This window comes from Thermobia domestica, unplaced genomic scaffold, assembly GCF_964235325.1.
Source record: "Thermobia domestica unplaced genomic scaffold, izTheDome1.hap1.1 HAP1_SCAFFOLD_117, whole genome shotgun sequence".
Lineage (NCBI taxonomy): Eukaryota > Metazoa > Arthropoda > Insecta > Zygentoma > Lepismatidae > Thermobia > Thermobia domestica.
The window spans coordinates 331,297-394,854 of record NW_027655889.1 but is presented as its reverse complement, the minus strand read 5'-3'; the positions used below and the strand labels follow the sequence as shown (position 1 = coordinate 394,854).

The 63,558-nt window shown below is 36.2% G+C and overlaps 1 protein-coding gene across 1 annotated transcript; it reads right to left on the bottom strand.

Annotated features, from left to right (window-relative positions):
- Nucleotides 1–21,686: 21,686 nt before the first annotated feature.
- Nucleotides 21,687–57,412, bottom strand: LOC145676357 (ragulator complex protein LAMTOR3-B-like). Its single transcript, XM_081747213.1, has 5 exons — nt 57,291–57,412; nt 53,572–53,606; nt 48,731–48,789; nt 28,326–28,459; nt 21,687–22,105 (listed from the first exon to the last, which is right to left on the bottom strand). Exons 1-5 carry the CDS (start codon nt 57,297–57,299, stop codon nt 21,968–21,970), a joined length of 375 nt encoding a protein of 124 aa, XP_081603339.1. The 5' UTR covers nt 57,300–57,412; the 3' UTR covers nt 21,687–21,967.
- Nucleotides 57,413–63,558: the final 6,146 nt, after the last annotated feature.

The window sequence follows — 63,558 nt, the reverse complement described above, 5'->3', positions numbered from 1 at the left end:
CAGAATACTGAAAACGACATTTCTAAATTGCAGAGATTCATATTAGGCCAGACAAGATTCTTAAATAAGAGTGATTTCTTTGTTTGTTTGTTTTGTTTTCGTAAACTTGTGAATTGCGAATCGATTTTGCGGAATTATGTGGTATATTTGTGTTGCACTGGCGCCGTGTACTGTGCATCATGTAGGTTGTTCAAAGGCAAAACAAAGATAGAAACTCAGGGCATTTCAGACTGGAAAAACATTTCAAATATTCTAGCATCACATGAAAATTCTGGACACAAAAACTGCGTACAATGCAGAAATGCAGAAACCTGTTGGGACCTTGGAGAACCATCTTCAATCACATATTCAGAAGTCACAGTGTAAGAAGAGTTTTTTCTGTCGTAAAGAAGTTGACAAGTCGCGGGCTTCCTTTACGTAGTCACGAAGAAAAATTCAATTCTCTGCACAACGCGCAATACATGATGTCTTTAGAGCTTATTTCCGGGTTTGATCCATTTCTAGCAGAAGACATTGAATGGTTTGGAAGTCCGGGGAAAGGTCATAAAAGCTACTTGCCTTCAACAATTTTTGATGAAGTTATTGAACTACTTGCTGATAGAGTGAGAAAAGAAATTATTAAAGACATAAAACAAAGTAAATATTTCTCCGTAATAATTGATTCAACTCCAGATATTTCGCATACTGATCAGTTATCTTTTCTGTTAAGATACCTGAATAAAGAGGGTAAACTTGTTAAACGGTTTCTTTCGTTTCTGTCAAATCCAAGTCACAAGTCTGAAAATCTAGCCGAAGCTGTAATAGATATTTTGACCAGACATTCTATTGACCTTACTAATTGCAGAGGTCAGTCGTACGACAATGCCAGCAATATGTCAGGGACATATACAGGTTTACAGGCTCGAATTAAAGCAATCAATTCTAAAGCGTATTATGTGCCCTGCTCAGCTTATTCTTTGAATTTGGTCGGAAGTAGTGCAGCAAGCAGTTGTAGGGTAGCATGTGCTTTTTCAATATGCTTCAAAATATTTACATTTTTTAGTTCAACAAAAGGCTGGAACTTACTTGCTTCTTTCATATATATCCAGGAACGAAAACACTAAAAATCTTTATCACAGACATGTTGCTCAGCACGAGAGGAGGATGAAAACTGGGATAGTGTAATTCAGACCCTTACTCATGTAAGCGATGATCCTTTTGAGAAAACTCTAGTTCGAAATTAGGCCTTATCCCTCTTGAAACAACTAAATAGGGTGGAAACTGTTTTCATGATCACTTTGGAATGATATACTGAAGAGATTCCAGAGTGTCACCGTGAAATTACAAAGTGTCAACATAGATTTAACAATAGTACATGTTCAATCACTTGTAAACTTTATAACTTCTCTTCGTGACATGTCCGACTCTTATGAGCAAAAATCCATGGAGAAAACTGATATGGATTACGAGCGTAGTTATAAAAGGTTTAGAAAACGTAACATTCAAGCCTACGAAGTAAGAGACAATGAGATTGTTCTAGCAGGAAGACAAACATTTAAAGTTGAGGTGTTTCTTCCTATTCTTGATAAATTGCACGTTGAATTAATTAGAAGAAAGGAAAACTATAAAATAATGTCTGACCACTTCATGTTTCTAAGTAAGTTTTGTAACGGTGACGGTAACGGTGAAGGGTATTAATGGTTAAAATATAAAACAAATCTTTAATAACCTCCCGTTATCCGGAATCTCGGTAGCAGGAGCGCACGCTCCGAAAACAGTGAATCAAGAAATAGTGAACTCAAATAAGAATACTAATATTAATACTACAATACTCTTGGGTCGTAATCGACAACTTACCATTCGAGTCTTCAATACAAATATCCACAATGATGTTATTCACGAAGTTGTCAGACGTAGCGTGGACGTAGAGAGATGATGCAATCTAGACTCTGGAGTTTCAGAATACACTTGCGTAAACTTATCAAAAACCACATGTATTTATTTACTATATTTGTTTCTATAATACCACATTCTATCACCAAACAGTATTCATATACACAACAGATAATGCTCACCACAAATGAACGCCACTCACTTCAATTATTGATACCGTTCAACATAAAACTGAGATTGACAAGTAATTAAAAGAAACAAGATATATCAAACAAGGAAACATACAAAATAATATATACAACAAAAATAATAATAATACATGCAATAAGGTTTCTCTACTATTTAGTCTTTTCAGAATAAAGGAAAGTCCAGACGACAGTAGCAAATTATGTTATTTCGAATATCTAGAAAGAAGTTTGATCTCTTACTTATATTTGTATTTACTATTTATTTATTATTTTTAATTACTTTCTTTTTGCACTGAACTATTATATTATACTTGCCACTTGATATAATTGTTTCTATCTTCCGTTCTGTCTTTGCCTGAACAGATGATTCACTAGTGAAATACTAATTTGAATGCAAAGTGACTAACTGACTGACACTTGATAGTCGCGACTGGCGAACTTTTATTTAAATTGAATTCAACTTAGTACTGATACTTTAAACATTCTTCACAGATAAATACGTTAGCTAGCACAGTTTCCAGAAATAATGCAGTTATGTAACAATGTTGGTACTGTGGTTGTTGGATATTTTTATAGCTATAAATTGAAGTAATATTCCGCTATTATATAGGCCTATATCAAATATAGATTGATTTTGTTTTAAGCGCTTTTTATGTATATATGTTTCAAACTTGAGCTTACGACTAAAATAATTCAATACAAAGGAATGCGTTCATGTTGTGCGCTCATTATATACATGACGTTCTATATTTACTGACTCTCTAGAGTGTATACAAGTGACTGACTTCTACTAATATTGACTGGTGCAAGAAACATTATATTCACTTTTTGTAGCACTGATATGCAGTATCCAATAAAATAGATTAGGTCATGAATGAAGTATTTGAAATGGATATTATTATGTCGGCTTATATAAATAATGTAACAATATTTTAGATTTACTTTTTATATGCGCATATGTTTTTACAGTCACATCAAAAGAATTCTATAATGTTACGAATGCAAAGCATGCTTTAATGTGTCGTATACCGTATACAAATAGCACTTGTTTTAATTCTTTTCGTTGACATTAGTACGTGACATGCGATGTTTACTTGCAGTGACTGGCTTCTTCACAAATACGGCTTACTTGTTAGTTTCTTACCTTGACTGATAGGTTAACACAAAACAAAACAAGTTCTTAAACACTTCTTGTTCTATTAATTCACCTACAAATACTTCTTGATAGTTGCATTTTTATCTTATTCTTTTCTTTATACTTTCCCACTTGTTCTTATTACACTGCATTTCTTTTCTTCTATGTCTACCTGCAACCTGCTCCTCTTGCTCTCGATTCAACCTGCTGCTCCCTGATCATGTGTTGACAATGTTGCCAGTGAAGTTTAGACAACAGTGGTGTTCAGAAGGTTACTGAGCGGAGCGCTCAGTCACACCGCTCGAAGTGAGCGAAACGCAAAATTCGCGAAAACAACACGTACACAAATGACGATGGGGCAGCGTGTCCTGTCACATATGGCGTCCGAATAGGTTGATCCCTGCGCCGTCACTAAGCATTCACAGAATTACTTTCACTTATTTCCACAGATACTTATAAGACAAGATAATACACAAACAAATGACATCTGACACATATACTTATATACATATATACACAATATTTCGAAATATGTACAGCCCGCAATCTATTCGCAGTATTCATCAGGTAAGTCCTTCAAAAGTTGACTGGCACAATTCTCTTCTGCCATCTTCCGCCATTTCCAGTATTCTTCCTTAGTGGGCTTCCACAATTTACACTGATGTTCGGATCGGTGTCCTATCGATTTCCCATTGTTCGGATCAATCAGCTCCACAACCTTAAGACTTGGCTTACGAACACATAAGTACGGTCCTGAGTACAGTTCGAACATCTTTTTTATCTGCTGTGCTGCTGCATCACTGATGGGATGTGCCCTGAGGAATATAAGATCGCCTACATTAGCATGCCGATCCGATGTCATTTTTTCGTTTGTACGTTGATTCTTCTTCGCCATCTGAGACTTCTTACGGTGTGCAATCATAAGTAGCCGGTTGTCCCACGAATTTCCGTCTTCATCAGTCTCCTCTTGGAACAGTCGTTTCATCACAGGCGTTACATCCTTCACGTTTAGATGTGCTTGGACTGGAGCAACGTTCAGATTCTCCACAATAGTATAATTCAGTAACATAACGATACTCCACAAGTGCTTACTCCAATCCGCATGTTGTCCAGCACAATACAACCTCCAAAGCCTATTCATTTCTCTATGCATCCTCTCCACGGGATTTGCTTGAGGATGGTATGGTGTGGTGTGATACACTTTAACTCCTTTACTAGCCATTGATCCTAGGAACTTACTAGATACAAAACATGGACCGTTGTCACATATAATGGCGCCTGGAATACCTAAATGCATAAAATACAAATCCAGGCACCTCAGAATTGCAGCAGTTGTAGCTCGTCTCATTGGGTACGCTACTAAATGCCTGATAAACACATCCATGCACGTGCATACATATGCCATGTTTGACTTGCTGGTTGGAAGTTTCCCTACTACATCAACTGATAGTAACTCTCGGGCTCTCGAAACGGTGACTGACTGTAACTTCCTTGAGAGAGGATGAGGATCAGCTTTATGTCTCATACACAATACACAATTGCGGATGTATTGTCGCACGTCAGTATACATGTCTTCCCAAACGAAATTTTCCAGAAGCATCGTGTGTGTCTTCGCATATCCAAAATGACCCCTGTCATCATGGTAACATCTCAGTACCCTCTTTACTAAACTTTTGGGTACAACTATCCTCCATTTATCTTTCAAATGAAAATCACGTTTTAACAGCACACCTTGTTGGATCTTATAATACAGACGTACAGATTTACCCCAACTTATTTCTGGTACATTGGTCTGATCTTGCTCCAGAGCATCAATATACTTCATTAATCTTGGATCTTCACGTTGGTATTGCTTCCAATCCTCACTGGTCATATTTGCTAAATCTCCTGGAAGGACATGAAAATTCAAAATTGTAACAATTCTAGGTGATTGGCATACGGTGATACGAGACAAAGTATCCGCTGCTACGTTGGTTACTCCAGGTATGTATTGGATTTCCAACTCTACATCTTGCATTTCAATACACCACCGATATAACCTGGTATTCCAATATTTTATGCTCTTAAAATGCACTAAAGCTTGATGGTCAGTTTGTACGATCACATGATGCCCTATCAATAGATTACGCCATTTTCTTATAGCTTTAACAACACCCAACATCTCTATTTCGGTAATGGTATAGCGAGATTCGCAAGGCTTAAGTATGTGTCCAGTGAAACCAATAACTCGTTTCCCATCTTCATAATCTTGTGTCAAAATAGCAGCAGTCCCAATAGTCGAGCCGTCAACTATGATAATGAAGTCTTTTGACATATCTGGATGCACCAAAAGTATGTTTTTACAGATCTCATGTTTTATCTCCTCAAAACAATTCGTATGTTCAGGCAACCAGGTCCATTTCTTCCCTTGTTTAAGCAGCTGGTATAAAGGTGCTGACTTGCGAGCAAAATCATGTATAAACTTGGAGCACCACTGGAAAAATCCTAAGGTCCTTTGTAATGTTTTTATAGTTGTTGACCTTGGCAATGATTTAACTATATCCACGTACTCTGGATTTTTCGCTATTCCTACCGGTGTTACTACAAAACCTAAGAAATTTGCCTCACATACCATAAATGTGCATTTCTTTAAATTGACTGTCATATTTGCTTCCTCCAACTTATACAATACTTGATCTAACAACTCGATATGAGCTACTGGATCATTCCCTCGAATTAAAATATCATCTATATACAGTAAGATCTTTTCAAGAATAGCAACTCCCAACACTCTCTGCAACGCTGCCATTAAACAAGCTCCACCATTCTTGTAACCAAAGGGTACTCTGCAATGCCGGTACATTTCGCCTTCAAAAGAGAATGCTGCAAGATCCCTACAATCTTCAGTTAACTCGATCTGGCAGTATGAATGCACCAGGTCGAGGGACGTTGTACAAGTCATCCCATTAAATCTTGCAAAGAGATCATCGAGGCGTTCGACCTTCAGATTTGTCAAAGATACGAATTTATTAAGTTGGACCAAATCAAGACAGACTCTAACCTCATCCGAGTTCTTCTTTCTGACTATTACCAGGGGATGGTGTTGTTTTGACACTGCAGGCTCATTGATATCTTGACGCAACCATTTTTGGATCTGCTCCCTCGCCTTTTCTCGATAACACAGTGGAATTGGGTAGGGTCGTTTCACAATTGGATCTTCAGTGGTAACCTGGATGGTGTACTTAATCTTGTTACATTTTCCTGGGAAATGGGCGAAAACTTTTCTTCTCTTCATCAGCACATTAAACAACATTTCCTTGCGTTCCAGAGCAATAGGAGTTCTCTCCACCACTTCTCTCACTTCTTCCGGGGTAGCGTACAGACACTTTTCAGTCGCTTTCTCCCTAACTTCCATGACTTCCACTCTCTTTGGACAGCAAGCCGAACATTGAATCTCTTGAACAAGCGGGTCATACAAGGATTCCACAAGAGCTTGATCCTTTATTTGTGCCAGCGTAATTCGTCTCAGGTTGCAATCTTCTCTTTGCCTTGACCTAGCTTCATTATACGAATCTTCTTGTTGAATCAATACGCTGTTCCACTGATTTAAAACTTCTTTCAGATCTTCATAATCGCATCCACATACCTGTGAGCCGCATACTTCCTCTGGATGGCATTCGCATTCACTCCATTCTTCTATGACGTTTACAGGGAGATGGTAATCCACACTCAATTCATTAATCATATTATTACACGTATTTTCTTCCTCTTTCGCTTGAACCATGGGTACTACGACTTCTTGTTCCCCAGTTTGGATGGTTACCATGCCATTTCCAAAATTCATTCTGACTTGAAACTTGCTCATGTAATCACGACCCAATAGAAGATCTTGGTTGAGCCCGTTGACCACAAATGCTCGAACATCCGTCTGTATTCCCTGAATTGTCACAGGAAGATATACTTCTCCTTTCACCGTTTTCTTCCTGGTTCCACTATAATCGACAAGAACTACGTGGGGTGCTGGTTTCAATTTCGGATGTGATATAATCTTCGTAACCCTTCTCCACAACTCTAGACTACACAACGTCACCTCCGCACCGCTATCAACAAGTGCTTGCACAACTTCATCCAACACACTTACTCGTATGATACCAGACCATTCTTTTATTCGTTCAAAGTCAGTCTTCACGTCATCAATATTCTCACAATCCGTGTTATACTCCCACTCTTGTCCAGCTATACATTGAAATTTAATTCGAAAAATATTTACCGCATTCCTACACTCATACTCACGTACACATAAAGGACTATATACATCACTATACACTTCCTCAGGTATATCCTCACTTACACTTTTCTCATGGGTCTTCTCACAACACAAATCGTACCTACCTCCGACCCGCGAGGTGGATACTTCATTTAGTTTTTTGAATCTGGACTTCCCCGAGGATCCCAACGGTGCTGAATATCCTCTTGGGAGGATCTCGGGTCATCTCTTTCATACTCTTCGTGTGTGGACCACTTCCTTTCTGGCCGTCTTCTTCCTCTCCAAGAACGTGCACGACCACCTCGTCTGCCGCGTCCTCTTGCACCATCTCGTCCTTCGTACGGTGATTCTTCTCTTCTGTTCGCAGGCTCTGTCTTGTTATCCTCCTGGTCCTTCGATATAGCTCCTACCTTAGCTTTACGAGTAATCACCTCTTCGCCATCCTCCCATCTTCTAGCACCATCTCTTCCTGTCTTCCGTCTTGCTTCCCATGTGTCATGAATCAGTTCAAGTCGTCGGACTGTTTCAAGAATTTCTGCTAACTCCTGGCCTCGTGATGAAACCAACTGTCTCTGATACTGAACTGGTAGCAAGGTTATGATAGTGTTGCAAATCTGGGCTTCAGTGCTCTGTGAATCCAAGTCCCAAATCTGACAGAATCGATTCGTAACAAAACGTTCAACACTCCCGTCAACCTTAGGGTTGAATGGTACAGTCTTAAGGCGCGTTAGCTTAGCACATGTCACATCTTCTGAATTATAGTGCCTTAAGAACATTTGCTTGAAGTCGGCATACGTGAGGAATTTGTTCACATTAGAATAATACCATGATAGCACTGCATCTCTTAGTACGAACGGTAATACCTTAAGCGCCTGACTAGGTCGCACACCCATTAGAGCACACTCTCGTTCAAACTGTATGATAAATGCTTGAGCTGACAAATCACCTCTCTCTGGTGGATAGTGCGTGAACGATTTTATATCCGTTAATCGCAATTTCAGTTCCTCTTCGTCTTCTTCCTTTTCCATTTCCTCCCTATAATCCTGAGCTGCTTCCGGATAGGCTCCGCGACGATTCGTTAGTCTTCTGGCGTTTCCATTCTCGTTGCCATTAGAAGGAAGCCGTCTTCTTTGTCGGTTCCTCCTTCTCTCCGTCTTCGGGGACCATCCATCTTCTTCTGAATACCCGCTCTCATCAGACGAACTGGTCTTGATCTGTCTCCTTCGTCTTCTTCGATAACTTGGGTGCACCTCAGGTTCCTTGCTCCGAGAAGCCGCCGTACTATTGAGGGCACTTCTTCCACAGCAGGTACGACAGGAATCACTTCTATTGCGCCTTCCGTCTAAGCTTGGAGATTGAGCAGGATTGTATGGCCGCTTCACTTCTGTTTCCTCTTCTACGCCTGAACTATGTCTTCGCCATTCCTCTTGGATCCTTCGTTGAAGTGACGCGATTGCTACCTCCTGACAAGCCAACTTTTCTTGTACTTTCCACAGTTCCGAAGTGTTTTGCCACATGACAGCCTTCGACTGACTCACTTCCGCGCGACACTCTTGCAGTTGATTATTTATCACCGCGTTGGCTCTAATCATTCTTCCAGAAACTTCTTCTATCACCTTTCTACATTCATCAGTCTTCTGCATGACTTTTAACTCTTCTTTGGCCAAACGATCTTCTATCTGCGCGGTAGTCATCTGTAATACCTCATGCTTCACATCTGCAATCTCATCCTGCATCCTGTCCTGACATTGTGCCATACCTGCTACACAGCTCTTCGATACCTGATCGATTCTTCTATTTACTTCTTCAAATTGCTGACTCGCCTTTTTCTCTGTTAGTATTGCCACTTCCTCGAGTTTACACACTACATTCTTCAAATCTTGAATCTCCTGCTGAGTTCCGTCCATCTTTCGTGACAATTCATTTACCTGATGAGTTAACGACGCGCTCGTCCTGTCACACTTCCTGCTAACTTCTTCAATCTTGTTCTCCAATTGCTCTCTACTATCCCGTAAATCCTCTTGAATAACCTTCATCTCCATCTGAAAATCTTCCTTGATTTTCGACCTCAACTCGCATTGTCCCTTTTCATTATACTTCTCAAACATTCGGATAAGCATCTGCTCCATTGCATCCAAAGACAAACTTCGTTCTCCCATCTCCATCATCTTACGTGGTTTGCACTGTCCGCACTTCCATAATGCTTCAATAGGTGCATCATCCTCGAGTTCATTTTGAGCATTCCATTCTTCCTCCGTCATTTGACTACACACGCGGTGATACCAGCGATCACACAGACAACATTGTACATGATACTCATCTCTAGCTGAATCCTCACAATACACTACTTGATCTGAGCCTGACATGGCCGCACCACCAGATTCGCTTGCATTTGCACTGTCTCTTTGTCGATTACGCCGATTTCCACCCATGTTCACTTTTCTTTTTTTCTTTTTTACGACGAAGTAAACTACACAACTAGCAGTCCCCGAAAATCACACTCTTGATTGCAACTATTTTTCACAAGCGTCTGAGTCTCATAATCTAAAATGTGACGGTGACGGTAACGGTGGAGGGTATTAATGGTTAAAATATAAAACAAATCTTTAATAACCTCCCGTTATCCGGAATCTCGGTAGCAGGAGCGCACGCTCCGAAAACAGTGAATCAAGAAATAGTGAACTCAAATAAGAATACTAATATTAATACTACAATACTCTTGGGTCGTAATCGACAACTTACCATTCGAGTCTTCAATACAAATATCCACAATGATGTTATTCACGAAGTTGTCAGACGTAGCGTGGACGTAGAGAGATGATGCAATCTAGACTCTGGAGTTTCAGAATACACTTGCGTAAACTTATCAAAAACCACATGTATTTATTTACTATATTTGTTTCTATAATACCACATTCTATCACCAAACAGTATTCATATACACAACAGATAATGCTCACCACAAATGAACGCCACTCACTTCAATTATTGATACCGTTCAACATAAAACTGAGATTGACAAGTAATTAAAAGAAACAAGATATATCAAACAAGGAAACATACAAAATAATATATACAACAAAAATAATAATAATACATGCAATAAGGTTTCTCTACTATTTAGTCTTTTCAGAATAAAGGAAAGTCCAGACGACAGTAGCAAATTATGTTATTTCGAATATCTAGAAAGAAGTTTGATCTCTTACTTATATTTGTATTTACTATTTATTTATTATTTTTAATTACTTTCTTTTTGCACTGAACTATTATATTATACTTGCCACTTGATATAATTGTTTCTATCTTCCGTTCTGTCTTTGCCTGAACAGATGATTCACTAGTGAAATACTAATTTGAATGCAAAGTGACTAACTGACTGACACTTGATAGTCGCGACTGGCGAACTTTTATTTAAATTGAATTCAACTTAGTACTGATACTTTAAACATTCTTCACAGATAAATACGTTAGCTAGCACAGTTTCCAGAAATAATGCAGTTATGTAACAATGTTGGTACTGTGGTTGTTGGATATTTTTATAGCTATAAATTGAAGTAATATTCCGCTATTATATAGGCCTATATCAAATATAGATTGATTTTGTTTTAAGCGCTTTTTATGTATATATGTTTCAAACTTGAGCTTACGACTAAAATAATTCAATACAAAGGAATGCGTTCATGTTGTGCGCTCATTATATACATGACGTTCTATATTTACTGACTCTCTAGAGTGTATACAAGTGACTGACTTCTACTAATATTGACTGGTGCAAGAAACATTATATTCACTTTTTGTAGCACTGATATGCAGTATCCAATAAAATAGATTAGGTCATGAATGAAGTATTTGAAATGGATATTATTATGTCGGCTTATATAAATAATGTAACAATATTTTAGATTTACTTTTTATATGCGCATATGTTTTTACAGTCACATCAAAAGAATTCTATAATGTTACGAATGCAAAGCATGCTTTAATGTGTCGTATACCGTATACAAATAGCACTTGTTTTAATTCTTTTCGTTGACATTAGTACGTGACATGCGATGTTTACTTGCAGTGACTGGCTTCTTCACAAATACGGCTTACTTGTTAGTTTCTTACCTTGACTGATAGGTTAACACAAAACAAAACAAGTTCTTAAACACTTCTTGTTCTATTAATTCACCTACAAATACTTCCTGATAGTTGCATTTTTATCTTATTCTTTTCTTTATACTTTCCCACTTGTTCTTATTACACTGCATTTCTTTTCTTCTATGTCTACCTGCAACCTGCTCCTCTTGCTCTCGATTCAACCTGCTGCTCCCTGATCATGTGTTGACAATGTTGCCAGTGAAGTTTAGACAACAGTGGTGTTCAGAAGGTTACTGAGCGGAGCGCTCAGTCACACCGCTCGAAGTGAGCGAAACGCAAAATTCGCGAAAACAACACGTACACAAATGACGATGGGGCAGCGTGTCCTGTCACAGTTTCTGCAAAGTTCTTGTGTCATTTCGGAGCCCGCAGCCAACCTTCAGGCTGTATATAAAACTGATCTCGAATCAACGTTATCAAACGAATGTGTATATTTTGCGGGACTTTTGAAAACGAGAGAAATCTGTGACGCACCAGCAGAAATGCTAGCATTTATATGGAAAGAAATGTTGCAATCTGTGTTTCCAAATATGGAGATTGCATTAAGAATAATTTGCGTACTACTGTAACAAACTGTTCAGCTGAACGTTCGTTTTCGGCTCTAAAAAGACTGAAGACTTATATCCGTTCAACGATGTAAGTTATCTATTCCTCATATCGAAGCACACATCTTGACTGATGGATACATCAACTTTGAAGAACTTATACACGAGTTTGTAGCAATCAAAGTGAGGCAGAAGCACCTTCATTTATTACTCGTGAATTTAATTTTTCAATACATTACATAATTTTAGGTATAGCACATACATAAAATGAATTGTTTGTACTGGGACTATTGCTTTTATTATTGATTTTTATACTTCGCTTCTTATTTCACTAATTTTATATTAGCCTTAAAATACTTCAAATACTATTTTTCTTTTGAGAAGGGCGCACATTAAGTTTGTGCCTAGGGCGCCGACGAAGCTTAAACCGCCACTGACTACATCCAGTCATTTACGCAGTAAAACGAATTTTGAAGAAAAAACTACATAAGACTTATCCAAATCAACTCTTCATACACGTATATTCTGTTCGTTCTTTCGTATGTGATGCCCACACTGCAAACATTAACTCACTATTGTCCTTCATTAAGTAAAATCTGTGAGGTCGAAAGTGTCCATACTACGCTCACTCGATGTAACACTAATTGGATATGCAATTTCCAAAATCAAGGATTGGAAGACGGGATTGTATAAAATGGGCGCCACGATCGTAGGATCTGTCGCTTCTGCACTTTTACCAAGGCTCTGCATGAACAAAGGTATACAGGGTGAATACTGTCAGTATGAAACATTTCACGCAACGAATCCTCGGCGTTTATACATATATACCGCCGGGTAAATGTCACTTTTACACATGCGTATTTCGAATAACGCGTTATAATGTCCATATTTTGTCACATTTTTTTTTTTTATTTTCTATTTGTATCCCTTGTCAGCAACGAGGTTACTTAGGATAATCTACAGTTTAAAGTGAGATCTGAACCTTTACAGAGCATTTGATAATCTCCCACTGTGAATCGAACCTGAGACCTCGTGCCCCTAAAGACATGAATGCTAGCCAATAGACCAGGAAAAAGGCTACATTGTGAATCAAATGTTGTACATACACGGTAGTATAAGAATGACCATGTATGGAGACTACTGGCAAACTTTATACTTTTAACTGCATAATACAAATTGGATTTTAATTAGAAGCAAGATAAATGTAACCTTTGTCAGAAAAGTTCCAGGACATTCTTTTTATTATTATTTCTGAGTTGGCAATACTAAAAAGGAACAAATGTTTTTATGTTATCCGGTATGTGTTCTTGACATGACCTTGGCCATGTTTCCGCGCAAACTCATTAGGTTGCAGCGCTGTGCTTAGCAACACATTGTTCAGGTTGTTGTCGAATTAGTTAAGTTGACTCAATGGATGCTGATAGAGAGCAAAGAGTGAACACTAAATTCTGCGTTAAGCTCGGGAAAACCCCTAGTGAAACGTGGGACATGATTAAGCAAGCATATGCAGGCGAAGCACTTTCAAGAAGTCGTGTTTTCGAGTGGTAGAAAGGGTTTCGTTCAGTACAAGACGATCCCAGAGCTGGTCGTCCGTCTACAACACATACCGATGCAAACGTGGAGCGTGTAAGGCAGTTATTGCAAGAAGACCGTCGTATAACTTTCTAACTGTACGTATGATATCAGAATGCAAAAATCGTCCTTCACTCACTAACAGACGAACAGAAAGAGGAGGATAGAGCCAGACGTGATCCCACATTTGTGCCAAAGAATATTGCGGGGGATGAAAGTTGGTGCTACCAGTATGACCCTCACACGAAGCGTCAAAGTGCTGAATGGAATGGCGGAGTCATGGATCATCAGCCTCGAAAGTCAAACGACAACCTTCGACAACAAAGACAATGTTGATTGCATTCTTTGATAGAAAACGATTGGTTCACCATGAGTATGTTCCTCCAGGTCAACAAGTGAACCATATGTTTGTAACGTAATAGTCCCAATAAATGTATATTTTATATATATTTTGTATAAGAACATTTGTAAGAGCGCAAAGGATAAAAACTACATAGAGGGAGAGATAGTCTATAATTGACAGGCCTATGTCTGAAGTGAGCTACCATCTGGTGGGCAATCTCGGTACTCGGTAGAGAACTAAACCGGGCCGTTACGAATTTGCCTCACTTTGGATTTCGCAGGTAAGGAGTAATGACATATTTAAGTTACTTCTATTGAAAGGATTTAATCTATAAAAATGTAATACTTCAATTTTATTTAGACTATATGTAAATGGAAAAGGAAGTCTTTAGGTATCATCCCGGCATATTTAGGTCTCATGGAAAAATATATTTGGTCTATATTAACCTTCGAAATTTAACCTGCCACGAGGCCTTATGCAAACTAATCATTTGTGCTCACAATTAAAAGTATTAAACTTGTTATTTGTCTTGAGACTTTACGAAATTAATGGTTTAGATTATGTAAAAGATACCGTATTTAAATTACGATTTCGATATTGCATATTTATATTACTTGTTGTTCTTCGTTACATTTTCACTACTTGTTTAACGTGTATAAAAAAGCATATACTTTTCCATGTTAATAAAATTGTTGCTTTAAAATTAGTATTATATTTCCCACGATATCTATTAATAATCCTTGTGCTGGCCTCCGTTGAATTTATAGAATTCACTAGAAGCCAAGCATGTTACATAATTTTTAAGGCTGCGAAATCCAAAGTCCATCAAGTGGGCAAGCATAAAAATTACAGCTGTCTTCTTGATGAGATATCGTGTGGGAAAAAAAAAAAAAAAAATTGAAAGTTGTGAGCACCTTAGAGATTTATCAAGTGTAAAACATGAGTGAACATAATTTAATTTCTTTCTCGGATAATGAAGATTTTACTGAAAGTAATGAAAGTGATAAAGGTGAATTTAATCAAACTGTTGAAACTGAAAGTGAAGTTGGTGTGGGTTACCCAAACGCCCAGGTTTCTAGAGAGCCACTTAATGTTGAGTTGAATGCACGAGGTTCACGGGAGCCATTTCGTGCTGAACAAACTGCACACACAGCCAGTGGGTTATATGGTGCAGAATTAAATGCACACTCCTTTAGAGAACAATACTGTTCTGAACAAAATGTACAAGCTCCGTGTGAGCCCTTTAATAGTGAACCTTTTTCACAGACAATTAGGTACCCATGTCCACGTTGTGGCAATAGTAGTGGTGCAGGTAAACCTTATGTAGGCCAATCAAAGGTATCTTGGACTAAGGTTCCGATGCGACGCGGTGTGAATGTACAGTCTGTAGGCCAAAATAATCTTGGACAAGGCACAGATATACATCAGCGTAACATTTATTTTTCAAAACACCATAATAAAGGTACTCCCAATGTACAGGGTAGGCAGGATCAGTTCATGAAAAATGAACGAACTGTGTCCTATAGGAATGAAAATGAAACGCAGTGTAAACAGTACATTAATAATGAAAGTAGAATGCCGTCTTCATTGGCACAGATGAATTTAATGCAGCCAAATATGGCACGTCCTGCTATTCAATGTAACTTTGATAAATTACTAGGGCAAAGTGTTTTCCGTTCATTGGAACAGCAAATTAAGTCATTACCTATAGTAGATGGCACAGATAGCCATTCTTGTTTCATCTTTCTGGTAAGGTTAGATGAGCTTATAAGGAGGTATGACTTAGAATTAGAAGCTATTTTGGTAGCAAGTTTAACCCAAACTAGGGGTGAATTTAACAGAACCTTTCATTCTTTCCTTACACGTTGTAATGATTGGGAGGAAATTTGTACTAATTTGCTATGTAAATATATATCCACAGTAGGTCGTACACAATATGTACGAAAATTCTTCTACCGATTAATGAATGATGGGGAAGAACTTGGAACATTTTTCCAAGAGAAAATCAGTGTTGCCAATGTTCTGGGTATGACATACACTGAACAAATATTTTGTAATATTGTAACCAGTCTGGTTTTACCAGAAATATACCAAAATTGTTTTGGGGAAGCCATACCATCTTCAGTTTCTGAATTGTTGACCATAGCGCAAACTTACGATCATTTTGTTAAATATCAAAGAGATTATATGTCACTTAAAACAATGCCACCTGCTATAAATATACCGAACATTTTTGAAGAAACACAAAATCATTCTAAAATTCAAAAACAAGTTTCTGGCTTGCAAAATGAAAAACGTAATCTTATTAGATGCTATAAATGTGCTGGTTATGGACATACTCAGCGGTTCTGTGTTAGTGGAAAAACTATGCGTACATCAGTGCCACCTTCAAAAACACTAATTAATATGCAGCGTGATAAACAAATATTATACATCATAGTACTAATTGCGGGCATCACAAACTCTTGTTTATTGGACACAGCTTCTAGTATCAATTTGATAAGCAGAAAATATTTACATCAAATTATGTGTCGTGTTCCTATAAACCCTACTTCAGCAGAATTAGTGACTACCACTGTTGATGGTCATTTGGTTGAACTTCATGAAAACACAGAAATTAAATTTTCAATTCAAGGTTGTGAATTCAGTGAAACATTTTACATCATAAACTCTCCACATTTTGATTTGCTGTTAGGAAATAACTTTCTTTTAAAATGGAAAGCTGATATCAAATTGAGTGCCAAACAATTTATAATTGAACAGAAGAATCTTACTGTTCCTCTATTTTGGAGGGATTATTTGTCTCCCATGGAAACTACTCGTCCTATATCTCATTCCAGCGTCTCCGATGCGGTCCGGAGTCACTCTAGAGAGAGGCCTAATGGACAAAGGATCGTACGGGAAGGACACTGGAAACCAAAAACAAATAAACAAAGTGCCCGGCAGAAACAGCACTGTACCTTTCTGGCAGCAGATTCCGGTGGACCGGAGGACCAGGCCACAACAAAGAAACCAGGTAGTGAATACCTTGTTTATTATCATAATAAAACGAATAGCATTAATGACATATATGATGAATGTGATTCTGACAATTGTAATTTTGATAATACTTCCTCTCTTTCAGTTAAACTTGTAGAACAATACCCAGATTTACCATGTTATGTTGAAAATCTTTGTGAGAAATATAGTGATGTTATCACTGAACAACTAGGGACAATAAAAGGGTTCACTTATGAAATAGAAATGGAGGATGAAACTCCAGTACGTCTCCCCCCATATCAAATTACAGGCCCTAAACTTAAAGCTCTTGATGATTATATAAATCAGCTTATTGACAAGGGAGTGGTTCGTGAGGTCGATTTCTCTCCTTATTCGTCTCCGTGCTTTTTAGTTCACAATAAGGACGGTACTCCTAGACTTGTTATAGCATACTCTGAAATTAACAAGAAAGTAAGGGTTAATAGTTATCCATCCCCGCATGTAGAAGCTACTATAGCGAATTTAGGAAAGGATACCATCTTCGGAAGATTAGATATAAAGCAAAGTTTCTATCAGTTCTCTATCTCTGAGAGTAGTAGAAAATATACTACATTTTGTACACCTAACCGTTTATTAGAACATTTAGTTCTCCCAATGGGATTTCGTTTGAGCCCATATGTTCTTACTAGTTTCATGTACAAAATCTTTGGGGATTTAGTAGGTAAAAATCTTGAAATTTTTCAAGATGATTTCCTTATTCATGCCTCAGATATTGAAACCTATAAAAAAGTATTAGAGGAAATTCTTGAACGTTTTCGAAAATGGGGAATTACAGTTTCAAAAAGGAAAACACAACTCTTCCAAACTAAAATCAAATTCCTAGGTTATGAATTTGAAGCGGGAGAAACTAGAATTGATCCGGATAGGATTGACACAATTCTTAAATTACCTAAGCCCAAAAATAAGAAAGGTGTAAATCGTATCTGTGGGTTTTTTAATTATTTCCGAAAATACGTGAAAGATTATGCGGAAATCATGGAACCTCTTCACCGCTTAAGATCCAATAAAATTAAATTTCACTGGGGTGAGAGGGAAGATGAAGCCTATAATAATATTAAGCAAGCATTTGTTGAACATGCTGTATTACAATTACCAGACATGAATAAATCTTTTGTCATTCATGTAGATAGTACTTACAAGAAACATTCCGCTATACTTTCTCAATATGATAATGATGGCCTTCTTAGACCCGTATCATTTTTCTCTAAGAATATTTCATCAGTAGATTGGTCTAAAAGCATATATGAACTTGAACTACGTTCTCTTCTCCTAGCTATCGAAAAATTTGAAATGTATCTTATAAAACCATTTACTGTTTTTTGTGATAATTCATCAGTCACGTGGTTGTTACGGAATCATAAGCGTCAACGTAAGTATGGTACATTAATTGAAAAACTATCTAAATATTCCTTCAAGGTTGTTTATCTCCGCAGTAAGCAGAACTTTTTATCTGATTTTATTTCGCGCACGAACAATGGTGTGGAATTCTATACTAATGATCCTTCAGTTAATGAAATTGAAGAATTTGAAGGGAAACCAGTCAACCTTAGTTTCGCCAATTTTTGGAGTTCACCCTTGTTTAACAAACCGTTAAAAGAACATCAAATGGAAGATCCTGAAGTACGGAATATTATCCAAGAAGTGCGGCGAGGTCAAAGGGCGGATGAATACTGTCTTAAGGACGGAATCTTAATGAAGAAGACCCGAGGCAGAAGAAACCATGGTTGGAGGATAGTCATCCCTAAGGAAATGGTGTATCCTATCATGAAATATTTTCACTGTGATGAGATGGGCGGATTTCACGCTGGATATTCCAAGACGATAGCGAAGATAGCCTCTAGATGTACCTGGAAGACCTTATACCGTGACGTCAGAGAATACGTGAAAGGATGTCAGCGATGTCAACTCTGTAAGGACACCAACAGAAAAAAACAAGGAGTTTACTATAGTAGGAAAGTTACTACGCCAAACAACAGCTGGTATTTGGACACTGTTGGCCAGCTTCCAAATTCTGGACCTTATCGTCATATCCTCGTTATTACTGACGCAGCATCACGATTCGTCATGCTTCAACCTTTGCGTTCCTTGAATTCCAAGGTGATTTGCAAACATTTAATGAAGTTGTTCATGTTAGTTGGACAACCTCAGAAAATCATTCATGATCGTGCTCAAGTGTTCTGTAGTCATCATATGAAGCAATTCCTCTTCAGTTTAGGTATCCAGGATGTGAGTACAGCTCCGTACAATCCTAGCAGTAACCTTTGTGAAAGAGTGAACAGAGTGCTTAAGAACATGCTCCGTGTTTATTGTAACGAACACCAAAATAATTGGGCTGAACTGTTGGACAGAATCCAATTCACCTTAAACTGCAGTAAGAGTGAGAGTACGGGATACGAGCCATCTGAATTGTTTCTTGGCAGAAAACTTTATACACCTTTGGACGTGTTGTGGGAAATAGACTTCGACGAGTTAACTAAGGCGCCGGATAAAGAAGAAAGGTTGAGGAGAGTCATCATCAACATTGATAAAGCCTGGCGTAGAAAGGAGAAATGTTATCATAAAAATAGAGAACCTAGTAATTATTCGGAAGGTCAGAAGGTATTGGTTAGGAAGTTTCAAAAGGCTTCATTACTTAAACATTATACTCCTAAATTATCCCCCTTATTTTATGGGCCATTTGAGGTCATTAATAAACCTACGTTAAACACCCTTTGGTTAAGAAAATGTGATCAACCTAATGTTATCATTAAGAGACATATAAATCATGTTAAACCTTATGTTGATAATAATGAATCTTAATATGTATATGTTATCTTGTAATCATTGTTAGATATTTTTGTGGGTTTATTATTTTTTCTTTGCAGAGAGAAGTATTCCATATCCTCCTAATACTTTGTAAAGCAGGCATGGCAATAAGATGTAATATGTAAGAGAGTAGTTTATTGTAAGATTCTGGAAAACTGTAAGTAGGAAATTTTTTGGTCAACAATTCATATTCCATTTATTGTGGACTATTCCTTTTGTAGTAAGGTTAGTATCCTATATAGAGAGAGGGGTAGGATATATTATGTAACGTAATAGTCCCAATAAATGTATATTTTATATATATTTTGTATAAGAACATTTGTAAGAGCGCAAAGGATAAAAACTACATAGAGGGAGAGATAGTCTATAATTGACAGGCCTATGTCTGAAGTGAGCTACCATCTGGTGGGCAATCTCGGTACTCGGTAGAGAACTAAACCGGGCCGTTACGAATTTGCCTCACTTTGGATTTCGCAGGTAAGGAGTAATGACATATTTAAGTTACTTCTATTGAAAGGATTTAATCTATAAAAATGTAATACTTCAATTTTATTTAGACTATATGTAAATGGAAAAGGAAGTCTTTAGGTATCATCCCGGCATATTTAGGTCTCATGGAAAAATATATTTGGTCTATATTAACCTTCGAAATTTAACCTGCCACGAGGCCTTATGCAAACTAATCATTTGTGCTCACAATTAAAAGTATTAAACTTGTTATTTGTCTTGAGACTTTACGAAATTAATGGTTTAGATTATGTAAAAGATACCGTATTTAAATTACGATTTCGATATTGCATATTTATATTACTTGTTGTTCTTCGTTACATTTTCACTACTTGTTTAACGTGTATAAAAAAGCATATACTTTTCCATGTTAATAAAATTGTTGCTTTAAAATTAGTATTATATTTCCCACGATATCTATTAATAATCCTTGTGCTGGCCTCCGTTGAATTTATAGAATTCACTAGAAGCCAAGCATGTTACATGTTCCTCCAGGTCAACAAGTGAACCATATGTTCCTCCAGGTCAACAAGTGAACCATATGTTTCTCCAGGTCAACAAGTGAACCACACTTTTTACATCGAAGTCTTGAAACGTTTGCGACGAGCAATTCGACGTTGCCGCCCTGATTTGTGGCATTCTCAGGACTGGTTCTTACTGCATAACAATGCAAGACCCCATGCTGCTTTATCTGTTAACGAGTATCTAGTCAAACATTCTGTTATTGCCATCCCACATTCGTCATATTCGCCCGACCTCTCACCTTGTAATTTTTTTCCTGTTTCCGCGAGTGAAAAGGCGACTGAAAGGAAAGCATCAAGATATCGCGGACATCCAACGGGCTGTGACAAATGAGCTTACAAGCACCGCAGTTGAAGATTTCTTTGCTTGCTTCCAAGATCTCCAATAACGTTGGCAATTGTGTATAGATAGCCAAGGGGACTGACAACTTTGATAGGGGTTAGGATCATTACTTGGTAAGTGCAATTTTCTATTTTTTTACGCCCTTTGTCCTGGGACTTTTCTGAATTTATATTGGAAGGTCTTGGCCAACACCGATGACACATGCCTGTAATCCAACTCTCTTGGAGGCGAGACTGTGGTGGGGAACTGCCTCCAATGTGAAAGTTGATCTTATGGTCTCTGTGTACCCGCCAGCTGCACCGAATTCAACGACGCCTGCGGTGTGGATTCCAAATTCATAGTACGTCATGTCCTTCATAACTCAGAACATCAAAGAACAAAAGGAAGAACTCAATTACTTTTTTACATTTGATACACTATAAGTTCATTATAATTCATTTAATATATACATTCTTATTACACACATCATATACTTACATACAAATATACAAATAATATATGACATACTGAGTACAAATATTATATATATATACAAAGTATGTTATTGTAACAATATACGGTAAAATATTAATATACCACAATATTTACGGATACAGAGAAAATTTCGTAGAAGAGCTGTATGCCGTAATTATTTTATAATTTGACCACATATTCTGCCAATCTTTATATATGTTTAACTATATAAAAAAGGAAGTTCCATATACACAATCACGCCTCGGCAACCGCTCCATTCAGATCATGTATTAAGGGCTCAATATATTCTTGCAGTGATAACATATGACCTGTATTACAATCACTCGTTCCTATCATACTGATTACGAGCGGTAGCCTATTGATGTGCACCACCTACGGAAAGAAAGAAAAATGTATACATACAGTAGGTGTCATTATAAGCAGGATAATATAAGATACATCACAAAATCTATTAAACCTTTTCCTAGTGGTTTTTTTTTTTTTTTTTTTTTTTTTTTTTTTTTTTTTTTTTAATATGAGGAAGGATCAGACACTACGATTACATGGCCGACATTTCTAGAGTTTCGTCTGTTAAACAGGAATGAGGAATGTGCGATAATTTTAATACATGGAGTTGACAACTGTGCAGAGTTTCAGCCACCTGCCACCTACAGCGCTATTATGCTGCCAATATGACTTGAGCCGTGGCAAAAATGCGAACTAAAGCTCACATCCACGCGTTGAGCCAAGAAGGGTTGAGCTGTTGCTGAGCAAAAGAACCTTGCAGCCGTCTACGCTATTGCCAGATTTAACAAAAGAGTCACTTTTCAGTTTTACTCAGTTGTAATAAAGATGAATGAGAAGAAATGTTTCCTACAGTAACAAAATTACTTGCTGTACTAAAACGTGAAAATAAATTTAATGGAGAATGCGAAACGCTTAGAAAAATTCTTCACGAAATAGGGTTTCGATTTGTGAAATTCACCATAGACATTTTTTAATCGAAAGGAATGACATGCAAGCAAAAAGGGCGCACTATCTCAGAAAAAAATAGAGCATACAGGAAAGTGAACATACCAGTATTTTATTTGGATGAAACTTTTGTTCATCAGAACTGTGCAGTAGCCAAATGTTGGCAAGAGGAGGGGGGTTGATGGTGTGTTTACCTGTGAAAGTGTTGGCCAAAGGTGGATAATTGTACACGCAGGAGGTGAAACAGGCTTCGTTCAAGGCGCGTTTTTCATATTTAAAGCTACAACCAAAAGTGGCGATTATCACAATGAGATGAACGGAGATAATTTTCTTGTGGTTAAGGGAACAACTCATACCAAGTTTGACCCCCCCCCCCCCCTCAGTGTCGTATGCATGGACAATGCCTCGTACCACAGCATGGTTTTGAACAAACCCCCGACAACAGCTTCTCGAAAGCACGAAATTCAAGAATGACTGCGTGCTAATAATGTGCCATTCGATAATGAATTAACAAAAAGTGAGTTGTTGTGTTTGGTGAAAAGAAACTATTCAGGGCCAGAATACGTTGTGGACGATATTTTGAAAGAATATGGACATGAGGTTCTGGGGCTTCCGCTATATCATTGTGATTTATCACCCATTGAACTCATTTGGGGGATAATAAAGAAAAGAATTGAAGAACGGAACTTGGAGAAGTCTGCTTCGAAAATAGAGGGCATAACTCGGGATGTAGTTTCATCCGTTACTGTGGAAGAGTGGAAAAAATCTTGCGAACATGTACAAAAGAATGAACTAGAATATTGGGAAAGAGATGGTCTCATGGAGCAGGAAGTTGAAAGGCTAGTTATCGAAGTGACTGAAGTTTGTCTTCTTCGGAAAGAGATAACTCGGACAGTGAAGAAGAAGACATAAGTGGCGTTATCTCTTTCCCACCGTCACCAAATCATTAATCTAATATTAGCCATATTATCAATCAGTAATTGTATTGTGTTTGTATTTATGTATGTAAATAACCTGTGGTTTCAGATGGCAGTCAGAGAGGGGGCCTGCCCCTAAATAAAACTTCCCGTGATATTTTGTTTTGTAAATATTATGTATATATGTAAATACCATCCGCGAGGGAAACGACGCGTAGTCACCTCCACGTGATGTTTCCTGGGTAATGCTAAGAGCTACGTTTCAAAACTATTCTACGTAGATTTGTAGAATTGTAATCATCGTTCCTTTATACGCACTAGAAAAGCTCAATTTGTAAGCTTAAGAACACATATCAAGTAACTATCGTACAGAATTCGCACGTTCTGTACTTACCGCAAAATGCACGTTCCGATATGCAGCAACATTGCTCTACGGATGACAAAAGAGAGTGAAATTCTTTCAGCCGATAGCAGCGCTTGGATGTGGCATCTCTATAGTTGTAGGTAAACACAAATGGCGACTCGTTTGGAAAACTGGTCTCGCGAAGAAATCCGCTCAGTTATTCGATGTCTATGGACGAAACATGTAAACATGTGAACGAAATACACCGGCAGCTAGTAGTGGTTTACGGAGAGCCTGTAATATCTCGTCGGAATGTCGCAGAATAGGGTCTAACGTTTGCAGCTAGTAGAGAAAACATAACTTACGACGAGCACAGTGGCCGACCCAGCATGGCATCAAGAGATTTTAACACAGTTCGCGTGAAGGAACTGATTCAGGACAACAGAATGATCACGGTACGACATCTGATGGCAGAATTGGGAATGTCGTTCGAAAGCGTTCGTCACATTAAGAACGATATTTTGCAGCACCAGAGGTAAAATACTTCGCGACAACGTGACTGAACACGCAAGGACAAGATTTCTACTAGGGATGGCCAGAAAGTTCCGGTTCCAGCGGAACCGGTTCCGCGAGGAACCGGTTCTTGGAGACCCGGTTTTCAGAACCGGTTCCAGATCTGGATCCAAAGAACCGGTTCCAGACCTGGATCCGAAGAACCGGTTCTAGACCTGGATCCGAAAAACCGGTTCCAGACCTGGATCCGAAAAAACAGTTCTGGAACCAGATCTTCTAGAACCAGATCATGTCGAAAATAAACCAAATGTATGTAGTATCTGTTGGCTGTATTAGTTGTATGAAATAATATATACATGTTTCAATGAGGGCTTTGTAACTTTACTTTTTGATCACCCATCATACATTCCTTAACAAACGTTCAAGACTTTCAAGAAATATTCTTACTTCTTACATAAAAAAAAAAACATTTAATATTCGTACATTCATTAGTTCGTCTAGCACCTTTAGATACATAAAGTATTGCTGCTTTTACGTTAAATGTTTAAAAAATGACCAAGAGATTATACAGAACTAGCTAAAATGCCCATTTTTCACATGGGAAGAATAAATTTATGGAAAATTTTCTAAAAGGCTGCAGTATATGTCCGCTTATCTTTAATGAGTTTATATTCCAAGCTTCGTTTTCCTAACATGGGGAGTTCATCAGATACTCTACTTTTGACAATTTTAAACCTCAACGCTCTCCCATAGGATACACATTTTAATGAAAGTAGAATGACAAAAATCCAACATGATCCAGTGCTAGGTATGTTCGAAAACTTATTTCAATAGTTTTCCCGGGATGAATGCAAAGTCGATTTGAACAGTATTCTCAAAAAACATTTTATAAAAATGGATTTTCGGTTTAAATAAATTTCTTTTAGATGACATACGGATAGACGTAAGTCTGTGTAGCCTTAATGTCCTTATGCAACAATGCGCTTATGAAGAACGGGACCTAAAGCTTAATTTTTTTTTTTTTTTTTTTTTTTTTTTTTTTTTTTTTTTTTTTTTTTTTTTTAAATCCGATTTGGTGAGTGCGAGTTTCCTTTTAATTAGAAGAACTGATTTTCAACACACTGTTAACAACGCAACCCAACAACATAACTTAGTATTCACAGAGAAAATACAACAGATTGTGTTTCTACCTCCTGTCTAGCCGGAACTCTACACCTTATAATTAATTATATTTTGTTTTAGCATCTTAGCCTCCATTTGTCAACATCGTCTTCGTCATATTGCAATTTCGATCGAACGTGATATACTGATGTCAGGAACAGAAGCTATTGTGAACTAATAAAAGCAGAATATACTGATGTCCGGAACAGAAGCTATTGTGAACTAATAAAAGCAAAATATACTGATGTCAGGAACAGAAGCTATTGTGAACTAATAAAAGCAGAATATACTGATGTCCGGAACAGAAGCTATTGTGAACTAATAAAAGCAAAATATACTGATGTCCGGAACAGAAGCTATTGTGAACTAATAAAAGCAAAATATACTGATGTCAGGAACAGAAGCTATTGTGAACTAATAAAAGCAGAATATACTGATGTCCGGAAGAAGCTATTGTGAACTAATAAAAGCAGAATATACTGATGTCAGGAACAGAAGCTATTGTGAACTAATAAAAGCAGAATATACTGATGTCCGGAAGAAGCTATTGTGAACTAATAAAAGCAGAATATACTGATGTCCGGAACACAAGCTATTGTGAACTAATAAAAGCAGAATATACTGATGTCAGGAACAAGCTATTGTGAACTAATAAAAGCAATTATACTGATGTCCGGAACAGAGGCTATTGTGAACTAATAAAAGCAGAATATACTGATGTCCGGAACAGAAGCTATTGTGAACTAGCTGTGTGCTCTCAGTAGCGTCGTGGCAGTGGTTGAAGATGGACGTTCCTATTTCAGCCCCCGTCGCATGTGAAGTGTGAGCAGTGATAAAGTTTTTGAATGCACAGGGCATAGCATCAATCGAAATCCATCGTTAGCTATGCCAGGTCCATGGGCCTAACAGCATGAGCAAGCCGTTCCTGCAGATTTTCCGCTCCTTATTGCACACCACTGTCACGGAGTGCCTGTTGATCAAGAAGTTTTGTGTTGAAGCAACTGACCCTAGAGCACAAAGCAAGGCGCACAGGGTCAGCATTGACATTTTTGCAACGATACATCTGACGATGAATTTCAATCAGTGCTATGCCTTGTGCACTCAAAAACTTTATCACTGCTCGCACTTCACGCGCGGCGGGAGCTGGAATAGGAACGCCAATCTTCAATCGCTGCCACGACGCTACTAAGAGAATTAGGGAAGCTCTGCTGGCACATGCGACATGTTAGGACCTTACTCTTTCACGTACACGCAGTCGCTTTGCGTAACATACGGTTTCCTAGCTATGGGACGCGTGGGAAACTTACTTTCTGAATGCGCCTCGTAATTGAAGGATAAAAACGAAATCCACATTGTCTGTTAGATCATAACGGAGAAACGGGTGAACTATTTTAAATAAATTTTTGAGCATGGTTAGTACTTATCTTGAACGGCGTTTCTATAATTCATTTGGATTAAAATGCGTATTCTAAGGGAGGGGGACGGGATTCAATATTCCTATACAAACATGATATGTACATTTTTACAGGAAAAGACACTCACAACCTCTTGAATTAAATTTAAAATACTTTCACTTCACTGGTGAAAATGAAATATACACTAATATATGAAGGCTAAGGGGTAAAAAGAAGGAATGTCACAAAATTGCATTTTCGAGAAAACGGCGTTTTAATATTGAAAACAGCGTGAAAAGAATAGGGTTAGTCAAATTCTTTGCCCCTTTTTACATTGACATTTCTATATCTATGCATGCATGGCATATACAGTCAAATATTACCAAGAGTAACCAACAGATAGGACAAAGCATCCGATAAAGCACGTATATGGACATTCCTTGTTTTTTCCCCTTACCCTTCATATGAGAAACTTTAATTAAGCCATTATTAACTTTTTCCAGCACATATCACAGTGTAAACCAACTACCAGAGCAAAAAGTCAGAAAATGATATATCATGTTTCGCCATCACCATATAAATTTAATTCATAAGGTTGAAATTTGCTTTCCTGAAAGAAAAATATATTTTGCCATCCTCGTACATATGTATAAACTATATTATGTTTTTATTGAAATAAATGCTTTGATTAGCCTGACCCTCCTTCCTTGGAGTGACTGTAATTAAATAAGCCGCCGATGAAGATGCCAGTTTCCACTGAAAATTTCAGCATTACTACATAAATGTTTAGATGCATTCTTGAGTTAAAATTAATAGTTATAATAAAGCTCCAGTTTAACTCCTTCAAGGAATTAAGAAATTGCATAATTTATACGGTTTACCTAACATTGTTAGGGTCATTAGGTTCAGAAGACTCAAGTAGGCAGGTCATGTAGCCAGAATAGAAGAAAATAAGACGCCTTTCAAAATTTTAACAGGAAACCTGATCTAAAAAAGACTATTAGGAAGACCTACGCGCAGATGAAAGGACACTATTAAGATGGATCTCGTAGGAATAGAAATACAAAGTAGAAACTGGACTCAGCTGGCTAAGGACAGAAGTCAACGGAATGCTTTTTTGAACGCGGCATTGAACCTTCGGATGGATTTAGTTAGTAAGTTTAATTCTTTCAGTAGTTATTCCCATATACCGTTTAAAACTGCAGGGGGAAAAACTGTCCACTCTATCCTTGCTTGGCTTTGTAACACCGAGTACTTACATTAGGTAAACGGGCTAGAACTCTTAGAAAAGATTAACAGTGAAAGTCATGTACCTGATAGGAGGAATACATGCATATGATGATTTTGTTCTTGCCTAGTCCTAATTTCCCTCCTTGGTCAGTCGCCATTGTGAACGTAGAGAGAAAACTGGGTCGTAATGCAAGCTCTGGGGCTTCGTCAGTAGTAGCTGCAATAGAAGAAAACAAATAAAATTTAACTTTCAGGTAATTTTTAACATATGTTTTGTACTTATCTAAGCGCATGCATCCATCCATCGCAATTTCCAAAAATGCTTCCCTCTTTTCTCCATTACCACTAATTATCCCTCCTTACATAGCTTTTTTTTCTTTCTTCTTTATTTTCAAAGGTTGTTTAAAGACCATATACTCGCAACAGTACATAAGATATTTCAGTCTTTTGGTTTGAAGTAAGATCTTAAAGAGTAAAACAAATTCACATTTACTGATGAATGTTATATAGGATGCACGTCTTCACATTCCTGTGTTATTATTATTATTATTATTATTATTATTATTATTATTATTATTATTATTATTATTATTATTATTATTATTATTATTATGTTTTGGTCAAAAAGCTTGTCTGTATTAAAGATCTGGTAATTACCTTTGACTCCAAATTGTTATTTAATAAACATCTGGAATGCACAGTTTCTAAAGCTAGAAGAAACTCAGGAATCATAAAATAGATTTCTAAACATTTTTTCTCTTTGAAAACCTGCTTAATTCTATACTATGCTAACATAAGAAGTCACCTTGAATATTGTACACATACTAGTATTTGAAATAAAGGAGCCCAGCACTTTTAAAAAGATATCGAAGTAGTTCAAAACTTGTTTCTATCATCGTTAAGATGGAAACTCAAACTTTTTATCAGAGAAAACTCAGGATGAAATTAGGCACCTGTTTGGTCTACTAAAACTATCTTTATTTGATATAAAATTACTCCATAATATTTTGACTAGTAAATTGCCATTAATTGAGGTTGTTAGTCTTGGTGTCCCTAACAGGTCAATAAGAAATTTTAGGATTTTCGAATATAATTAATTCTATTTTTAGTGACGCTTTGGTATATAAACGTCTGTCAAATGCCAATAATTATTTACATATTACTGATGTCTTTACTCCTGGTTTTCCTTCTATTCAAAGGAAGTTTATAACCTACCATTTATCATAAACTTTTTTTAAATTATTTTTTGTATGTTTTAATTACATTGGTTCCTATTTATCTTGTCTTATTATTGTTCGTACATGGCTGTATCTTTTATAATTTGATTGTAATTTTGGGGCCGCGGTGGCTCAGTGGTAGTGTTCACCTCTGGTGCTTGGGGACCCGAGTTCGATCCCAGCCCCCGCCAAGTGAACTTTGTGGTGGACAAACACAGTGTGCGTGGGTTTCCTCGGGGTTCTCTCGTTTCCTCCCACTTTCTTCATTCCACCATTTCATTCATTACTCATCATTACCCTCTCCTTTAGCCTAAGCGGCATAACCGTGAAACGTAAAACTCAGATTTCATTTCATTTTTTGATCATAATTTCAGTCATGTTTAACTTAATATGTGTTATTTTCTTATTTTGATATTCTAACGTTATGTTTTTATTTTGATATTATATGCATGTTTCTTTTGTTATTTTTGTACTATCCTTGAACATTGTAATTGGACCGATAGTCTGTAATTTGTTGATACCAATAATAACAACAATAAATATTATTATTTTAAACAAACTGTTTCCATGTTTCTCTCGCCCCTTCTTCGGTACGTGTTATTCCCTTGAGCCGCTAGATTTAGGATACGACTCAAAAAGATTTTTCATCTTGGGAAATCCCGTAACTCGAATGAAATACCTTTTAAAATGGAAACCTATACCATTTCATGCCACACTTCCAAGTTACATAGAACAAACATGCTAAAATGTTCCTCTTGGAAAAACTGTTTCTAGGTAGAAAAGTGTTTTTCGTCAAATGTTTGTGTGCTGGGAATAAACGCCAATTATACTGGTAATTATTAAATGTCAAAACTAGAGGAAGTCCAGTCTTCACTTCTTTATCTAGTAACAGTTTTTCAAGAAAAACATTTTAGAACATTTGTACTACTTGGAAGTGTGGAATGAAATGGTACCGTTTTTCATTTAAAAGGTGTTTTAATTGAGTTATGGGATTTTCCAACATGAAAAATCCCTTCATCATGTCATACATTTGGAAGTGCAGTGGAATAATACATACTGAAGAAGAGGGCAAGACAACTTGAAACAGAATGTGTTTTAAAATAACATAGGAACGTTAAGGTAAGATATCTTTTCTTTTTAAAACTTCGCATTTTATGGTTTTGCACGGATAAGAATACGAGGCAGTAAAAAAAAGTGGGTGCCCATATTCCTGAACATGATTATACATCTATTGCGGTCAGACTTTGGAGGGCGGTCGTCAGTTTGGATGATTCCACGAGTATCCATCAAGTAGGAGAGATCAGTGTGTTCTTGCGGAATCACAAGCAGAACTCTCCCTCTTTTGCGTGGTGTTCGTCGAACAGTAAAGATCTCTGAAATCAGTGCCGAGTAGGAGACGATCAAAAGCCAGCTAGTGAAGATGACCAGACCAGACTATTTCTCAGGAAGGAGAAGGGAACAATAATTCTCTACTGGCCAATATAAATAACCTTTTTTCTTTCTTTTTTTTTTTTCAACAATGATCTGGGCCCTCAGCTCTTTGTAACTTTTCAGATTGTAACTTTTTTGTTGTTGTTGTTGCTATATTTCATACACAAATCATTCTTCCAGCATGATATTTGTTCCCTTTAGTCTTTTTCTGACCCTAGCGATTGTGTGTGACAGGTAGAAGTTGTACAAATAACTCTCAATACTGGGACAGGTGTTGCCTCGTACTTGCAAGAATACGGTGGTTACACTACTTCATTTCCCAACACTTTGTTGACTCCCTAGTTCTCTGACACCTTTCCCACAACGCACAACATTACACACACAGAACGGAAAAAGGCACCTGCCCTTGCGTTCAGTCCTAACAATAAATGTCCTTCCCGGTCACACTCAACCATTGTGTTCATAGACTGCGCACATGAGCGTCTCAACTTCACCACCCGTAATCCTATAAACGTAAATACAACTTCTCGTTAAAATAAATAAAGTACTGTGTTTTACTTCCTTATGCAACACCTAAGAATGACACGACCTACTATTTTACCATGCTTCAAAACCACGACCTGGGGTTCACGGTGGCTCAATAGTAGAGCGCTTGTCTCTGGCGCGTGGGGTTTCTGGTTCGATCACCGATCAAGTAAGTTTGTGGTGGACAATACTGTGGTTTTCTCGGGGATACTTCCGTTTCCTCTCACATTCTCATTTTACCAATGCTTCGATTATCATTCACTTGCCTTAATCGGCTGCCTTCCTTACTCTAAAGGGCATGGGAGGGGCGCGGTGTCTCAGTGGTAGAGCGTTCACCTCCAATATTTGGGGTCCCTGGTTCGATTTCAGCTCACGCCGTGTGGACTTTGTGGTGGAGAAACACCGTGTTCATGGGTTCTCCCGTTTCCTCCCACTTTCTTCATTCCACCATTTCATTCATTTCTCATAATCACCGTCTCCTTTAGCCTAACCAGCATAACTGTGGAACGTAAAACTTAAAAGAGTTTTTTAAAGGGCATAACCGTGGCATGTTAAAGTGAAATATTTCTTTTCTTTTTCATCCGCAACTTGAATCCGGTGAAGTTGGCGAGTGCACCGATCAACCCTTGGGACCGCGGTGGTTCAGTGTATTTTACGGAAGACAAGGCTCTTCTCACGAGCGGACACAATTTATAATGAGATACAAATGTGGGTACAAAGAACATTAGGGAACTTTCCAGTAAGAAGGCACATTACGTAAGATTTACGTGGTTCTTCCAACACTTTTCCCAGTATTTTATAGTGATTTAAATACGAATACTAGCTTTCGAGCACCAAATATGGTAAAAAGTAACATGAGAGTTTTGTACAGACACAAATCTTGGGGGAGTTGTGCGTCAAACTCGGGCAAATTATACTTAATTTTAAATCTATTTAATATCTCTGTTTTGTAAAAACTATGCATATTTACAGAATAACAGGCACAAAAAAAAAAAAAAAAAAAAAAATCACAAATATAAAAATTGCTTTATCGTCGCGCTAAAGAAATAATACTTCACGGCATAATTAAATTAACAAATAATCTCTGTGCAAAACTTGAGAAGTGCAATAATGCACGTTGTTCCTTGTTGATGTTGAGCTGCACAGTCATTTCTAAGCTCGCGCACATCTGCTAACCAGCTGCCCTGACTCTCGGACCTAAAGCGTTTTCACCAAAATTCGTATTTTGCAATACCTCAAAATATTACAATTTTTACCCCTGCGTCATCCGCAAGCGCGCTTTGATTGGCTCTTACAGTTCCTCGTTCTTAGTACACTGCGTGTGACTCCTGTTATTTCAAGTCTCCCACAGCTTCAGAGATAAGTTAGATTCAATGAACGATTGTAGTCTATGAATTAAGAAGTAAGAAAAAGCTTGTCCCAACAGTCCAGCTTCACTAAAATAAAAATAATATTTAAAATAACATAAAAATAAAACTATTACAAATGATGGAGCGCACATGTCTAGTGCGGTGGATCTCTGATTCGATCCCAACTCGCGCCGACTGGACTTTGGGCTGGGCGAACACTGTGTGCGTAGGCTTTATTGGGAGTTCTCATGTTTCATTCTACTTTCTTAATTTCGACCATCTCGCTCATTATCACAGTCTCCCTTAGGCTCGGAGCATAATCGTGGGATATTTCAAAAAAATACAGAATAGCTGTTCCCCACCACACTATTCCGGCTCCAAGAGAATGGGTTACAGGATCACGCCACCAGTCTCAGAAAATAAATAATTAAAAAAAATAGATATATGCTTTTAGAAAGAAATTGAATGTTATTTTTGCACAATATGCCCTTCAGAAGTGTACCCTACTATACTTTTTTAGCTTCTTTCATACAAAGGATAACAGCCTAGTTGCTGACGTCCCCAAGAATCCCCTCAATCAATCCTTTCATAAGAAGAATAAAATAAAATGCTACCAAAAATGTATAAACCGTTAACCATGGTAAAGTCGTAGATTATTTCTAAGGTTCGTGGCCCTATGAATGTACAAGGTCCATTCAATGAATAAGGAAAAAGTTGTATTAACCCGAGAAAGCCCATGCTAATTTTACCTTTAAAAGGCCCAGGGGGTGCCTCTGAGGCTCCCTGAACTCACCGCGACCATTTGTATTTCCCGTCATTAATAGGAAAGGCTAGTCACTACTTTGCTATGAAATCATTTGTCAATGGTAATAAACAATGAACAGTATCAAATAATTAGAAAAGTACATACTTCAATAGGAGACTCAGAGACACCCCTTGGGCCTTTACGTTAGTATAAATAAATAACTCTATTTTTTTTAGGTAAAGTAAAAAAAATGCTTAGGAAACACAATTAGAGGGTGTATTTCAAAGAGATAGAAAAATTCTAGAGCGCAGGACACGGGACGAAATATCTATTAAGAATAATGCCATTAAAAATTGACCAGGGTGCGTCCGAGGCACCCCTTGGGCCTTTACTTCAATATAAAAAATAACCCTATTTTTTTCTGAAGTAAAATAAGAAAACAACTCAATCAGGGGGCATATTCCAAAGAGATAGGAGAATTCTAGAGCGGAAGACACGCGACGAAACATCTATTAAGAATAATTGCATTAAAAGTAGACCAGGGTGCCTCTGAGGCACCCCCTGGGCTTTTTCGGGTTAAAAAAAAAAAAAAAAAATATGAAACTTCGACAAAGTTTGTGCTTCTCTGTTATTTTTTGGGTCGTGTACTAGAACTATTATCAGGTGAGCCTGACATGCCAGACGGGCCAGACCATGGAATAATGTTAATGTCGTTGATCTGTGCACAACGATAAAAGGCTTTCCAATTCTACTGAAAAAATTATATATATATAGGAAATCATGACGAAAAAATATAGGTTTCGTGAAGCTGTGAAAAAGGAACATTTCAATTATCCAATAGGTAGAAATAAGAAAATCACATGGAAATTACACCAATTCTTATATGAACATACATTCTACTCTAAATATAACTAAATGGGTAATTATTTCGTTGCAATATTTTATAGTGCTTTCGTACGTAGCTCACCAGTACTAAGCAACGATCATAAGGAAAGTGTAAAAAAGATTTTCATCAGAAAATCAGTGTTTGTACAATTATTTGCGTACAGTTAGTGTAAAAAGAATTGATACACCTAAATAAATTATTTATAAGTCTTTAAAATCACTACTCTATACAACTTTTTAATGAATATGATGAAATTAGTTTATTTTTTGTTCCATTTTGTAGATATATAAACACTTTTTGCGCTAACTGTATATTGTTTGCTATAATTATCTTTAGACAACAAGCAGGAAAGGATGAAACACAGAAAAGTCTCCATTCAACCACCCTACTGTGGAGACAAAAGGCCCTCCAACCCTCCACATCTTATTTCCTTATATTATTTTCACAAGTGGAAGTAGCAATGCCACAAAAATATAGGAGGTTTCGTTAAAATATACGAAATATAGGAGTTTATAGCAAGAGACGCAAATATATAGGAAAAATAGAAAATATAGGAGCATTGGAAAGCCTGCGATAATTTTGATTTGGAAAATGTCCCAATACTGTTTGAAGGATTGAAATCTGGTCTTTTCACGTTGTTAAAGGTTCATTACATTGTTTGGGACACTCAAGTTAGTAATTTAGTAAGAAGAATAGTTAAAAAATAATAGCTTGAAATGCTTCAGTCGCGATATTCTCGAGTTCTTTTAGCCTCAAATCTTCTCATTACAAGGACACATGTTAAGTAAATAATGAGCATTCACGAGAATGTTTTCAAATACATGTTTTAATTATGATAACATTTATTATTAATGTTTTGTGTCTTCAACATAGACCGCCTATTGCTCTTATATGCTACTTTGCTGTATTGCTATGATGAATTGTGACACTTCTGCATAACCTCATACACGCGCTAGCGAGGATAAATATGTATCTCATTGGAGCATAATCAATCTTAATAATATATTTAGAAAAACTTATGTATGTGTTCTCTTCTTTTCTGCTTAGAGCTGATAGTGCATTAATATAGAACATGCAAGGACTACGGGAACCACGATGAGGTGAATTTGACACTAGCGTTGCATCCTGGTAAACAAACTAAAACTTTTTTAATTTATTCTGGCATGTATCTTAGGTTACGAGGACATTTCATTAGATGGAATGTGTGACAGTAATAAAACAAAGCTAATACGTGTGTTTCTGCGTCACGAAACAACTTTGTATACCTGAAATAAAGAAAGAAAAAATAATAATAATAATAATAAAGCAAGCATGTAAATGCGTCAAGAATGAAGTTGTTGTAAAATGGCGTGTGTGCTAACTAGTCAAAAAACGGCAGGGAAGTTAATCAGAAGGTCCCGTCTCATATAGCCTCAGTGCTGGAAAAGGTCATTCAACTCAAGCTAATCACCCAACCTTCAAATCAAAAGTACAGTTATAGGAACAAGCATGGTCTTATCCACGCCGAACTTTTACATTAACTTCCTACCTCAGCACTGGTTGAACTTTTACTGTGGTTAGGATTAAGTTATAGCTTTACAATCTGGATCTACGATCAAACTAACTAACTAACTCTGTGGCCTATAGGACCCAGAGGTTCAATGCCACGTTCACAAAAGCTCTCCACTGACTTCTATCCTTGACCAATTGGATCCAGTTTCTACTTTGTATTCCAATCTCTGCGAGATCCATCTTAATATTGTCCTCCCATCTGCGCCTAGGTCTTCCTAATGGCCGTTTTCCGATTGGTCTTCCATTCAAGACTTTGAAAGCGCTTCTACTTTCTTCCATTCTAGCTACATGACCTGCCCACCTAAGCCTCCTAGACTTGATGACCCTAACATCGTTGGGTAAACCGTATAAATTATGTAGTTCCTCGTTATGAAGTTTCCGCCATTCCCCATTCCCGTTCCTCTTGGGTCCGAATATTCGTCTCAGGATCTTGTTCTCAAATACTTTCAGTCTAAGTTCTTCCCTCAGAGTAAGCGACTATGTTTCGCAACCATACATAACAACAGGCATGATTATCGTTTTATATATTTTAAGCTTCATATTCCTCGACAGAATTCGTGACAAGAGATTTTGAACCGAATAGTAACACGAATTCTCTGCTTTTAGTCGACATTTAATTTCTTCGTGGATATTATTTTCGTCTGTTAATACTGATCTTAGATATCTGAAAGTATCCACTTTATCAAAAGTAGTATTTAATGTTTTAACGTATCCATAATTTGCTGTTGTAAAATTTGAAAAATGAAAAGAGAAAGATCCCGGTGGTGGTCGCTTGTAGCGCCAGGTTTTGTAATAATAAAAAGAAAATTGAGATGGCGGGTTTTGGGTTCATATTCCGTCTGTCACTATTTATTCCCTGTGCACCACCGTTAAAGTCTCCGTTCCTCGAACTAAAATGGTTTGTGACTCGATAAGGATTGATCTCACGGTTAGGAAATCCTATCTCCCCGCGGTGTCCCAGGGCTTTAGGGAAATAAGATCCCTCTAAAACCGTGTAAGCAAATGAAACTTGATATTATTCGCTTACGTATCCTGAATTCACATGCTGCAACGCTGAAAGAGAATTTTGCTCTAATGTTTGGTTTGAGTGGACGAACTAGACTGACTCTCACTTTCCAAGTGGACTGAACCATAATAGTAGTAATAAGAATAAAACCAGAAAATAAATGAATATCTAGAATTTAGATTTTAATTGGAAATTCTGAATATCAGTCTAATCCCCACTATAGTCGAGAAATGCTAATATTGCCTAATTTGCCTAACAGATCCTTTGGAAACCAATGATATGCTTGAGGTTTGGGATACAACTTGTTTATGAAAGAAAAAGCTTACGAATTTGATTAACAATGTAATAAAAGTTTTAATGAGCAAATGAAAACAATAACAAAAAAATGTTTTCTAAAAAAAATTAAGCAAGCAGAAGGTTAATATTGAATTTTGGGTTTTCTGACAACAAATGTTCAGAATAAGGCATAAGGCCTTAACACAAAAAGAAATCAATTTAAGTAAATTACCTCGGGGCTTTCTTTCTTGAACTATGTAGTGAATGAATTGTTATCATTAACCTGACACAAATAAACAAACTGTGGAATTGATGTTTATAACCAGTGCTAGATGCAATCTTACATTGTTTACATTCTATATAGAGCTTTCCTGATTTACTTAGATATTATACCAAACTGGTTAAATTACAATTTTGCATTTGAAAAATACCTAATTATTTGACATCGCATGCTAAGTATATAGTTTACGTTGATTAGCTGATTTGTTTTGACTATAACCTTTTTAATATTCACGAGATTAAGATATTACATAGCTGGACGGAATTTTGAATATAACAACCTATATTTTATTCGGGTGAAAACTAAGTATTGAAATGATTTAAAATGAGTTAAACTAGTTGAAGTAAGTGGAAATGAGTTGAAGTAACTTGAACTAAAATAAAATAAATTGAGAAACAAGTCATGACTTTGATTTGAGATTTGTGGGAAGTATGAAAGAAACATAGAATGATCCAAAGGAGTTAAATAAACCTACTGCCTGACTGCTAACCATTTCTAATTATTTAAATTAATAACTGAGAATGAGAATAAGTGCACTAAATATGCACTTTGACATTTACCTAACAAGCATACACTATCAAATACATAAAATCAATGAGCGTAGCATTACCATTTCGTTATGCATAAAGGCTACATATATATACTCATATTAACACAAGTAGAAAATTAATAGACACAAACATATATCGATATATATATATATATATGTAAAATCATAAGTAAATACATGCATACATACATAAAAAATCAAATAACACATGAATATAAATAATAAATGTCAAGACGTCTCTCGAGATTTCTTTAATCTGAATATATTGAGTTTTTCGTGATTTTCTCTTTATTATTAATAGGATTGGTATACGGCCGGACATTTTTATGTATTCGTCTAGTTTGTTCGTCTAGTTTATGCGCATAAACGTCTGATCGCTCGATTGTTAGAGGATCAGACTGACGTAATAATTGCGGCTTTACTTAGCCTACTTCGTATTTTTCATCTGTATTCTACCTGACTGTACTAATGTCGGTTCCGCTTTATTTATGGATTACGTATCTCCAACCAAGAAAATGATTAATTGCGAGACTAGTCGCATATACATCATAGTTACTAATTAATCCTTTAGCTCTCTTACGTAACATATATTTGATGACTCATTACAATATTATTCATTAGAGTTTTACTAGTATATAGATCGAAATAGACTCATTTAGTACGTTCACTTCTATGCAAAATTACTTTACAAACACTATAATCTTTGGACAATTGAAACAATGTCTTGAATATATTTTCTAGGAATATCTATTATGTCTTGTTCAAAATTATCTTACAGTTCTCATATTACATGTACATAGCGCAGATGATGCATTTTTATTTCATACAAATTTCCATATGTTAAAGTAAATACTTCTTTCATCGTTAAAGGTCTACAACCCGTCATTCGATCTACTTTTAAATTAACTTTCTTTATATGTTATCAAAAAAAATCTAAGCGACAAATAGAGAAATGACCTAAACTACTATCTCCTTAATAAAAACAACGACATATTCACTAAAGTCACAGAATATATATATATAGAAGTATCATTTTAAAAAGTATCTCTATTTTTAATAAGCCTTGCTCAAAAAGAAAGAAAAAAAAGAGTTCTAATTGTTTAGCAATTACAGTTCGAGTTGGAAAATCTTTTCTCCACGCGGTGTAAATACGTTAACAGTTTTTAGATAGTTCCGACTTTTATATCGCGAACGTCTTGCATTCTATTCAATGACGAAAATTTCCCTTTTGGAATCAACAAAAAATAATTTGGATGGGTCCTACCTTTCGTCGTACACACTGCTCTCACCACCAAGCTCACAACTAAGCTCAGCACACACATACAGATGTCCCTGCGTTTACTGGCTTCCTTCTTTCGTGCGAAGTGTCCTGGATTCGGAGTTCCTCTCTTCGATTCCCGCTGCGTCCTCCTCTCAAACTGGAAGGGGCGTCGCTCTTGGGCGTCTCCTGATCCATCAAGGTGGGGCTTCTGTTGGTCCATTTCTGATAGGATGCACTCTCACTAAAAGCACTTTCAGACGTCACACTGCACCAACATCACTCTCGGTGTTAAAAGTGTAGTGTTACACGGATAAACAGTGTTTATTGTTTTTAAGCATTGTGTATAATACTTCAAAAACTGATTATGTATGATTAAAACTAGTTCAAGTGCTTTCGGTGCGTATGTAGGTTATTCTAATTGTCTGTAATAGCTCGTGATTACGTTTATAAGTACGAAACTCTGTCACTCAAAAACAATGTTTGTAGGCGTTTCGCGATCTATATATATATATATATTAGCAGCGTTACAAAGTTTATATATATATGTTTATATATATAAATATATTTTGAAGAAGATCAATGTGTAGGTTACTATGCTAAGGAAAGATTGTAATTTCGTACACTCGGCTTCGGTAAGTTTAGCCGCACATTGTTATTGTGAACTTAACTTTTGATTATGAATGTAGTGTGTGTGTAAGTTCCGGGTATGTTTTTGTGTTGCGGTGGTACGCTGTTTCCCGGTGAAGAATTATTTTACGACTGCCTTGGAGTTTTGAATTTTTAACCTGCCGAACTTTTTGGATACGCCTCTAACGGTGTCTTCGATTTCGTCTCTGCTCTCTTATTCGTTAAGTCATTTTGGTGTCCTAAATTTTGATTCTCTTGGTCTCCGCCTAGTTACGGTGTTCGGGCGTCGTTTCTCTAACGTACGTGCTTCCTTCAAATTTCACATGTTATATCGAAAATTTTTATGAGAGTTGATTTGGCACCTAGTCGTCTCGTGCGTGGTTTTGGACCATTTCACAGTTCTATGTTAAAATTTTATCTTGGTTCTGAGTGGCGACGTATGGTCTATGCTGTGATTTTGACAAATTCGCAGAGATTATATTTCTGCTTGGATTCTATTCAACGTGTTAGGACTTTATTATTTTTCTCAATTTCACAAAAAGATGCTAAAAGCTGTTTTGTTCTTCTTTCTTGCGTTCACGCGAGGAACTCTGCTGTGTGTGGTTTTCTACGTGTGTGGCTTAGGCAGTGGTATTGAGAGACAATGGAAGGGTCTTCCAACTGTCCTCGCCGCACGGACAGGTATACAGAAAAAAATAAAACATCTTACTTCTCGGATAGTAAGGGAAAATAGAGAATGTCCTTTTCCTCTTTAAACAAACAAAAATGAAAATGAAAATTATATTCACTAATGTTCATAATTATACGCAAAATTGAGTTTAAAAGATTTATTTAAAAATTAAATAAAAATGGTAATGATGCAACTGTCACAGTTATCCCCCTCCTAAGATGGAGCAGATGATGCAACTTAGTTGAAGCAGATCTCCATCCTAAGAGAAACTTTGTGATTGACATTGCATCATGAATTCTAGGTGCAAATTGAACATTACATAAAAATCCGAACCCTAATTAGAAATTTCAAAGTTCACAAAAATATTCTGAAGTACATGAAAATCCTATCCCTAATTTTGACGTTCATAGAAAAGTTGAAATATATAAAAAAAAATCCAAACCCGAATGGTTTTTACCTCGTGTGCTCTGATCTGCTAGTGGATGATAGGTCTCAGGTGTCGAGTTTGTGGTCAGTTCAAGCTGCTGGACACAAGCTTATGAGGCATGTTTTAAGTAATATGACTTTTATCTTAATTGTCTCTTGGAGTTCTTCTTTAATTTTCTTCCTTCTGGTCTGCATCATCGCAGGTGTAATAATTGGAACTCTTCGTTATTTTATCTGCGCGGGATACGACTTCTTACTTTTCTTCCAAAGTGCTGGCTGCCCTAGGTAACAAAACAACAAAACAATAATATTATATCATCTTCAGCGTCTGGGATCATCGGGAAAGAGAGCATTGGTTACAGAGGGTGGCATGGAGCTTCAATTCCTCCATGTGCGAGGGCAAAGCCACTGCTCGCACTTCTGCTTTTATCCTTCGGCCATGATTCTTCTTCAGTAACACAACTTTAAAATATAAGGAGAGTAAAATGATTAAGGCAAAGTTCCATGTCGCGAACATCCAATTGTGGGAACTTGCAAACATCTTGGTGGAATTGTCATCTGCTCGCAGCTCGTAGCTCACTACTCTTTGGCTCGGCGCGTTTTCGCAGGTATCATCACCAAGGGGAAGGGGTGCGTTGAGTCTCTGCTCTAAACGCAAAACTCCACTTCAGAGAGCTCAAATCGGGAATCCTTCTCTACCGATTGCTCTGTATATAGGCACTTCTTCGTGCATAACAAAAATTATATCTCCTGGGCCGGTTTTAATGCTGGGTTGCGCACATTGGTGAACATCTTTTTCCAATCTTCCTCTGTAATTTGGTTTGTCTCACATCCGGTATCTGAAATAAAGTTAAAGTAAATACGCTGGTAAACAATTTCACTTCTGGGCATTATGCGTCCATATAATTCATCTTCTTATTCTTTATGTTTATCTTCTAGGGTTAGCCACTTGGATAAGAGATGCAGGTATATTCAACTGAGCTGTGCAATAGACAAAATTCTCTTATATTTCTTTCATTAGTTCTCTTGCTAAATTTTCTCCTCCGCGCTGATGTTTCAGTTTTCTTCTTTTCTTGCATTATCTTCTTGCAATTCTTCCTCTTTACTTCTATGCAATCATTCTATTACTGTGCTTCTATTTGTTTTCATGCCATTGTGTATTTGAGGTTGTTTTCTAGCAAGCTGTCACGTGACCTTGACTCGAACCTGGACCGTTGCAGGTCAATTTTTAGTAAACAAATGTCATGGCCGGGTGAATGGTGACAATGCCGATACCATTCTTCTCATTTTCGGGGTTTTCCTCTCTATCATCTGGGTACCTCCAATTGTCATTACTCTCTTCTTGAGTTCTCACCACTTTGATAGGGGTACTCATTGTATCGTTTTGGCCATCTTTACATCGTGCGTCTAACTTGTGTTCTCCTCTCCTGGTACCTTCATCCTGAACGGTAATACATTGCGGATTTGCTTCGTTCTCCCAGTTATCATCGCTCATCTCTTGTGTTTCATTTGGTCTGACTTGACTGTGAATCTCTTGTCGGTCACATGGACTTCTCTGGCCGTTGTAACTTATCCATGCATCTTGGTCTTCGAACTCAAGTATTCTTTTTCCTTCCGTATGTCTGGAGTCTTCTGCCGGTTTTCTCCATGGCTTCGGGTGATTATTCCTCCGGCAGAAGTTATGGCTGCGTTGCCATCCTGGACGTTTGTCGTAGAAGCCTTTTATTCTTGCATCCTTATGCCGTATTGGCTGTATTCTTGTCTTCCCAGGGACCATTCTTCCACGCATTTTGCGTTTAATCTTGAATTTCGGAGCGTTCACAGCGTTGGAAACACTTGTACTTATCTCTGCAGGTGGGTCAGTCTGTTTGACCTCCTGGTGTGTATCTTGCACAATTTCTTCTGATGGAGGTTCCTCCAGTACCACTTCTTCCGGTTCGCTCCTTTCTACCATTTGACTGTGCTGTTCTCGTTCCGGAATGACCTCAGCGTCTTGCAGATTTTCCCCCTGAAGTGGTTCTTCTCGAATCTCATCTGTCTCATTCTGTTTGTCTCGGAGCCTTTCTCGCTCTTCTCGTTCTCTTCTCATTTCTTGAATGTTCTCGTCAATCTTTTTGTTAAGTTTTCTTATTTCTTCTCTCATTGTCTGGAGCATGGCGAACAGATTATTCTTTGTAGGGCTTCTATTGGGAGCGTCCGTCCGTTTTTCAGTCGCCATTTTGCTCCTTATCTCTGGCGTCTATGCAAAAAGTTTCTGCATCTGCAACTAAAAATATACGGCTTTGGTGCCAAATTATTTTTGCACACACACAAAAATAGATTTATTAATTACTAATTTAATTTTTTTAAAAACAGTACTCTTGAGGCATACTAATAAAATGTTTAGTTTCGTCGCTTATAATTGTTCACACACACAACACGTTTTACGTTATTTATTTACTTATTCATGAAATAAGCCTGAGTGTACGATCTTTTGCAATAATTCCAAAGCATAGTAATTCACACTTTAAATCATCTTATCTTAAATTTTACTAAATGCTATACTTAATCTACATTAATGTTGATACATTTCTAGCTTAATCCTATACATACTGAAAAATCAAATGATAAACGAATATATGCACACCTTAAATATAAACTAATAGAAGAAAAGTTATTTCTATGTAAATATATATATATATAAATGACTATTTTATAAATATATGGATGGTAACAGGTTCGATTTGATTTTAGCAACTTGTAGTTATTACCCTATTTCCTATTTTCCTCACCTGGTTACCTTATTTTTCTTCTTTTTCTTCTTTTTCTTGTTCAATCACCCATTTTCAATACAAATGAATTCTGCAAACTGAATATTCTCTATTGCTAGCTCAACGTAAACATAACTTACATTCTTCTGGCTGAAAAAGAAATGAAATTGGAGGGGAAAAGAACGTTGATCGTTCCTAGAAGTACTGTTCAACTTCCGTTGAATGTAGTTCGATTCCAAGGCTCATTATGTAGCTGATGATAATCTTAGCAAGTAGTTACTTTTTTTTTTTTTTTAAACCCTTCAATGGTAATCGAGTTCTTTGAAGTGTATTCGTCGAGACTGTAAAGTAATTATCGAGTAATTATCGTGTCTGACGATTAATTATCGAATCTAAAAATAAATTATCGAACCTGAAAGTTAATTATCGGGTTTAAAAAATTAATTATCGGGTTCGAAAATTAATTATCATGTCTGAGCATAAATTATCGAGTTTAAAATAAATTATCGAGTCTAAAAATTAACTATCGAGTTCGAAAGTTAACAATCGAGTTCCTGTTCGGATGCGCCATATTTGTAAAATTTGAAAAATGAAAAGAGAAAGATCCCGGTGGTGGTCGCTTGTAGCGCCAGGTTTTGTAATAATAAAAAGAAAATTGAGATGGCGGGTTTTGGGTTCATATTCCGTCTGTCACTATTTATTCCCTGTGCACCACCGTTAAAGTCTCCGTTCCTCGAACTAAAATGGTTTGTGACTCGATAAGGATTGATCTCACGGTTAGGAAATCCTATCTCCCCGCGGTGTCCCAGGGCTTTAGGGAAATAAGATCCCTCTAAAACCGTGTAAGCAAATGAAACTTGATATTATTCGCTTACGTATCCTGAATTCACATGCTGCAACGCTGAAAGAGAATTTTGCTCTAATGTTTGGTTTGAGTGGACGAACTAGACTGACTCTCACTTTCCAAGTGGACTGAACCATAATAGTAGTAATAAGAATAAAACCAGAAAATAAATGAATATCTAGAATTTAGATTTTAATTGGAAATTCTGAATATCAGTCTAATCCCCACTATAGTCGAGAAATGCTAATATTGCCTAATTTGCCTAACAGATCCTTTGGAAACCAATGATATGCTTGAGGTTTGGGATACAACTTGTTTATGAAAGAAAAAGCTTACGAATTTGATTAACAATGTAATAAAAGTTTTAATGAGCAAATGAAAACAATAACAAAAAAATGTTTTCTAAAAAAAATTAAGCAAGCTGAAGGTTAATATTGAATTTTGGGTTTTCTGACAACAAATGTTCAGAATAAGGCATAAGGCCTTAACACAAAAAGAAATCAATTTAAGTAAATTACCTCGGGGCTTTCTTTCTTGAACTATGTAGTGAATGAATTGTTATCATTAACCTGACACAAATAAACAAACTGTGGAATTGATGTTTATAACCAGTGCTAGATGCAATCTTACATTGTTTACATTCTATATAGAGCTTTCCTGATTTACATAGATATCATACCAAACTGGTTAAATTACAATTTTGCATTTGAAAAATACCTAATTATTTGACATCGCATGCTAAGTATATAGTTTACGTTGATTAGCTGATTTGTTTTGACTATAACCTTTTTAATATTCACGAGATTAAGATATTACATAGCTGGACGGAATTTTGAATATAACAACCTATATTTTATTCGGGTGAAAACTAAGTATTGAAATGATTTAAAATGAGTTAAACTAGTTGAAGTAAGTGGAAATGAGTTGAAGTAACTTGAACTAAAATAAAATAAATTGAGAAACAAGTCATGACTTTGATTTGAGATTTGTGGGAAGTATGAAAGAAACATAGAATGATCCAAAGGAGTTAAATAAACCTACTGCCTGACTGCTAACCATTTCTAATTATTTAAATTAATAACTGAGAATGAGAATAAGTGCACTAAATATGCACTTTGACATTTACCTAACAAGCATACACTATCAAATACATAAAATCAATGAGCGTAGCATTACCATTTCGTTATGCATAAAGGCTACATATATATACTCATATTAACACAAGTAGAAAATTAGACACAAACATATATCGATATATATATATATATATGTAAAATCATAAGTAAATACATGCATACATACATAAAAAATCAAATAACACATGAATATAAATAATAAATGTCAAGACGTCTCTCGAGATTTCTTTAATCTGAATATATTGAGTTTTTCGTGATTTTCTCTTTATTATTAATAGGATTGGTATACGGCCGGACATTTTTATGTATTCGTCTAGTTTGTTCGTCTAGTTTATGCGCATAAACGTCTGATCGCTCGATTGTTAGAGGATCAGACTGACGTAATAATTGCGGCTTTACTTAGCCTACTTCGTATTTTTCATCTGTATTCTACCTGACTGTACTAATGTCGGTTCCGCTTTATTTATGGATTACGTATCTCCAACCAAGAAAATGATTAATTGCGAGACTAGTCGCATATACATCATAGTTACTAATTAATCCTTTAGCTCTCTTACGTAACATATATTTGATGACTCATTACAATATTATTCATTAGAGTTTTACTAGTATATAGATCGAAATAGACTCATTTAGTACGTTCACTTCTATGCAAAATTACTTTACAAACACTATAATCTTTGGACAATTGAAACAATGTCTTGAATATATTTTCTAGGAATATCTATTATGTCTTGTTCAAAATTATCTTACAGTTCTCATATTACATGTACATAGCGCAGATGATGCATTTTTATTTCATACAAATTTCCATATGTTAAAGTAAATACTTCTTTCATCGTTAAAGGTCTACAACCCGTCATTCGATCTACTTTTAAATTAACTTTCTTTATATGTTATCAAAAAAAATCTAAGCGACAAATAGAGAAATGACCTAAACTACTATCTCCTTAATAAAAACAACGACATATTCACTAAAGTCACAGAATATATATATATAGAAGTATCATTTTAAAAAGTATCTCTATTTTTAATAAGCCTTGCTCAAAAAGAAAGAAAAAAAAGAGTTCTAATTGTTTAGCAATTACAGTTCGAGTTGGAAAATCTTTTCTCCACGCGGTGTAAATACGTTAACAGTTTTTAGATAGTTCCGACTTTTATATCGCGAACGTCTTGCATTCTATTCAATGACGAAAATTTCCCTTTTGGAATCAACAAAAAATAATTTGGATGGGTCCTACCTTTCGTCGTACACACTGCTCTCACCACCAAGCTCACAACTAAGCTCAGCACACACATACAGATGTCCCTGCGTTTACTGGCTTCCTTCTTTCGTGCGAAGTGTCCTGGATTCGGAGTTCCTCTCTTCGATTCCCGCTGCGTCCTCCTCTCAAACTGGAAGGGGCGTCGCTCTTGGGCGTCTCCTGATCCATCAAGGTGGGGCTTCTGTTGGTCCATTTCTGATAGGATGCACTCTCACTAAAAGCACTTTCAGACGTCACACTGCACCAACATCACTCTCGGTGTTAAAAGTGTAGTGTTACACGGATAAACAGTGTTTATTGTTTTTAAGCATTGTGTATAATACTTCAAAAACTGATTATGTATGATTAAAACTAGTTCAAGTGCTTTCGGTGCGTATGTAGGTTATTCTAATTGTCTGTAATAGCTCGTGATTACGTTTATAAGTACGAAACTCTGTCACTCAAAAACAATGTTTGTAGGCGTTTCGCGATCTATATATATATATATATTAGCAGCGTTACAAAGTTTATATATATATGTTTATATATATAAATATATTTTGAAGAAGATCAATGTGTAGGTTACTATGCTAAGGAAAGATTGTAATTTCGTACACTCGGCTTCGGTAAGTTTAGCCGCACATTGTTATTGTGAACTTAACTTTTGATTATGAATGTAGTGTGTGTGTAAGTTCCGGGTATGTTTTTGTGTTGCGGTGGTACGCTGTTTCCCGGTGAAGAATTATTTTACGACTGCCTTGGAGTTTTGAATTTTTAACCTGCCGAACTTTTTGGATACGCATCTAACGGTGTCTTCGATTTCGTCTCTGCTCTCTTATTCGTTAAGTCATTTTGGTGTCCTAAATTTTGATTCTCTTGGTCTCCGCCTAGTTACGGTGTTCGGGCGTCGTTTCTCTAACGTACGTGCTTCCTTCAAATTTCACATGTTATATCGAAAATTTTTATGAGAGTTGATTTGGCACCTAGTCGTCTCGTGCGTGGTTTTGGACCATTTCACAGTTCTATGTTAAAATTTTATCTTGGTTCTGAGTGGCGACGTATGGTCTATGCTGTGATTTTGACAAATTCGCAGAGATTATATTTCTGCTTGGATTCTATTCAACGTGTTAGGACTTTATTATTTTTCTCAATTTCACAAAAAGATGCTAAAAGCTGTTTTGTTCTTCTTTCTTGCGTTCACGCGAGGAACTCTGCTGTGTGTGGTTTTCTACGTGTGTGGCTTAGGCAGTGGTATTGAGAGACAATGGAAGGGTCTTCCAACTGTCCTCGCCGCACGGACAGGTATACAGAAAAAAATAAAACATCTTACTTCTCGGATAGTAAGGGAAAATAGAGAATGTCCTTTTCCTCTTTAAACAAACAAAAATGAAAATGAAAATTATATTCACTAATGTTCATAATTATACGCAAAATTGAGTTTAAAAGATTTATTTAAAAATTAAATAAAAATGGTAATGATGCAACTGTCACACTGTATTACGGTCCCGACGCACCTCCATGTATTTAGTTTTCTCTACGATCAAACTACACTAAATAATTAGTCAAATTCATAAACTAATTACCCCAATTATTCTTTCTCTCTCTCCTGGAGATCGGATTTTTATCTGCAACGTTAATCAATTTGGTATAAGGGAAGTCTATCATTTACGAATGAATAAATGAATGAATGGAGAAAAAAAAAATCATTCCTCACCTTTGACGACAGGTACCCCATCCCTATCAGTCACTAATATACAGTGAAGACCATCCACTCTGTAAATACAAGTTTAAACGAAAACGTTACTTTTCCATTATTAAACATAGGTATAATGTATAAACTCACCAGTTATTTCTACTTTTAATTTTAACAATAATTTTTGCTAATGAAATTGAGAATACAACACAGCATTGTTGAGCTTAAACATGCAATATTGTGTTCCTCGCGTAATGTAATTTTATTGTATCAAGAATTTAATTTATCTGCAGAATCAAACCACAAATATTCATTGCTGTTACGCTCAAAAATCTGTATCAATGTAAAATTGATGTAGATGTGAACATATACTGTTTACTATTGTAACCCATTTCATTTTTTTTTTTTTTCTTTTTTACTTTAATGTTATCTTGGTTCGAGATACAGGCCTATCCCTCAGATTAACCTGAGTAGTAAAGTACATGATATTCTTTACCGATGTCATAGGAACAAGTTCCGAAAGTATCACCAGAGGCCGCAAAATGCATATTAATTTAGCAAAATTCATGGACATTTAGCAACAAAATTTCTTAATTTTGCTTTGTAAACTTCATTAATAAAGTTCTTTGTTTTTTAAAATTATCCTTTTAGATTTCCGCAATCGAATAAATACGGTATGCTAACACAAAGTGGTCTCCATTACAAGAGAACGAAGGTTTGTAACGAAAGTTTCAAACGAAGAGCTATATAAGTGCAATGAATTTACATTATTAAGTTTTGTGAACTCATCAAATACCAACTAGGTACACATTCTCAGAAATAAAAATAGTCACATGTGAATTATCTACAGTTACCAAGGAAGATACCAGGAAGTATCGAAATTGTACAGTTTATTATCTTCTGGCGCAGTAAAGAAAAGAATAAGTGAAAGCTACTTCGTACACATTGTTACAAATATGATATGCGCCACCCTTAATTAGGTACACTAAAAGCATACTCATTCCATGTCAAATCTTCACGGGGGACTGGACTATTAGGTATTTTTTTGATATTTTTACCAAACATTACCTTGCTAATGACGTGCTGACAAAGATTACCAGACTTTTTCATCTGCCGCGTCTTGGATTTAGACTCAGTTTTCTTTACTACCGTGCGTCAAAACAAAAAAGTTTGCTATGGTGTAGAAAACATGCTGCTATACGGTTACTATGAAAGATAGGAAGTTGCGATTCATGATACTTCTAGTAGATCTGAATAGGAACTGTGGATTTCATTCTGTGGATATTATTGCACAAATGCATGATTTACAGGTTCTCAAGATCCATATACACATGGTGAGTTTTTTAACTTAAGACTGCAAAATGTCTGGAGCAAAACGCATCGAACAAAAAGGTAAGAAATAAATGGTAATATTATGGAGGGGAAAATTCACTTAGGACAAAATTAGTCCTCTCGCTCACTCTCTGGAGAAGAGATGAAGGCAACTTTGAAAGCTTAAATGGGGAACCACATTTTTTTCTTGCAGATTCGGATTTTAAAGGAAAAACTAAGTTTTATTCAAAACTTTTTTTTATTTTTTTCGATTCGTGATAGATAGCGCTAACTAGCTTCAGTAAGGTTTCTTCAATTGGGAGCCTCCCACGTTTCATTCTAGAATAAATTGTGATAAATAGTACCATTGTTTCGCCTTAAACATTTTCTCGACTCGTGGAAAAATGAAATGAAATCTACGTCCTATGGTTATGCCGACTAACCTACGGAGACGGTGATGATAAGAAATGAATGAAATGATAGAATGAATAAAGTGGGAGAAAACGGGAAAACTCCGAGAAATCCCACGCACACTGTGTTTGTCCACCTTAAAGTGCACTTGGCGCGAGCTGGGATCGAACCAAGGACCCCATGCACCAGATGCGACTCGTGGAAGGTCGCGTGAAAGATGGCTCTTCGTGCGGCGTGAATTAGATAATTCAAAACGTGGTAGTGTATAAGTAATTAGGTGTAGTCTGAGATGGTAATCATAGTTGGCTACAAGCACTTCATCGGCTGCATCTCTCCGTAGTCATAAAACTATGCAAAACTAGTTCAAAAACAATAAATGAACGTAATTCAAAATAAATGAAACAACTCAACGAATGTAGAAGAAATATCCAATAGAACGTGGTGTCAGTAGTACTAAAAATGTGAAATAAAAAACAGTTCAATACAAAATAAACGAATTAAATTCTTGATTAACATTTAAATTAACATCTTTCTCAATTAAAGAAGTGTGTGAAATTAAAAAAAATAAAAAAAAGTCAGCCTGTGAAGTACCGTCGGCGTGGACTAGAGAGAGACATGCAACTGATACAATGATTGGCACCCAACTACGATTACCACCTCACACTTTATCTATCTGCACTGTTACACCTGAATTCTATGAATTCACGCCGAATACAGAGCTAACTTACATGCCACCTATCAGAACTCGAGAAAAAGTTTACGGCAAAAGATTAGTACTATTACCGCAGATTTGTTTTGGAATGAAAAGTGAGGACTCCCAACAGAAGAAACCTTACTGAAACTAGTTTTCAATTATTACAGTAGCATCTGTCACGAATTGGGGAAAAAAAACGTTTCGAATAGAATTTACTAATTTTTATCTGTAGAATCCGAATACAACGGTAACGTGTACTTATATTGTTCATTTTTCATTTAGGGCAAAAAATGTTATTTCATATGGCACTAGCCACATAATAGAAGAAGAAATGTTATAGTGAATCATGAGTAATGTTTTGTAAATGTTTATTTTTCAGTTGCTAGGTAGAATTGTTTATTTATCCGTTGTCATGACACTGATTTCGTTACCGAGGAAACAATTTGTATATAAAGAGCCAGATATAACGAACCAAGACGCCAGGTAAGGTTGACATATGCTACAGAATTGTAAAGTAAATTACATTTATAGTGAAATATAGAGTATTTGATGGATTTTAAAGCTGGTGTATAATTATATAAAAGATTTTCGTAAAAATAGTCACTATATCTGAAAATTCTTAAGCGAACTTCGAAACTGCAATATAAAAAATGGGGATTCCCATTAAAGTTTCCAAAGGTGCCCCCCACTCTAATCCCAGGGGGGTGGGAGGGTGGCAAGGGGGTTAATTCTATCACAGACGAATTTTCTCCAAAACATTAACTTTAATTCGGACATCTTTGTCATCCGATGCTTATTTCTCCAGACAGCCTCAAGTTAAATAAAATCTTTTCAGTTTTACGTCCCACGGTTATGCTGGCGAGGTTAAAGGAGAGGGTGATGATAGGAAATGAATGAAGAAAGTGGAAAGAAACGGGAGAACCACCGAGAAAAACCACGCACATGGTGTTTGTCCAAGCCTCACGTTAAAAAAAAAAAAAAAAAAAAAAAAAAAACGCATAAAACTGTTTTGGGAGCATAAAAATCGTGCATCTGTGCAAACCACAAAATGAAATCTAGTTTCTATTCAGAACTAGTAGGAGTATCCAGGACAAATAAATAAAAATAAGAAATAAGACAAAAAAAAAAAAAAAAAAAAAAACTTTTGATTTTTGGAGCCAAAGTTGCTGTGAAGGAGTTTGAACTACAACTATATATTTTCCCATATCCGAAAACCTTTCTAGCCACAGTCTTATGCAGAAAACCCCACCCTGTGATTTCAAGTACTTTTGATTTTACAGGCTTTCGAAATTGGTAAATTTTATACGGCGGAGTCCGGTAGTACTTTCGCAACAATTTTTATAGAGATAGTTGGTGAGTACTTCAAATTATATGCCCGTAACCAAACTCCCTCTATAAAAATTGTTCCGAAAGTACCACAGGATTGTGAAACACGTATTTTTGGATAGCACACATATTAGTTCCTAAGTGAAGTGTTAACCCAACTACGGTAGGTCCCATACTGTTGGAGCTATGGACCTTTAAATTCAATTTTTTCATGTTTTCGGCATCCTATAACTTTGAAAGGAAGCATTTATGCACCCAGGTTGGTCTATACTTTGTATCTTATCTTGGTGTCAGGTATCACCTTCCAAACGTTGTCAGTGTTGTTTTGAAACACCCTGTATATGCACTCTTACCTTGAGCTAAAAGTATATATTCAATATGTGTCCCATAACACTCATACGAAAACATTTTACCTCAGGTAAGAGTATATATATTCAATATGTATCATATAGCATCTATAATTAAATATTTTACCTATACATTGCTTATACTTCAAACAGACGGAAATCGGATGTTTAAAGTAAGTGGAAATTTTGATCTAAATTTTTGAATGTAGCGAAGAAAATTAATAAATCACTTTTAAAACTATTTTTAACCCTTTAGAGACAGCTACACGGAGTGGACAGGTGAGATCTTATAGGCTTCGTTTGCGTAACTAAGTCATTCAATCCAAAATCGTACGCTTGGATGGTTTTTCTTATTTTTCGTCTCTAAAGGGTTAAAATATTTTCTTTGATTATATTACAATCACTACAAATCCAAGGACATGTAAGCTTCGTACCTAAGACACAAATCTTTGTTGAAGTATTTCATACTAAGAAATTACATACTGAAATTTTTCTCATATTTAAATATATTACACTGAAATTTCATTTATACCTTGAAATTTCATTTTTTGCTTATAGAAAGGATACAAAATCGTAAAAGTGTGGTCTATACTACCTATGTTTTCTATGTCTGAGGTCCTACATTCAGTTCGTTGTGGGGCCAGAAGCTCCACGTAAAATATAAAATACTTCTAATATAAAGCTGTTTACTTAAACTCTCAGTAACAAATAACAAATAACAAATAATAATAATAATAATAATAATAATAAACCAGACTAGGAAAAATACTCACTTCGACAGAAGTTTATGAAGATACTTCTTCATTTCCTGCAAAATATAAAAAACATATTTCAAAAAGGTGACCATATTCAGTTTCACACACGAATACAAATACATTTTAAAGAGAAAAAATTCACTTACTACTTCAAACATATCAATTTCTGTCCCTGGTGACTATGAACACGTTTTACACATGGTCCTTCGAGGCCGAGTGACTAACGCTTGTATTTTCTGTCGATTCGGGTTGAATTCCCGCTGGGAGGTACTTACCGCCAATACAAACCGAAGTAGCGGTTCGAATCCCACTTTAAACAAAAAGTCCCTTTCAAATAAGAAGAGTGCTGGAAAAGACGTTAAAGTAAAAGCAAATCCAATCAATCTAATTTATATCTATCTAAAGTATTAAAAAATAAATCACGTATCTTAACATATTTTTCATTTCTATTAAGATCGCATCATTTCTACATACATCCAAATTTCTGACATCTCTATTGAAGCTAGCAGTCTCTTACAATGAATATTCAGATGCAAAATGTACATGTTAGTTCTGTGAAGTTACTCCGAACTATTAAAACTTGATTTTAAATAATGCACATTACCTTGAAGGAAGTGTGAATCTTCAGATATCCATAATACTTCTTCTTTCTTGTGAGACTAATAAATATTTATATTTATGTGCATAACATCAAAATAACTACGAACCAGCTTCTTTAAACGTGCTGGTCTATTTTATTCACTGTTGCCAGATACCAATTCTCGCCTGTTGCCATAAAGTTGTATACAAAATCACCAAAATCTTATACACTTGGACAAAGTATCAGTTTAATACTTCCGCAATTTTCCTCTAGAGATTTACGCATGCAGTTTCAAGAGTTTAAAAAAAAAATTCTATAGTTTCCTTAGTGTGACAAATGTAATCAATTATTTTTTATTAATTTTCGAAAGAACTAGAAGTACTAGCAGAATACACGTTCTTCGCACGGGAAGAATATGTTTCATTTTGGACATAAAAGAGTGAATTTGGATTTAAACGGCATCGGAAGTGTCACTGTTCGTATCAGCGGCCCCGAAAACTAGGGATTCCACTTTAATATAGGTTATTTTTGATCATTTTTAAATACCTCCAATAAGTTGCACCATCAAAGTGAAATGATAAGAGCCGTCGCAGATCCGAACCTAATCTATGTTGAAAATTTGATCGAGATCGCTGTCGGGTGGATCAAGCACTCCGAAGTCACAAACACTGTGACTTCCATTTTTTTATATATCAGGGTGTCTACTGATACTGGAATTTAATGTTGATACTGGAAATACACTGGAATTTTGATTCACATACTGGAAAAAATATGAAATATACAAATATTATTCTTTACAATTTACCCTCTAATTTTTAATTCCAGAAGTCCAGTGTAATAACAATCTTGCAAATATAACTAGAATACAGTTGGTGGTTTTGAGTTTTACGTCCCGTTCAACAGCGAGGCTATATGAGACGTGGACCTACTGATTAACGTGGAATCCGAACCACATGAGCTCCCACTGGGAATATAACTAGAATACAGTAGAATAATACACAATTATTTAAGTTATAATATAACTTAATAATACATTTATATAATACAAATTTAATGCTCTTGGCTCATTGTTTCAGGCCTCCGAGCAGGGTGTCTACTAGCCATGAAAGTCATGAATTGAGGTTGTCGGTCAAAGGAAAGTAATGAAATTGAGCTTCAGATCATGAAAAAAGTGCTTTTATGCAACATCAATAAGATCTTTTTTTAATTTTATTTCTACTTTAATTCTCTATGAATAGAATAGAATTAAGTGTACTCCTTTTAAGACTGAGGTGCTTTGCTGTTATTTATCTCTGATTTAGCAGGTCAGAACTTTCATTTTCTGGTTGATTTATGAGAGTGTACTCTTTTTAGTCCAAATATTTCTTATCACCCTAAATTTGATCTACCTGGGCATGTCCCAGCAGTAGCCAGAATATTTTATGAGTAATTAAAGCTCATCTGCATTCTTACTGTGACAATCTTACGTGTTTTATTAGATTTTCAGTTCTTTAAAAGAAAATGAAATGTTATTTCAATAAATTGAAGAATTGCAGATAAAACTTTGGAATGCATGACAATTGAAGAAAGAAACAAGCATACACCTTAATCATGATGTTCACAGGCACATACCACAGCTACGCACATGATATTGTTCCTTGGACTTGGTCCTACACTTGTTGGAAAATGATTCGTGTACTGCTCTGGGAACTGGGTCAGATGAATTGATTCCAATGAATGTTCTAGTCAAAGTAAAAACTTGCCAAATCATCTACAGCAATCTGTTTCGTTTTCACTCGAGCAGACAGTACTACCAAATAGAAAGTTTATACGTAATACGATGTGAAACATTTTTCGTGAAACAACGGCAGTGTGAATATAGGCCTACGTAAATACTGTCATTATTATTATTATTATTATTATTATTATACTGTCAGTGCACAGCATACTGAATTGAATCTTGAGTGACAGTGAAAGTACTGTATGTATAAATTGAGTGTTCTTCCACTAGACTTGTTTACGCGTATAACCCCGTAGCTGACGCGCTTGTTCTCTACGGACGGAACTCCCCGCTTCCGCTCCGGCCCACCTAGCACAAGTCGGTTGTTTATGCACTAGTTCTTATGCTATAAGTTATGTCCACACTATTTACTGAGCCCTTCTGAAGGCAATCTGTAAGTAGTAATGGAGCTTCACATTTAGCGGATGCTCTGCTAAAAGAAATACAGAGTTCTAACCTAACCTAAAAAAGTAAGAAATGTGTCAAAATTTGGTAGAACCGCCTGCACGAATAATGTCTGTGTTTCTTGGCAAGGTTCTAGAACACAGGTCCCCCTTCTCATTTAGCTGTAATAAACAAAGAAAGCAACGTGCCCTGCGGGGCTCCAACCCGCCTTCATTCGCTAAGGCTCGCTCGGCAATACTATGTAAATTAAAGGATTGAGTATAGCCCGCTCCCCCCCCCCAGGGATTTTTAACGAATCATAGTGATTCTAGCGATTCATATTAGTTCATAATGAATCGGAATCACATGTTATAAAGATTTAAAATGTAAATCTTGTGGTAAGGAAGCTTTAGTATAATGATAATAATAAGTAGTAGTAGTAGTAGTAGTAGTAGTACTAGTGGTGGTGGTGACGACTCTTCCAGTTCCGGCGACAAACTGGGGGGAGCGGGCTATACACAAGCCTAAATTAAATATTAAATTTTGGTACGCTACTAATCTATATAGAGGGACCTGCGTTCTAGAACCTTCCTGTGTTTCTTATATCTATTGATGGTAAGTACTCAGTTCCACCTATATTTTCTTTGCAACTTCCAGTAACGCAAAGTACTAACCTAACCTAAGTAATACTGAATAAGTGGACATCCTTGAATGTAAGGGAACAGATTATGTTGAACAACACATTATATGCAAGACATTCAAATATATTAATATTCGTTGAAATACTCTTGGGCAGAATTGTAAATTTTCTTCGGATTTTTTTTTTTTTTTTTCGTAACTTACATTCTATTTTAGCGTAGCAGTAAATTTAGGTTCTTGTGAAAATAAGCGTGCGCACTTACGGTACTTTCTTTCTTACTAATTTGACAGCCTCTTACAGGTAAACAAGCACACAATCAATCACATTAAATGGAAGAAGCTTATGTATTTAAGATTATATATCGAATTACTTACTTCTGCCATCACAAACAATTAATTTTGCTTAAATTATTATTATTTTAAATCTGTTTACATGGACAGGCAAATTAACAATGAACTTTTTCTTCTTCTTCTTCTCCAAGACCACCAACGGTGAAATTGATCACTCAGCCATACGACATGTAGGCTACAAATGTAGACATTATCTTATGTGTACTACACAAAGGAGGACTAGTAAAATGAAAATGAAAATCAAATCTTTAAGCTTCAAGTTCCACCAGGCCGTTAGCCAGCCCAAAAAAGTAGAGGGGCCCGATCCAACCATATTATAGTTCATCACCATAGTTCATTTGCAAGCCTACCGTGAAAATTTCAGGAGGGCAGCAAAACTTTAGGGCAGCCGCACTAGACCCTCCTGGATACGGGCTTGCGTTCCACGCATATGCCGGCTGGGCTAAAGGAGACGGCGATGATGAGAAATGAATGAAATAGTGGTTGAATAAAGTTGGAGGAAACGAAAGAACCCCGAGAAATCCCACGCAGAGTGTGTTTGTCCACCACAGGGTGCGAGCTGGAATGTAAAATGATAACTAATTTGTTCATAATTAAAGGTTACAATCAGGAAAGAAAACATCAATATAGGAAAAGGTTAAAATCGGGAGAGAATTTCATATAGTGAAAGAGAGCTAAAACTCAAATAAACAGAACAAAAAGTTGGAGGAAATTGAGAAATACATATCGAAAAAAAGAAAACATGCAAAGGAAGAAGTATGAATGAATGAATAAATGTACAAAATAGAGCGTGCAGTTTTACTATAAGGATTCACAATATAAGTAGTAGTAGTACTAGGAGTAGGTGTAGTAGTAATAATAATAACAGGAATAGGTGTAATAATAATAATAATAATAATAATAATAATAATAATAATAATAATAATAATAATAAGTAGTTGTAGGAGTAGTAGTAGTAGTAGTAGTAGTAATCTGTTTACTCTTAGTAGTAGGAGTAGTAGTAAGTAGTACTAGTAGTATTAAGTAGTAGTAGGAGGAGAAAGTGTAGTAGTAATAGTAGTAAGTAGTTAGAGTAGGTGTAGTAGTATTACTAGAGTAAGTAGTTGTAGGAGGAGTAGGTGTAGTAGTAGGAGGAGAAGGTGTAGTAGTAGTAGTAGTAGTAAGTAGTAGGAGTTGTAGTAGATGTGCGTGATGTAGTAGTAATAGCAGGAGGAGGAGAGGTAGTAGTAGTAGGAATAAGAGCAGTAGTAGAAGTAGAAACGGGTTAGAAGCCCTGCAGGAGTTGGTTGGGTTCTGTTCTCGATATAAAACTGGGAAATTACAGATTTGACAAAATTTTATGGCAGCTTATGGAAGATTAAGTGCATTCAGGTTCGACTTTAATTTCTATATTTCCACGTAAATACGCATCTGAAAGGTAAGTGCACATCATATTTCTATTACTTATACACTATTTTGCATTACTGCTGTATCACCGGACCAATTTGAAAATGGAAAAAAGTACCAAAATGTACTGCATTCGGTTATATTTGGTAAGGTTACATTACTTTACGTTAGATTACGTTATTAGGCTGTAGTTTCACTATACGGATCCATAATATAAATAGTAGTAGTAGTAGTAGTAGTAGTAGTAGTAGTAGTAGTAGTAGTAGTAGTAGTAGTAGTAGTAGTAGGAACAAGTTAGAAGCCCCGCAGGTGTTAGTTGGGTTCTCTTCTCGACATAGAGCCTCTTTTCCGAAATTGCCATTTTTTTTTCTTTTCTATTTAACTCTTTTCCATTAGGCTATCATATAATATATTCATTACTTATAGACTGAATTTCTAAAGTTGGTCTGTAGCACTTACTCCGCCTTGATAACAAATTTTACTTTTTCACGGGACAGAAAGATGTATTGCCAAGACTACTTAATATGCCATAATTATATTTACAAAAGATTCTAAATATAACATAGACTTTTTCGCAGCAAATCCTAAAAGACATTGCCAACTAAAGGCGTTCTTTTGGGATATTCCCGAATGTTAGTGGTAGCGAAAAGTTTGCGTTTGGTGCTCATAGAGTAAGGTACGTAATAACTTCATCGGGAATTGGTGTGTTTCCCCAAATCCCAGTATTTATCACCCCGCTTTATAGTGCAAGCCACATATAATAGTGAATAATGTTCTAGTAGATGTAGCGTGAGAAATAACTACATGTTAAAGGCTATATTCAAGGTTCATTAATTTTTTATATGAATATCTTAATATTCTTTTATTTTTTTATTTTATTTTTTTTCCCTTGTATCAAGTGTCTTATATTTCAAAAGTGTGTGTGTAATGTTGTTCACTCAAGCATTCGAGTTCTACCAAATTGGAATTTGTGTGTAACCATCAGCATTCTTTCTTTCGCTATATAACACACACACACAAACACACACACACACACACACACACACACACACATATATATATATATATATATATATATATATATATATATATATATATATATATATATTAGGGATGGCCAAAATTTTCCGGAATCCGGAATCCGGAAATTTTGTTTTCCGGAATCGGAAAATTTACTTTCCGGAATTCGGAAAAAATCCGGAATTCGGAAAAATTCCGGATTTCGGAAAAATTCCGGAATTCGGAAAAATTCCGGAATTCGGAAAAATTCCGGAATTCGGAAAAAATCCGGAATTCGGAAAAATTCCGGAATTCGGAAAAAATCCGGAATTCGGAAAAATTCCGGATTTCGGAAAAATTCCGGAATTCGGAAAAATTCCGGAATTCAGAAAAATTCCGGAATTCGGAAAAATTCCGGAATTCGGAAAAAATCCGGAATTCGGAAAAATTCCGGAATTCAGAAAAATTCCGGAATTCGGAAAAATTCCGGAATTCGGAAAAAATCCGGAATTCGGAAAAATTCCGGATTTCGGAAAAATTCCGGATTTCGGAAAAATTCCGGAATTCAGAAAAATTCCGGATTTCGGAAAAATTCCGGATTTCGGAAAAATTCCGGAATTCGGAAAAATTCCGGATTTCGGAAAAAATCCGGATTTCGGAAAAATTCCGGATTTCGGAAAATATCCGGATTTTGGAAAAATTCCGACATTCGGAAAAAATCCGGAATTTTTCCGATTTTACTGGATAAAAATTCTGGAATTGGCCATCCCTAGCTAGTAGCTGTTAAAAGAAAAACACAATAATGAATATATAATATATTATATATACTGTATTAGTTTCTTGTAGTTGGATATGTCTTTATCACTTACGTAGACAATTGCTGCTGCAGTTATTTACTGCTTTATGAGGAAGGTCTTATTTTCACACACAAAAAAGTCGCCGGTATGTCTGAAACATTATCGCGTTCCCACCTGCAGCTGCTCCAAAGCACTGCAAACTACTTTTTAACCAGACGAAAGGCAGTGAAGGAAAAGAAATATCAACAAATATTGTAATAACATTCGCTTATTGTCAACATACCTATGTACAGTAAATACAAATTTATAATTTTTCACTTTACGAAGTATACAATGTAACTGTTCAATAATTAACATAAGTAGACATTCATTAATTTATATTAATATAATAATTAATAAAACTAATAAGCGGGTGATTGATGACTCAGTGGTAGAGTTTTCATCTATGGTATTCTAACCCAGGACATGTGGGTTTTGGATGGCTAATTTTGTGTTCGAAAATTTTCCCGGTGGTACTCTTGGTTCCCTTTCTTGTATTTGTTCCATCATCACTCATTAAAGAATTTAGTTTATCGAAACTCTATAGCCATATATTCATTCTGTCCGTCAGTGAAACAAACAGTCTCAAGAACTATCTGATGGATTACCATCAATTTTGCCCACGATGTACAGAGTCAATAGTTAAGAATCGAGTTCCCTGAAGAATGTAATATTCAAACCGGAAGCGGTACAAATCAACCATTTCCTGTTTTAACGTTAATCATTATATAGTAAATATGGTAATAGATAGCGAGAAGCGGTTTCCAGTAATCGACATATATAACATTCATGTAGATAGAATGTTACCCAATTTGTGCATCTGCTGAAAATAATGAGCTTATGTTAGGTATTTACAGAACACTTTCCGCTTTAGAAAATGCGTGCTTGGTAAAGAATGTAGAGAATTAGCTGAGTCAGGCACGTAGCTAGAATATGGTAATACGAAGGGGGGTCTGTCACGAAATACTGTGGTTAATTACCTGGGGCTCAATCATTCTAAAATATTTTATTGACAACATATATTGGTTCGTTTAGAGAAGATTTCTAATGAGGGGATGATATGAAATACTGTGGTTACACACCAGGGGCTCGATCAATCTAAATATTTACTGACAACATGCCCATATTGATTGGTTAGGACAATAAAATGAGGATATGTTAGTAAGTATTTTAATAAGAAGCTATGAAGAAATCTCGAGCAAAAGAATATAAAAAAGTATTGAAAAAGATATAGTCTTCCGAGGTCATTCGAACGGTGTCGAGAATTTTGCGCCTGGGAAGTTTGAGCCCTGCGAAATAAAAGAACCTATTCGAGCTTACGCATTTGCTCGGAGGGGCTGACATTACAGCATAAACAATCCTCCCCCCCCCCACAGCCATGCCATTTGTGATTTATTTTCATTGTGGCTATATAAGGGGAGAATAAACTTCAATATAAGCCAAAATAACACAACGGATCAACGCAATCACTGCTTCTTCCAGAGATGATTTTGGGGGAACCCTGGCCTCCCCAGAGCTCTCAGAGTGCCCCCTCAGAGACCAAAATAATACGTTTATAATATAATAATAAATAGAATAGTACCAGCACTGACCCCCCTCCGGAATACTAAGTGTGCCCCCCGGAACATTTTTTCTGAAAGAACGACTGAACGCAATTGTGTGTTTGAAGTGTAATTCCAGCAAGTAAACACATTGTACATAATTTTCTTGATAATATTACTGAACTGATTTTACATTCACTTTACATTTTCTTTTCTATATTTTGTGTCCTGAAAAGCCAAACAACTCGCAAGAATTGTGAACAGAAATATCTGGGTAGAGCCAAACAGCCTTTTGTAGATTAAATTATACTCTTTGATTATATTAATAAATAATTATATATCAGTCATTTATACTTTTATTGTAAATTTTGTAGTATAATGAAAAATTGTATTTGTATGGATTGCCCTTTAGTGAACTAAAATTGTATTTTTTTGATTTGTTCGGAATATTATAACGGATGGAGTAATTCACTGAGACGATGAGAGACAAGCCTAATTCAAGTGTGAGTGGAAGTTACTTTTCACAATACAGAAATAAGTTGAATTGTAGGGCGCAAACATCCCAGTGCAAATATATAGCCGGCGCATTTCCCCCTCTTTTTGGGGTAGGACGCAAACATCCCAGAGCAAATATATTGCGGGCGCATTTTTCCCTATTTTTGTGGTAGGGCGCAAATTTCCCGGGCGCAAAATTCTCGCATTCAAGGAAAATATAATGTCCGTGAAGTTGACAAGCCACTTATGTCAGACCCCAATTTCGACTTTAAACGTCGCTAGTGCTACGTTAGTGTTCGATAGTGACGCAAATTGTTAGTACTCCACAGATAAAGTGTGCTTTTTAAATCATGGATATAGGTCTTCTAACTGCATGCCAACACGCCCACTTCTAAGAATCATCTCAAAAATAAGGTTAACCATTAGAGTAAGTAAGTGCTCATTAGTGCCATTAATATTAACGTTAATACCTCCATCGTACGGCCCTTGGAGTAATAATATGACTTTAACAACTTTATACATCAGGCTCACCTTATTAAAATTAGCCAAATGAACATGATAACACCACGCGAACATAATGCGCAATGTGGATGTCCCCTGACGTGCCCAAGTTAGTTACTTTTTTTTTTTGCAACTATTGTTTATCTGTTATTTATTGCTAGTCTGCAGAGTAGTCCTTACATTAATATGCCATTGTCCTTGATAATCATTGCGTACAGTATTTACAAGCAGTTTGTTATCACTGTTAGAAGATATCAAAAAACAACAGATAAAATCTACCACTTAACGGTTCATATTTTTCTTTTACAGTACATCAACGATTGATAATAATAATAATAATAATAATAATAATAATAATAATAATAATAATAATAATAATAATAAGACTATTCCAGCATAAAAGTTATCAATTGCATCACACTGGCAACAAGCGACGCATATTTTAACTTCGTAAAAATTCGTTTCTCACGGTTTTCTGGAGAACTACATATGATAACATCTTCATTATGTCAAGTTGTTTATCTCAGTGTGATA

Excerpts from the sequence above, each read along its gene's own strand:
- LOC145676357 (XM_081747213.1), bottom strand. Across the intron at positions 48,790-53,571 it reads CTTCATAAACTTCTGTCGAA|AGTGGATGGTCTTCACTGTA; the intron begins GTGAGTATTTTT and ends TTGTATTTACAG. Across the intron at positions 28,460-48,730 it reads TGGGGTACCTGTCGTCAAAG|CTACTACTGACGAAGCCCCA; the intron begins GTGAGGAATGAT and ends CTTCTATTGCAG.